This window comes from Eucalyptus grandis, chromosome 7 (assembly GCF_016545825.1).
Source record: "Eucalyptus grandis isolate ANBG69807.140 chromosome 7, ASM1654582v1, whole genome shotgun sequence".
In the NCBI taxonomy this organism is placed as follows: Eukaryota; Viridiplantae; Streptophyta; class Magnoliopsida; order Myrtales; family Myrtaceae; genus Eucalyptus; species Eucalyptus grandis.
The window spans coordinates 37510493-37581839 of NC_052618.1; the positions used below are offsets into that span (position 1 = coordinate 37510493).

General features: G+C 41.9%; 4 protein-coding genes and 1 pseudogene across 4 annotated transcripts; all 5 read right to left on the minus strand.

Moving 5' to 3' along the window:
• Window positions 1-4339: 4339 nt before the first annotated feature.
• LOC104453447 (mechanosensitive ion channel protein 6) lies at window positions 4340-8109 on the minus strand. Its single transcript, XM_010068007.3, has 5 exons — window positions 6211-8109; window positions 5913-6036; window positions 5528-5821; window positions 5211-5413; window positions 4340-4904 (listed from the first exon to the last, which is right to left on the minus strand). Exons 1-5 carry the CDS (start codon window positions 7935-7937, stop codon window positions 4619-4621), a joined length of 2634 nt encoding a protein of 877 aa, XP_010066309.2. The 5' UTR covers window positions 7938-8109; the 3' UTR covers window positions 4340-4618.
• Window positions 8110-19767: 11658 nt separating this feature from the next.
• On the minus strand, window positions 19768-24139 carry LOC120296119 (tyrosine-protein kinase Yes-like). The gene is made up of 4 exons (XM_039317775.1): window positions 24002-24139; window positions 23267-23364; window positions 23067-23196; window positions 19768-19845 (listed from the first exon to the last, which is right to left on the minus strand). The coding sequence occupies exons 1-4, from the start codon at window positions 24137-24139 to the stop codon at window positions 19768-19770; spliced, it is 444 nt and encodes a 147-aa protein (XP_039173709.1).
• A 2446-nt stretch (window positions 24140-26585) lies between these two features.
• On the minus strand, window positions 26586-29888 carry LOC104455523 (mechanosensitive ion channel protein 6). Its single transcript, XM_039317776.1, has 5 exons — window positions 28153-29888; window positions 27852-27975; window positions 27467-27760; window positions 27154-27356; window positions 26586-26871 (listed from the first exon to the last, which is right to left on the minus strand). Exons 1-5 carry the CDS (start codon window positions 29886-29888, stop codon window positions 26586-26588), a joined length of 2643 nt encoding a protein of 880 aa, XP_039173710.1.
• Window positions 29889-48119: 18231 nt separating this feature from the next.
• LOC104455524 (mechanosensitive ion channel protein 6) lies at window positions 48120-52182 on the minus strand. The gene is made up of 6 exons (XM_039317777.1): window positions 51597-52182; window positions 49731-51555; window positions 49429-49552; window positions 49044-49337; window positions 48723-48925; window positions 48120-48405 (listed from the first exon to the last, which is right to left on the minus strand). Exons 1-6 carry the CDS (start codon window positions 52180-52182, stop codon window positions 48120-48122), a joined length of 3318 nt encoding a protein of 1105 aa, XP_039173711.1.
• A 13093-nt stretch (window positions 52183-65275) lies between these two features.
• On the minus strand, window positions 65276-68954 carry LOC120296120 (annotated as a pseudogene).
• Window positions 68955-71347: the final 2393 nt, after the last annotated feature.

Genomic DNA, 71347 nt, shown 5'->3' on the forward strand with positions numbered 1-71347 from the left:
TCTTTGCCTTTGGCTCTTTCTTCGGCTCATTTCCACTCTTTCTACTTACTGTAGTTAGAGTGTAAGTTTTTGGTGCCACTTTTGTATATTTGTCCAAAGCTATATATGCATTACCTTTACCAAAAAAAGAAAAGAAAATGACTATTCGAAAAGTCAGATGGATAGTTGTGTTTACTTTAGAAGGTTGGAGAATGGTTCTTTAATTTATCTACTCTTATATGTTAATGATATGCTAATAGCAATTAAAAATATGCCTGATATTAATATGTTGAAGAGGCAGTTAAATGCTGAATTTAAGATGAAAGATTTAGGAGTTATAAAGAAAATATTGGGTATGGAGATTTCACGTGACAGGACTACAGGAGTTTTATGTCTATCTAAGAAGAAATATATTGACAACATCGTGGCACGTTTTAATATGCATTTAGCAAAATCTGTAAGTACACCTTTAGCGAAGCACTTTAAACTTTCAGATAAATTATCACCACAAACTGAAGAAGAGGAAAAACATATGTCCCTTGTTCCTTATTCTAGTGTCGTTGGTAGTATTATGTAAGTTACAGTGTGCACTAGGCCTGATATTTCACAAGTTATGAGCGTGGTTAGTCGCTATATGAAACATTCCGGTAAAGCTCATTGGGAAATTGTGAAGTGGATACTTAAATACTTGAAGGGGACAACAGACGTGGGTATAATGTACCGAACAGATAGCAATGGTAGTGAGACCACTGGTTTTGTGAATTCGAATTACTTCGGTGACTTAGATTATTACAGATTTTTAGTAGGAAATGTGTTTACGCTAGCAGGTGATGCAATTAGTTGGAAAGCGTCATTACAGGATCACATTACCTTATCTTCGACTGAGGCATAGTACATGGCACTAACCTTTGTAGCAAAAGAGGCGATATAGTACCACCCGTGGTGGCGGCGTAGTGGTTGAGCGTAAGTTCCTTTTGGGAGAGGTCCTGAGTTCGAATCACTACGTTGTCTGCCTTGCGAGAAAAAAACCTACTACGACTTACTCAGGGCAACAAAGGTGGTGGTGACTCTACTGCTCCTCCAAGGTTTACTCCGCCGCGAAGCGGCGCACGGAGGTTCCCTGGGTACCAAAAAAAAAAAGAGGTGATATGGTTATGAAGTTTGCTCTCAGAATTTGGTTTAGAATAGGAAAGTGTGGATGTACATTGTGATAACCAAGGTGCAATATATTTGACATATCATCTAGTTTATCACGAGTGAATGAAGAATATCAACATTAGATGCCATTTTATTCAAAATGTTTTAAATAAGGATAATGTTATTATCAAAAAGATTGTTACAATAGATAACCTGATAGATATGATGACTAAATCTGTTTCTTTGGCGAAGCTCAAGTTTTGCTTGAGCTCTATTGGCATTTGTGGAGAATGAACGCTCGTTGGGGCATTAGGAGAACAGCATGAATGGTGAACACTATAATTTGGCTTCAAACATTGAGCCAATGTGAAAAATTATTAAATTAATGTCTTGAGTTTGAATTCAGATAACGATTTATTAAATCAAATTTGTTGATAAAGATTTTCTCAAGGGGATTATACATTGGATGAAGAAGTTTTCCTCTTCTTAGACTTTCTTTTGGATGTTCAAAAGAAAGCCAAAAAAAAAAAAAAAAAAAAAGCAATCAAGTGCTACAGGTCTATATGGTAACATTTATGTTTCTCCCAATTTATATTCTTTTGTTCCTCGAAACAAAAAAATAACAGAAATCCGTTTGATAAAATTTTGTTTCCTAGGATCAATTTCTCTATTTTTTTTTTGTTCCCGAGAACAGTTTTGGAATAGAAACAAAAAACAAAAAAAAAAGTAACTTCTTGTTCCCGAGAACAATTTCTAGAATAAGCCAATTTTTTTTTCTTTTGTTCCTCTCTCTTGCTATGGTCACCTCCAATCGCTTGAAGCTGCGGCCGCCGCTACCGCCGCCGCCGTCGACCGCCAGCCGCCACCGCCACCTATTGGCAGCGGCGGTCGGTAGTCGACAGTCGGCGATCCATGAGCAAGAATAAAAAAAACGAATATATATATAAAAAGAAATTGTTTCATACCAAAAGTATTTCTATTTTTTTCTATTTCGGAGTAGAAATTTTGTATAGTTACCAAATATCTTATTTTACTCAGAAATTATTTCCCGGAATAGAAATAGAAAAGAACTATTACTCTAAAAAAAAAAAAAAAACTCTTTCCCAACCAAGAAATGTTGTCATGCGCAGACAAAAGATGAAATAAAATAAATAAAAGTTAGGGTTTCTTCTTTTACCTGCGAAAGGAGCTACATCCATTTTGGAGAAAAGAACCCACGGTGGGGCCAGAGTCAGAGTTTTGACTTTGGGCACACAATATAAAAGGCGTGGACTCTTTGGCTGAAAAAGAAGAGAAGCCTTTTGCACGTCCAAAAGAGAGCGCCGCTTGAGAGAGGCCGCTGAAGACAAGTAGAACCGCACAAAAGAAAGGTCCATAAGTCACCGAGAAGCAGCAACTCGCTGTACGTGAAAGAAAAAAATTCAAGAACATTGCAGTCATGATTTTCGGTCATACCAAAAGAGTATTACTTGGGCTTGAACACACGGTTATATTTTACACTGTGAGTGCACATTATTTATTTATAAACTCTTTGGGTTTGGGATACTCGAGCGTGTGAGCGATTATAAATTCTGATTCTCCAATTATAATTGACTATTTGCTGCTAGCTTTCCCCGTAGACGTAGGTATCGATATCCGGACCGAATTACGTAAATTTCTAATATCCTTATTATTTCTCGTTTATTTTTCTGGTGATTTTGCGTTAACGTAAATTATAAGATCTGTCGTTTCCACGTAATATATTCCAACAACAGCCAGGTCTTCCATAGCTACGAGCAGTCCAACCTCAATCTAGACCACAGTTGAGGTTGGCATTGGTGGGGAGCTAGGTTGCACCGACACGCGACACGTACATGTGACACGACACGACACGATACATCAGCACGTCATTTCTCAAAAATAGAAAATTCCGATACACTTTTGTGGTTATATATTAAATGAATATTTTTATTTTTAATTAATTTGAATCAATTTATAATTAAATAAATAATTAAAAAAACCTACTATGAATTTACACTAATCATTCATCACTTTCGGTAAAATTCTAGGTTTTTTGTTTATTTCATTGTCCCAAATTTACTTTTATTTTTTCAAAATCTACTACCAAAATCCCCTTCCCCCACCCAATCTCTCTTTTTTCCCTCGTCTCTTTTCTCACCCCCAAATTTTTTTCACTTTTTTTTTCCCTCCCTCACCACCTGACAGCTCGTCGCTTCCCCCCCCTCCCGTCACTTCCCCCTCCCTCCAACACGCCAACTCCAAGTCCCTTTTTCATTCTTTTATTTTGCTTCTCAAAACCCTAGCACTAGCAACACCTTCTTCTCCTCCTCCTCCTCGTTGCACAACGCCTATCTCCGAAAGCATCGAAAACTCGATCAAGAAAAGCACCAACATTCGCTGAAGGAGCAGAAAATGGAGTAACCTATAAAAAATTTCAGTGAAAAGGGATTGGAAAAGAAGGCGGAACGCGCGGTCCCTGTGCGCCAAGAGGTTGAACACCGCCGTGAACTCCTCCTCCTCCTCCTCCTCCCCCCCTTGCTGCCGCCGCCGCCACCCCACTCGACAACACTGCCCTCCCCCACGCTCACCTCCCTCGTGAAGTTCCTCCTCACGGCCCTCGCCTCAGTCTCTACTTTTTCTGGCCGTCTCTCGCCGTCGCAGGCTCGCCTTCGCTCGCGGCCTCATCTCTGCTCCCTCGCCCTTGCCTCCACCCTCGGACACGCATGTCGAAACATGTCGACAAAAGTAGACCACGTATCGACAAATCCGACACGCGGTCAATGCGTGCACGTCGACACGCTCCAACACGTGTCGGACACGACACGGAAGCATGTGTAACGTGTCCGTTTAACATAGGTGGGGAGTAGGAGAGAGAAGGCCGGGATAGGATTTGTGCGTGGTTATTGAGACAGGTTAGTTTAGGAAGAAAACTAGGAAATTGGTATAAGTGAGGATGGCAGGATGCAATGCGAAATGAAGCAGCAAAACTCGGGATGCAAATTGTGTTGTTTTCAAAAGTCTAAGATGATGTTTGATATGCAGTTGAAACCTTTATGCTGCCATTTGTCTGAAGGTCTCCATTAAAGGAAGTTTCAGATACATGTCGGATAGACTAGAATAGCTCAAAAGTAATAGGACCACCGTCACTAGATACATGAACATCTACATCCTGAGATTTCTCTCTTCAAGTAACATGTTGTATCCCTTCAATTTCAAAGCATTATTTATATAATCCATTCTCTAATTACGAGTATGCCTCAGATTAAGATGAGAAAAGTGTTCCGAAGTCCGAGGAAAAGAGCTAGAGGTGTCGGTAAAGACAGAAAAATCAGATTTTCACTGTTCTGCGATGAATATATTCAACGAGAGGGGAAAACATCAGAGTCGAAGAAGTAGCGGTTTGCTGGAGTCCCCTACATGGTCCACGTTGCACTGCTGCTGTGGAATGCGAGCTGCCAATACCATGGGCGAATGCAGCTCTTTGTCCGACAATATGAGCGACTCAGCCAGGGTTTTCCCACGCAGGGGGAACCCGTGCAGAGCTCAAAGCAGGCATTGCGCGGATATTGATGTCGCGTGGTAGCAATCGGTATTGGATGTCGAGCTCTCTGATTATCTTGACCATCTCCTCGACTAAGGCGGATCGCCTCATGAACTTCTCTCCCATGTCATGGTGGTTCATCCTATGGCACAGCCACACGGCGATCCTGACCCTGTTCAGCTCTTCTACATCCATCATTACGATCATAGGCGAGGAATACCAGTGCTCTTTCTTGTTGTCGATATAACTGCAATTGGTAGAACAACAAAGAAGCATTCCAGATTATTTCTAGTTTTATCAATACTTTGATGCAGAGAGAACAGAAACAGACTGGCAATATTCAGGTAAGCGGAATTTTCACATGCTTATCTACCTAGTTTTAAAACCCAAACACCCAAGATTAATCCTGGTTCTTATCACAGATTGACTTGAGAGACATTACAGTTCTCTACTTTTCCGGGTAGTTATCTACGGCGGCAATCATTCCTCAGAAAAAAGCTTCAACAGACAGAAACCGAACAGAATTCGAGAAACTCTAGCTGTTTTCACTTGCCTGGTTATCTTGTGCTTCATGGCAGCAATCTTCTCTGCAGGAGTAGATATGTGCACACAAAATTCGACCGCATCTCCCATGTCAGGGCTCCGATAATAGTTGCCGATTGCCTTTGTTGCAAGAGTGCTGTTCGGGTATATAATCTTTTGATTGTCGTCCCTCAGAAACATGGTCGTCAGGATGTTCATCTCTTCCACAACCAGCTAAAAGGATACAGCATACACGAGTGATGATAATAGAAGAAACCGTGAAGTAGGTACAAGCGAAAGCAGATAAAGCAGTGAGTATACGGTCGACATGTGATAATCGGGATCTACCTGGACTCCATCAATCTGGCACCTATCTCCCACATCATATGGATGCATCACGAACAAGAAGACAATTGCCTCGAATATGGTTTTGCAGGTGTTCCCGAAAATAAATACGATGAGGACAAGCTGCGAACTGAGAAAGAGCATGAACTTAGTTGTTGCTATCCCCAGGATGAGGAGCCAGACGATCAATATGAGGATGCCAACTATGACGTTGACCACCCGATGCAGCTTGTTGACAGCAGTCTTGGTGTCATTTAAGGTCAAGGCAAGTGCTCTCCTATCTCTGAAAGCATTGACCTACAACAATTTGGTTAATTCGATTAGCATTGAAGACGAAAAAGTATGAACAAGCATGTCCGAGGACCTAATTTAACAAAATTCCACTCGCCATCCAGTTCTTCAGGCACGACTTGCTGATTCTCTTGCATTCATCGCTTCCTTTGAAGAGGCTCATCGTCTTCAAGGCTTCATCGTCCCTCATGAACCGCATCAGATCTTCCAAGTAGATAAACCTAGCAACAAGAAAATCATAACCCACTTGGACACTTTCCATTATAAAACCAGATAATATCGACCGAATGTAGTGCGCCAGTGAATCGGAAAGAGATCCAGTTGGGGAACGAATTGCCTCATCCGAGACTTACGTCAAAAACTCAAAACGTCCAGGGGAAGAACTATGGTCTTACTTTAAATGAGGCTTAGCCACATTTCGAAAGATCTTCCTAGCTGCAGCTATGGCTTCGTTTTCACTCCCGATCATTTTTGCTGACTCATGAGTAGAATCCTGTATCCGCTCATCCAATGTTGAGTAAAATCCGTGCCGCACAATATTAATCAATCTGTTCATATTCCAGGCTGACACATTCTTGGGATTGAGCTTGTGCAAGTGATCTATTGTGATCCCTCCCTCGCTCTTTCCCGACAGCCCTCGAGAGAGCTTGGTGGTAATCACTCGGGAACTTCTCAGAAGTCCTCCGCTTCCAACTACCGTCCCACTTTTAGTCGGAAAAGCTGCCGCCATTAGATCTGGCAGCACAGTCGCACCTGCTTTCTGTAAAGTCTGAAGCTCGTCCACAAAGTTCTCCTCCTCTGCCTCCGTCCTCTGAATTTCAATCACAGGCAGACCTGACAGCGTCTGGATCACGTACTGATTGAATAGAGACTCCTGGATCCGGTCAAAGTAGGTTCTCACATGGAACGACGATGCCAGCACCTTGATGATCAGCGTCTTGAGCAACCACAGCAGAGTCCCCACCAAGAAGCACACCAGCACCTTGGTGACATACCTCAACCTGTCGCTCTTCGTCTCCCTCTGGACCTTCTTGTCAAACAGAGCATGCCAAGCAATCAAGACCATCCCCAACCACAGGCAGTTCTGCACTGCCTTTCGAAGGCCGTAGACGAAGTACAGAACCCGTTTTCGCAGCAGAAAGTTCCTCTCGATGAAGAACACAGCTAATTGAATCATCCACCCAGAGACCAACCTCCCACAAATCAAGACCAAGACCATGACCTCCCACTTCCACAGTTTGAGCTTCCACAAATCTCTACTCTTCCATGCAGGAATTGCAAGAGTACAAACTAAAGCACCAATGATCAAGACCATACTCACCCACTGTAACAGTGTCATGACACCAACTTTCGCCTTCTTGAACTCCTCTGGCAAGTCTTCATCCAAGAACAGGTCGTCCTCCTCTTCATCCCCTGCCTTCCCCAACATTCCAGACCGTAGGTGGCCTGACCATGGAAAATGGCCCGATCTCTGGTCGGGCTCCTCCAGCGGGTCCATCAGCCGCGACCGGGTTTTCGAGCGGAGCAGGCCTGATTTCCGCTGGAAAGCTGCACTTGACGTGCATTTCACAACCTCCTCTTCCCTGTTGTCGACAGAGTTGCCATCTCCCCCGCAACTCGTGGAGCCCTTGTGCCGCCTCTGCAGTGTACCTGGCCCAGCCCCTGTCGAGATGGGCGGCTGGATGTGCACTCTTGAGCCGTCCTCGCTCTGCCTTGGTGGCAAGTCGGCGACTGGAGGAAAGTCCCTCAGGCTGTCGCTGCCGCACAGCTCCTCTATCTCCAGGTCCATGTCCAGCGACACTTTGCCAGAGGCCTGCTGCTGGTGGAGGAACCGCCCGATCAGCCGTGACGGGTGGTCATCCTCCAGCGCATGCTGACGTGGTGAGGTGCCGGGACCCTCCCCAGCAGCTTTCTCCTCGCTCCCCCTCCAGAACTCAATGCTAGGTTCCCTTAGCATTCTCGGACTGTCGCTCTCGTCGCTCTTCAAATCACCTGCTAAGCCGGGACCATTGAGGCCGAGCTCGAGGTCAGAGGGGTCGCCAGCGGTCCTTCGTTCGGCCAGGATGGGCAAGCGATCTTGGCAGGAGCCGTAGGAATTAGGGGACATGCGCGGTAACTCCATGGTCAGTAGGGGCAAGTGAGGTAGGTTCCAGCTGATTAGTTAAAGAAAATTTACAAATGGCAAGAAAAAGAAAGAGAGAGACTCAGAAAAGAAAAACAGAGGACCTGGGTGATTTGGTGCGTGGAATATCATGGGAAGCATTGATGATAGGAAACACGCGTACGGTCATGTCATATAGACTCAAGTCGTACATCTAATTGCTTCGATTTGAATTATTTCGATGATATCTTATATATATACTAATATTATATCAAATAAAAAAATATGGACAATCAAATCCATTTCTCAATTCGATAGAAGCTAAAAGAGTAGACTCTCAAGTAAGGAAAGATATTTAATAAGCGGGTCCAATTACGTCTATTCTTAATTTTAAAAGGAATGAAACAACGTAGGGATAAACATAGTATCTATTTCGATATGATTGAACTTCAAAGAATGAGACAGATTAAAAATGTGAAGAGAGAAAAGACACAGGTGGCTTTGAAACGCCGAATTTCCGTGGCCAGAGGAGGAGCAAACAGGGAACGCTCCGAAAAAGGAAACGAAGGGTGAAGAAGGGAGCACAGCGGAGCCCTCCGATTCCATTCTCACGTGGCGGGACCTCCTAAATGTCCTTGTCCTTGGATGTTATTACTGGACTGCCACTCTACTGACATCTGGCTGTGGCCGACCGGAGTGGAGCGATAGTTCGACAGGATTGCGCGCAAAAAGTTTTTGAGATTGTGACGAAACACGCTTCGCGTTTATACTGATCGCGAACGCGTACCCCCCCAAAGGATAACCTTCCCAACGCATTCCGGCTGTCGCGAACTCTTCCCTTGTTTATCCCGCCAGTAGTTAAATCGATATTGAAAGGAGAGGAAGAAAGAGGGGAAGGATAGTAAGGGAAAGAGCACGAATGCATATATATTCACAAAATAATTCACTTTTATTTGGCGTGCCGTATCGAAATATCTAGTGCAAGAGTCTTATGTAGGCATGACCAAAGGCGCCGTCGTTTAAAATTATGTGTAGTAAATATTCTGACATGACTTATCCACGCGATATGCTGTTGGATGTAATAAAAGGTAAAAGTAAAACGTGGACGGTTCCCTTATGAGCCTCAAGAGCCGTGGTGACTTCTAGATGAACAAAAATTATATATCACATTGGAAAGTACATGGGATGTCACTAAGAACGCGTTTAGTAACGCTTCTATTTCCGAAAACAATTTATTATCAGAAATGATTATTTTTTATTTTGTTTCCGGAAACAATTTGTAACCAAAAGAACGCATTTTGTAACTAGACAATGATTCTGGAATAGAATTATGTTTGGTACCATGCTCAAACTTTCTACTCCACATTATTTTATTTTAATTTTTAAATAATTTTATTATTTTTTTTCCTTTTTCTTTCTTCTTTTTTTTTCCTTTCTTTCCCTTCTTCTTCTTCTTCTTCAAGTTGTCGATCGCCGGCCTTGGGATGACCAACGACTAGCTAGATGAGGGCTGGTGACCTCACCAAAGCGTCCTCAGCCCTCGGCGAGGCCGGCCCTCGTCGGTCAAGCCTCCGTGGGGCTGGGCAAGCCTCGGCGGGGCGGAGGAAGCCTTGCTAGTGGCCGGCAGGCCTTGCCCGGCCAGACGAGGCTCGCCCAGCCCTGCCGAGGCTCGCCTAGCCAAATATGGCAAGGCCGAGCCTTACCGGTGGCTGGGCTTGCCTCCAATGAGCTCATTGGATCGATTGCCGGTGACTAGCGATGGTGAACAGTGAACGGTGGTGGACAGCAACCGCGGTAATGGATGAAGAAGAATAGGGAAGAAGAACAAGAAAAAAGAAAATATGGGCTTGATTCTAGAATTGTTCCTAGGAATAAGAATCAACGTTTTTTTTATTCTTAATTTTGTTCTAAATCTACTTCCAAGAACAAAAATTTTACCAAACACAATTCTATTCCAAAACTATTCCCTGGAAACAAAAAAATAAAAAAATTACTATTTAGTCGGTTAGAGCCTGTTTGTTAACCATCCAAATAATATATGATTATGATTTTTTGTTCACGGGAGCAGTTTGGGAACGTAATGGCGTTTTGTAAAATTTTTGTTCTCGGAAACAAATTTCTATTTTTTTGTTCCCGAAGTAGATTTGGAACATAATCAAGAATAAATAAATAAAAAAGTCAATTCTTGTTCTTGGGAACAAATCTAAGAATCAAGACCATATTTCTCTTCTTCTTCTTCTTCTTCTTCTTCTTCTTCATCTTCTTCTTCTTCATCTACCGTCATCATGCGGTTGCTATCTACCGCTATCCGCCGTCCGCTACCCGTTTGCCAACGGTCGCCGACAATTGGTTCGGTGAGCTCACCAAAGGCTTGCCAAGCTAGGGTGAGGTCCGGCAAGCTCACCGGAAGCAAGTCTAGCCATCGATGAGGCCTGCTTGGCCTCCAACAAGGCTTGCCTAACCACCGGCAACCGGCCACTTGAAGAAGAAGAACAAGAGAGAGAAAGGAAAAAAAAAAAAAAAAGGAAAAAAAAAAATTATTTAAAAATTAAAAGAAAATTATTTGGAGTAGAAATTTTGAGCACAATACCAAACGCAATTCTATTCCAGAATTAGAAATTTTGGATTGTTACCAAACGGCTTAAAATGCTTAGAAATTATTCCCGAGTAATTTGAATTTTATTATCTTTGTTCTCAAGAATCGAATCGTTACCAAACGTGCCCTTACCAAATATGGCCTAAAACAACCACTTTAAATCATGATACCACAAAATTTTTTTAAGTATGTTTACTATGACACAAATAATCCTAACTTTTTTTTTTGTTGCTAATGGTGCAAATGACAACCATTATGTTTCTAAATATATTTTTTTGACAAAAATAGATCTTTCTATTTCTATTCCCTTGATACACAATTGATAATAATACAAAATTTCTTATCTCAGAATAAAAATTCGTTTGATAGGCCTTCTTAAATATCTCCCTCCCATGCCTTTTTTATTAAAAAAAATAAAAAATCATTCCTTAATCAATTGAATTAAAAGCGTTGATGTAGAAATCGTACATCGACAGGCTACGGCGGTGAAGGGAGTGATGAGAAGAGTTTTATTATTATTATTATTATTATTATTATTATTATTATTATTATTATTATTATTATTATTATTATTATTATTATTATTTTTCTATTTCTGAAACAGAAATAGAAAAGTAGAAAAGTTTTCTACTTCTCATTTCTGTAATTCAATTCTAGGCTAAAAATTTGTCCCGAAAGTAGAAGAATAAAATTATATTATCAAACGAATTTATGTTTTAAAGTTGTTCTTAGGAATAGAAACGTAGAAAAATAGATGAATAGAATCGTTATCATACGAGTCCTAAAAGTCCTAAACTTGCCTATTATGATACAAATACACCGAATTATTTTGTTATTATAAAAAACCTTGAACTTATATCATTGTGACAAATATATCTTTGATGAAATTTAAATATAGGGTAAATATGTTGTATATGTATAAATTTGGATTTTTTTCATGAGAAGAAAAAAAAGGGTATCTGTATCATAGGAGGTAAGTTTGGGGTTTTTGGTGACATAAAAAAAATTGAGGTATTTGTACCACGGTGGACATATTTTGGTTTTTTTTTCCTTGTATTTGCTCTATTATTCTTTGGGAAAAGCAACAAAATTCCACAAATTATACTCATTATGATACATTTATCTTAAGTTTTGATTTGCGACACCAAAAGTCTTAAAGTTGTGATGGCATGACACATCTGCCCTTCATCAAGGTTTTGTCAATAAGCACGTTTTCAAAATTCTGCATGCGTGGATGATGGAAGGCAAATTGTGTTAATATGGCACCCATGTTGCTTAAATAAAATAAAAATGTCATTTTGGCTAGAAAATAATTTAATAGAACATTGACGAAGAGCCAATGAGTCATCATGCAGGTATAAATTCGTTAAGGATAAATATGTCATAATAAGCACAATCTAATAATTTTTTCTTTTATTTTCTCTTCTTTTTTTTGTTCATATTCCATAGGCATTTGTGAGAATTTGTATGACCACTGACAACTATTCTAAAAACTTAATCAAATGAAAACATAGTTTAATATTTAATTATTCAAACACTCTCCATCATACATCTGGTCTTTTTACCTAATACTAAGTGTGAACATATTTAATTAGGGAGATAAATAGAATCTGAAAAAATTTGAACTCAGAATCTCAAACTCTGATACTATGAGAGAATTTGTGTAATCACCGCCAATGATAAATTTAAGTTTTTAGATAAAAACATAATTTAATATTTAATTAATTTAAAATGATTCAAGGTTCATTTTTCAACGATATAAATCACGCCTTCTCTTCCTCTATTGCTAAAAGCGTCACATTTTCTTTTTGGGACTCGACAAAAGGAATCTTACGTTTAAGTTCGGGGAAAGGAATCTTACGTTTAAGTTAGGGGCCGCCGTGTACATTGGGAGCAAGCAATGGAGAATACGCCAACGATGACACGGACGTTTGTCTGCAATCGATTGGGCTAGAGAGAGAGAGAGAGAGAGAGAGAGAGGGAGGGGAGAAGAGGAGAAAAATGGGGAATGTCGACGAGTTGTTTTCCAAGTATTTATGATTGCTGGCTTCGGGAGATGGATTGCTCAGTCAGTGGTCGACGTTGGCTTTTGGAGGCGTGGATCCTTGAGGTCAACCGAGCCCTCAGTGGGAGCCGTGTGTCCTTTTGCCAGTCATTCCCTCCATCACTTTCCACCATCTCTTCTCGCGCTAACGTCACTTGACGTCTCTCCCTCTCCTTTCCTGAGTGAGACCTCCGACGATCTGTTTCCGAATCAGTCTGGTTCCCGAGTTGGATCGATCAAGTTTAAGGTTTTGAAAGTTTCTTTTTCTTTACTTTTCAAAAAAGACGGAAAACTTTTACAAAAAGAAAATCGGTTCAATCGAGGCAATTCAGCTTCTCACCTTAAATTGAGAATCGGACCATTATTTTCAGTTTTAAAAATTTGGAACCGAAAACTGTCTAAAACCAGCCAATTGAGTCTGATCTGATTCCTTTGCAAATCCCTAGCCTCCATCACCTCTCCTCCTTTTTTCACGTACAAGGCTCTCTTCTTGAAAATTGCGAGTATTGAAGATGGTTAGGTCCGTGTATTTGAACTACGTAGGTTAGCAAAGATTAGGCACGTACCGTGTGTGTAATATAAATCTCGGAAAGAAAAGAATTTAAATTTTACATTAAAAAAATTGATGAAAAATTTCAAATAAAAGCATGAAATTGCCATATTAATTTGTCTTTGACTTTGCATGCTGGTCAAGGGCATTTTCAGCCTTTACTTCTTCTTTTTTGTCCTTTTTCTTTTTTATTTCCTTTTCACCAGTGGCCGGTCTCAAGCGATGGTTGGTCACCCGACCTCGTCTAAGTGACCCTTTCCGGCCACAACTAAGACTAGCCCTCACTTAGGACTCGAGTTTTTTTTTTTTTTATATATATATAAAAATCAAATTATTCCACTAACTCCATCTAATTTGATTAATGAAAATGCTAACATAAATTTTTAAATATTTTATCTCTCTTACATAGAGTTAAAGTTAACTAAAGCACTAAAACGACATCGTTTTGATTTGAATCCTAATTTTTACACAAAATCTTAATTAAATCAATTTAAAAATCCAAAAAAAAATCCATAAAAAGGCTAAAATTTAGAAAAGGAAAACACGCACACAAACACAAAAAGAAAAAACTCAAGTCCTTTGCTTATGACCGCCGCCCAATCGCCAGTGGGGTGTCGGCCAGGGCGAGGGCCAACGACCCTCCCCCAGATTAGGGAGAGGGTTGCAGCCCTCTCCTGGTTCTAGCAAGGGCCTACCGACCCTTGTCAAGGTGCCAACAACCTTGCCAACCATTGTTGATGCCCCACTAGCAATGAAGAGGCGGCCATAAGCAAGAGGGTTGGGGCTTGTCCTCACGCATGTATTTTTTATCCTCTTTAAAAAAATTTAATTTTCTTAATTTTTAATCTAATTAAACTATAATTTAGGTTAATATTTTCTTTGGACAAAACTACCCTTGATCGGCTGGAATATTTTGCCGGGTGGCTATGTTAAGCCCTTATTGAAAACTATCATGACCACTTCAAACTCTTATTTGACACTATCATGCCCTTTTTTGAAATAAAATTCACTCCAAACTTTTACTTTAGAAAATAAGGACACTCAATGCCCTTATTTGGAATTTTCCCAAAAACCTATAACCCTAAACATTATCATGCCACTATTTGAAATTGTCATGTCAATTCAAACGTTATTTGAAACTATCATACCCTTTTTTGAAATAAAATCCACTCCAAGCTCTTATTTGAAAATGTAAGAACACTCCATGCTCTTATTTGAAATGTTCTCAAAAACCTATAACCTTTAACCCATTTTGTCTATTCTTTAATGACTTACTGACATGCATATGTTAATTCTCATCACACGAGCTTTGAAGGTTGTGCAGTTAAAGAGTGCTTTGATTTTGCTTTAAAGTACAGAGAGATGCCGTGAGGGATTTAAGTTCTTCCCCTCCCACTTTAACAGGGATCCTTCTTCATAACTCATCATTGCATACCATGATTTTTATGAATTTTCCCAAACATCTAGATGAATCGAAATGTTTTTCCCACGATGAGTGCCGGACTATTTTAGTTATAAAATATGAGTTGCCCACTATCATTTTCCCCACCTTCGCATGTTTCTCCTTCTAGATAACTGTCCTAAAGACGAGCATTTTTATTTTTTAAATGTATCGCTTCTCAAATCTACCAGCCAAAGAGAGAAGAGAAGAGTCGAGAGCTTTCTGTAGATCACGGCGGTCACGCTCACTTTGCGATTGTTTAGTTGCAATGAATGTCGAGTTTCAATAAAGATATCACCGCCTATCTCTCGTGAATCTTTGTGTTTTGATCGAAAGACTATTCAGTGCCCGATGGAAGTTTTTTCGCAACACATGTTAAAGTGTCTTTATTGTTATGTATCTAGACATGTCTTTTCATGTTTCTAAAGCATGTCAAGAGTCGTGTTGTAAGCCTATATAGGCGTGTCTTGTAAACGTTTCATATTATGGAGAGTGAAAAACAATTTCAGCGAGTAAAGTAGTGTATTCATCTCCTTCCTTAAGAGCTTCTCTTGTTAGAGTTTTATTAGAGATGTGCGACTCTGATATTCAATAATTGGTATCAGAGCAAGGCTATCTGGGATCGAGAGCACAATTGTCAGGGACCATGAGTCAAGTCTTCCGGAGCGTAGTTCGTGAAGACGGTGGTCAAGGGCCATTGTTTGTGTGTAGGTGGTCGAAGACTGGAATACGTCGAAGTTCTGCCAGTGTATAGCCAGGGACTGTGATTGATTGGTCGGGGATCAAGGTTTCTTGGAGTAGTGCCGGGCATTATCCAAGTCAGATGGTGGATGTTTCAAATTCGACGAATGGCATTAAGAAGCTCAACAACTCCAACTACAATAATTGGAGTATTCGGATGCAGCTTTATTTGCTCAGTCAGGATTTGTGGGATATTGTTGGCAACAGCAACACCACGGCACTCAGAGACAATGATGAATAGAGGAGATGGAAGATCAAAATGAGTAAGGCTCTTTATGCTCTTGCTATAACTGTCGAAGATAATTTATTACTGCACATTAAGAGCGCGCAGACTCCCAAGGAGGCGTGGGATAACTTGGCAGCGTTATTTGCAAGGTCAAATGTGCCAAGCTACAAAGGTTGAAGAACGAGCTGCTGTCAATGTCACAACAAAATATGACGGTGAGTCAATATTAAGTTAAGTCTATTTGTGATGAAATTTCAAAGTTGGATCCCATGAATGTCATCTTAGAAACAAGAATGAGAAGAATTATTATTCACAGGTTAAAGTCAAAGTATAACGGTATTATTACGGCTACTCGTGGATGGGCAACTCAACCGATGTTGACCGATCTAGAGAATATTTTGGCTAACCAAGAGACTTTAGATAGTCAAATATCTAAGGTTTCGATTAAGGAAGAAGAAAGTGTCATCTTCAATGATAAAATAGGGTTCAAGGGCCAGAGGCAAACCGGTGTTGACAATAAAGATGGTAAGTCTAGGAAAAGCCATGCTGAATGACAAAAGCAACCGGCTCGTGAATGATGCAAAAGCGTCCAGGAGAGTCAAGCCTTCGACTAGGGGGAGCCTAGCGGCGCGATGGCAAAAGATGTAGTGGATGATGTTACGTTTGCGGCAAGGAGGGCCACTTTGCCAAAGATTGTCAAGTGAAGAAAGTTGAAAGAAATGTCGCGGCATCATTGAAGATGAATGATTTCGATGAAGAAAAGAATATGATTTTTAAACGTCTGTTGCAATAGTGGCGTCAGACAAGTTCGTTGCCTCTTCCATAGTCGAGTTAAACGATGCGATGGCATTAATCTCTGTAAGTGAAAAGTCGATTAATTATGATTTCGACTGGATTGTTGATTCAAGATGTTCAAGTCATATGACTGGAGATCAAGGCAAACTGTCGAACAAGCGTAATTATACTGGAGGATGTGTTATTATTACTGCAAACGGCTCAAGGTTGCCAGTTACTCAGATCGGCGAGACGATGATAACTCGTCGGTTCAATTCACAGCAAGTTGAATTGAAAAGTGTGTCCCAACTCACAGACTTCGGTAATTATGTGGTGTTCGGTCCATGAGATGTTAAGGTGTACTTTACTGGTCAACCAATCATGGAGGGACGTCGGCTAGAGTTCGTTTACGTGATGTTTGCTCAAACGGCATACGCAAACAAAACCCGAAGGAATGATACACCTGATTTATGGCATGTGTGACTTGGGCATGTAAGTTATCACAAGTTGAAGGTGATGATGCAAAAGAACATGCTGGAGGGTCTTCCCCAGTTGAAAGTGCAAGAAAATGTGGTTTGTGCTAGGTGCTAGCACGGGAAGGCAACATCAACTTCCATATGAGGAATCATCGTTCAAAGCTCAGATGCCTCTTAAGCTCGTTCACTTGGATGTGTTTGGTCTAGTGAAGCAGCTATTTGTTAGTAGATTCAAGTATATGATCACTTTCATCGACAACTTCTCCAGGTATGTGGGGGTTGATTTCATGAAGGAAAAATCTGAGGCGTTTATCAAATTAAAGGTGTTTAAAGATAAGGTTGAAAGTGAAGTAGGCAAAAAAAATTCATTGCCTACGCACCGATCACGGGGGAGAGTACACTTCCTACGAGTTTATGAAGTGTTTGCAAGAGTACAAGATACGTCGACAGTATACTTGTCCATATATGCCGCAGCAGAATAGTGTTGCCAAAAGAAAGAATCAGCATCTAGCTGAGACATGTAGGAGCATGTTGCATGAGAAGAATGTTCCACCGAGGTTTTGGGCTGAATGTATGAAGACGGCGGCTCACATGACTAACAAGCTGCCACAAGCAAGGCTTGGTTTTATGTCATCTTATGAGAAGCTATGGAATCACAAGCCTGTGGTAAGTCACTTTAGAGTTTTCGAATGCATATGTTATGCATTTGTGCCTGATCATCTTCGCAGCAAATTCGACAAGAAGGCGGTCTGCTGCATATTCGTGGGACATGATGATCAACGCAAGGGGTGGAAGTGCTGCGAACTTATAATACGGAGGAGCTATACTTCAAGGAATGTGTTTGACGAAATGTCATCTTGGTGGTCACCTCAAGCGGTCGAATTGCCAAATTCACAGCATTTTGACGAAGAGGTTGAAGAAAGGCTGAAAGAATTCAATGAGAATCAACCTGTTGAAAAAGATGTCGAAAAGGATGTCATCGACAAGTTCATCTAATGAGCGTCCAAGGTCAACAGAAGAACTTCGACCAAGTCAGGTTGAAGAACTTGAAGAGGAGGAGCCTCAACTTTGGAGATCAACGAAGAAAAGGAAGCCAAATCCCAAGTATGCCAATGTGGCATTGATTGAAGATGTTGGCATGGTCGAGCCTTCGACATATGAAGAAGCCTCGAAGGGTACATAATGGAGGAAGGCCATGGAAGAAGAAATCCTCACACTAAAAAAGAATGAGACATGGGACTTGGTATTGAAACCTGAAGAGGTACGTCCTATTTCATGCAAATGGGTTTATAAACTTAAAACTTGACTAGACGGGTCTATTAAGAGGTATAAAACATGTCTAGTGGCTCAATGATTTTCGCAAAAATATGGGGTTAATAGGACAAAGGAAGGATTATTCCTATGTAAACAAAAGTATGCACGAGATCTCTTGGAAAAATTCGGAATGCTCGATTGCAAACCTATATCTACTCCGTTGGATGAGAATGCAAAACTATGTGTTGAAGAAGGTCGAGAGCTAGAAGATTCGACTAATTTACCTTACCATAACTCAGCCTAACATCTCTTTTGCAGTGAGAGTAGTGAGTCAATTCATGAAGAAGCCAAGGAAGCCTTACTTGGATACAGCCAAGCATATCTTGAGGTATGTAAAGAAGACTTTTGATTTTGGGCTTTTGTATAAAAAGGAATCATCGAGTGAGATGGTCAGTCATTGTGATGTCGACTATGCTGGAAATCAACAGATGCGGCAATCAACCACTGGATACCTGTTTAATCTTGGATCAGCAGTAGTATCCTGGTGTAGTAAAAGACAGCCGATTGTGTCTTTGTCTACAACAGAAGCTAAATACAAAGCAGTAGTAATGGCGGCTCAGAAGAGCACGTGGCTAGTGCAATTATTGGATGATCTTCATCAGTTAATAGATTATTCGTAATATTCTATTATGATATTCTATCCGCTATAAGCCTGGTAGAGAATCTAGTTTTCCATGATAGGACTAAGCATGTGGAAGTCCACTATCACTTTCTACGAGAGAAAGTTTTGGAGGGTGAGATCAAGATGAAGTACATCAAGACAAGTGATCAAGTTGTTGATATCTTCACCAAAGGTCTTGGAGCAGCAAAGTTTGAAGAGTTTCGAGCTCAGCTTGGTATGGTCGCGAGGACTATCCTTAGAGAGAGTAGTTGGTGAGGGGAAGTATTGATGATATCATTACCTATCTCTTGTGACTCTTTGTGTTTTGGTTGAAAGATTGTTCAATTCCCCATGGAAGTTTTTTTGGCGCACATGTTAAAGTGTCTTTATTGCTATGTATTTAGACATGTCTTTTTATGTATCTAAGGTATGTCAAGGGTCGTGTTTTAAGCCTATATAGGCGAGTCTTGAAATCGTTTCATATTGTGGAGAGTGAAAAAGAAATTTTAGCGAGTAAAGTAGTGTTTTCATCTCCTTCCTTAAAGGCTTCTCTTGTGAGAGTTTTATTAGATTTGTGTGACTCTGATATTCCATATTCAAGGTATCGAGGAGAAAAGGTGACAGGATTTGGCAGAGAGCCAAAAGCGATTCGCCATCGAAAGATTTCATGGTGCTCTACATAACGCAGGGAAACTGCAAAGTCAGATAGGAAAAGAAAATGTCTTTTAAGGGATGATTCAACCCTTTATAACTTCTCCGAAGATACGAACTTGTAAAAACACAAAAGCTCTTATTTGCGGTTGTAATGCCAAAATATCAACTTGGCTCATTCGTCTTTATGTTGATTGTTACAGGTCTCTTGAATCTTCTATTTACCTACTTTTTCTTTGATTTGTTATTTTTATTTATTTTTTTGTGTGTAATGCAGCTTTACTCTTCTTTTCTTTATTATTGATAGGAATTCCCTTCTTAAGTATGTGCGGTGAGAAGCATTGATATTACTGTCTGTTCTTTTCAGCTACTGGAATTGTCCAGATCTTTATATGCAGAAGAAAATAAAAGCCCAACTTGACTGGGCTCCCGGCGACTTAATGATGTCCTCTCCGGAGGATGGACAGGAATTGGCTGGGCTTCTCCTCGTGCCAATCATCCCCCTCTACCTCAACCTGTTTCACATGCAACGTCTCAAAAATCAAGCTGACGTGAATTTGAACCGGCACTCGAGGGGCTGAGTCTTAGTCAAGAAAGAATGGAAACCAAAGCAGAAAAGTGGCAAATCTGCAAGTATCGGACAGTGGAAAACTCTGTAAAGAACCCAGTTTGCTTTTGACTACTTGGCCATTTGCTGCAGGATTGTGGTTATATCAACGAAGTCGGGTCTCATCTTTGCATGCCAGCACCACTGCAGTAGTTCACCAAGCTTTGGGCAAGTGCGGTTTGGGATAGTGGGCCAGAGTCCCTGAAACGATATCAAATTAAACACGATCTCATTTATTCTAGAAGATTTACAATCCCCATTTCTACAACTCATTTAAAAGCGAAGGCGATAGCAGCAATTAGCTTTTTCTGGATTTGGTGGGTCTACTTTTGTCTTTCTTTTGGGGTTAAGGAACAAAAAGTGATCAGTCCTCGAGTCAGTCTCAATTGATGGATTTTTTTTTTTTTTTCCGTCAGGATGATCCATCAGTTTTGCAATGAATTGCAGTTCAGTCCATTAATCGCAGAACTTAAATTCTCCCTTTTTTTTTCTTTGTTTTCTTCGCCATATCTCCATTGCTCATTTAAGACTATATTTCTGAAGTTGCATTGGCGTACGACCTTTCTCTCATAAAGTGAGTACCATGGCTTAAGGACGACTAGAAAAGAGTAAGAAAACACAATGGGGTCATTTAGAGTTTCCAACAATAAAAGATCAACAGAACAGCAAAGTTGCAACTTTCCCAGATGCATGAGTTTGAGATAAAAAATGTATGATGCCCACTAGTGAATTACATTCAGATAATAACAGTAAACAAGAGTAAGACATAAATATTTCTTGCAGAAGGGCTAAAATTAACAATTCAAGATATTAAGGATCAAAGTCTCTTTTGTCCCAGTTGTTGGATATTCAGCTGAATAGAAGCATAGCCTGTAAGACTATCAAGAGTTGAAACTTTGTACATACCTTTTAAACCACTCCAACAGCTGCTTGTAAGGGAGTCAAGTACTCATATGGGAGCTGAGAAGCAAGACATTAAAATGCATGACTAAGGAAATAAAGAAGACAGATGTTCAATAAATAATTATTTCCATCAGAAATTTACCTTTCCAGTGAGTAACCCCTACAATACAATACCAAAACTGAAAACATTGGCCTTGTGATCATATGGCTTGTGTTCAATGACCTTAAAAGGCATTGGCATTAACTCAAATTTTAAGTATCATCAATGATGGGAAAAAAAAAAGATAAAAGAATCACTGACTCTGACAAATGACATCAAAGAGGCAGTGGAACATGGCAGATTTTCATGGTTGGCTACTCCTTGTATGCCTTTTAACTCTATCCAGATTTGATAGACACTTGGTTCATGGCACATATATTAGGAACTTGAGAGGAAGATCAAATCACTGCCCATTCGAACAAGCAATTCTATATTAACTGTTCTTAGGAATCCAACAATCCAGCTAGCAAAAGACGAGAACTACTTTTGGGTGTAACCAATGGCCCCGCATGGTAATGTTTCTGTTCCTTTTCATTTCCGGGAACAGAAAAAAAAAAAAGTGTTTCTTTTCCGGGGAGGCAGGATTTTAAACAAAAGAACGCGTTTGGTAACGTTTGTTCTGGGAATAAAAAATAAATAGAAACACGTTTGGTAAATTTTATTCTTTTTTTGTTTCTTTTAATTTTTTAATATTTTTTTTTTTATTTTCCATTTTTCAAATTTTTTTTTTTCTTCTTTCGGCCGGCAGGCCTCGCCGTGGTTGGGCGTGGCTCGCCTCGCCTTGGCTGAGGCGAGCTCGGGCTAGCGACGCTCGGCCTCGCCGGATCTGGCGAGCTCGAGCTCGCCTAGCCATGGCGAGGCTCGGCTTCGCCGGATCTGGCGAGCCCGAGCTCGCCTAGCCAAGGCGAGGCTCGGCGTCGCCGCGCGCGGGCAAGGCCGAGCCTCGCCGCCTGCCGTCGGAGCCGAGCACCTACGCCTCAAAGCCTGCAGCTCGACGCCGTCCCGATCTCACCATGCCATTCGCGACGCCGTCGCGGCGAGGCCGCGTCGCCCCGTGTTGATCCCGAAGCCTCTAGTGCCGCGCCGCCGTCGCATCGTCCTCCGGAGCCCCTCGCCGGAACCCTAGCCGAAGATCTCCCCTCGAGCGAGGCCGAGCCTCGCCTTGGCTGGGCGAGCTCGGCCTCGCCGGCGCGGGCGAGGCTCGGCCTCGGCGGGGGCGGCGACGCTCCGGCGGGTCACCGACCCTCGAGGGCGTCGTCGGCCCTCGACGGCCGGTCGCCGGCCATGGCCGAGGCCGGCCGACCCCAGAAGAAAAAAGAAGAAAAAGAAGAAGAAAAAGAAGAAGAAAGAGAAGAGAGAGAAGAAGAGAAGCGTTTCTTTTTGGCTTTGAAGAAGTGTTTCTTTTCTCCAGAAACAACTTTTTTGTGTTTCTTTTTTTTGTTCCAATTTTGTTCCGGGAACAAAAAAACAAAAAAAGAACAGAAACACAACCAAACGTGTTTCTGTTCTTTTTTTGTTCCCGGGAACAAAAAAAGTACAAAAGTGTTCCAGAAACACTTTTTTGGAGCGTTTCCATGCAGGGCCAATGAGTAAATCCTAGAATCTTACATTCCTTCTTGTTCATAATTTTATTTCCCTAATATGGAATCAAGGGATCTCCTCACGGCAGGTCCATGGTAATTACCTGGCAGAAAACGTTCATGTCATGGTGATGCGGTGCTGCTTCTCTCGATGATTAATCAGAAGGTTGTTTATTAGACCAAAAATGGCCAGGGAGTGATTCTGACATATGGAAGAAGCCAAGTAGTGGCAGCAATCAGCCTCGGTAGAATTCCTAGATATTGCATTCATTCATCAAACATGGCAGATTTTCATGGTTGGCTACTCCTTGTATGCCTTTTAACTCTATTCAGATTTGATAGAGACTTGGTTCATGGCACAAATATTAGCAACTTGAAAGGAAGATTAAAGCACTGCACATTTGAACAAGCAACTCCATATCAACTACTCTTAGGAATGTAACAATCCAGCTACTAAAAGACGAGAACTACTTTTTGGGTGTAACCAAAAGTAAATCCTAGAATCTTATATTCCTTCTTGCTCATAATTTTATTATCCTAAGATGGAATCAAGAGATCTCCCCATGGCAGGTCCATGGAGATTACCTTGCAGAAAAACGTTCATACCTTGGTGATGCGGTGCTGCTTCTCAAGATGATTAATCACAAGTTTGTTTATTAGACCAAAAATGGCCAGGGAGTGATTCTGACATATGGAAGAAGCCAAGTAGTGGCAGCTATCAGCCTTGGTAGAATTCCTAGATATTGCTTTCATTCATGTACAAAGATCAGTGATGCAGAGAACTTTAGTTATCAGAATGGAAGTACCTCTGGGGCCATCCATCTATATATGCTCCAGTATCAACAGTCATAACTCCTGATTGAGCTTTCACTCTGGCAACACCAAAATCCGACACCTTAAAAACCTGCAAGATAAAGGCAATATAACTTTCATAATGGCCAAGATATATGCCTTTAAACCGAAGATGATTTTACCGAATAGCAAGTAAATAATACACAACAGAGCATAAATAAATGCCGTCAAGCCTCTCCTATCCCTAAACCAAGCATTCTGGCAACCTACAAGGCTTCGACAAAAGCAGAGCAATATTTCGTGTCCTACCTTTTTAGTCAGAAGGCAGAAGCTTATTTCCTAATTTTCTTCGAAAGGCACACTTTCCATGGTGCTATCCTTACACACTATCTGAAGTAAAGTAAGTGCTCACTGGAATTCATTTCATACAAGAGTATCATCTCGCGAAATCAAAAGTGTCTCTCAAACTACTAATGCAAGCCACCGTGCTTATATTAGGATGAAGCACATTGGAACGGAGAATAATGCAACTAAACATGCAAGCCAAACAAGAAATTGAGATGAAAATTAGAAAACTAATTATGACAATTGTTGAAAGTATCCACATGAAATTTACACAATAAATGGAGAAAGTCTATCATAATATTTGATGTCATCTACGTATAGATCATGATGTAGTAGATATTCCAGTCAGCAAAACATATATAGATGAAGGCACTCCTCAGAAGTTTCGGAAAAAAGAAACTTGCTTCATTCTCATCCATCAATAGGTTGGCAGCCTTCAAACCTCTGTAAATAATGTCATTCTGATGCCAGTAATGCATTTCTTTTGCGACATCAATGGCTTCTTTAAGCAACGTAGGCAGCTTAAGGACAGTTTTTAACATGGCGCAGATTCTAGAGATTGTTCAGTGGATAGAGGAGAGAGATCTCAATAAAATGAAGAAGATTTTTCTTACTACACCAAGCCATAATTATTGCCTGATGGATCTATTATGTGCGATATTGCAAAAATAACGAGTCATAATTTGAGGCCTACTTTCCGTCCGTTTCACTTGACCATTGTGTTACTGTCCGAAAGAAAGCATGTCCAAGAGGCAGGCGATATGGACCCAATGACCCTCAGCTTGTGTCCCGACACTTAGGTTTTCTCGAGTCTTTTAGAATACTCCTAAGTGCGAGCGATACGGTAATTGTATTCGTATGTAATAAATGCGGGTAGTTGGTAATTGGGGAAATGTAATCTCCACCGTTAGATCAAGGAGCGATACGGTAATTCTAGAATACTCCTAAGCCCGAAAGAAAGCATGTCCAAGAGGCGGGCGATATGACCCAATGACCCTCGGCTTGTGTCCCTGACACTTAGGGTTTTCTCGAGTCTTCTAGAATACTCCTAAGTGCGAGCGATACGGTAATTGTATTCGTATGTAATAAATGCGGGTAGTTGGTAATTGGGAAAATGTAATCTCGATCAAGGAGAGATCTACGGATATGGTGTGCCTTGTATTTGTATAAATAGGGGTCTACTCCCCCTCATTTGTATCATCTCATTTTCACAAGTGAATATAATTCAGAGATTCTTTCTCTAGAGTTTCTCTTTCTACGATCTTTTTCATAAGTGAACATAATTAAGAAATTCTCTCTCTAGAGTTTCTCTCTACGATCTTTTTCACAAGTGAATATAATTCAGAAATTCTCTCTCTAGATTTCTCTCTCTATGATCTTGTGAGTGGGTGTGAGAAATGAGAAAGGTCCCTTATTCTAATAAGTATTATTCTTATTAGGAATTTCTTATTGAAAAAAATCCATTTCAAAATCAACTATATTTTTTATTCTATTTAGAAACAGGGAAATTAAATAATAATTCAATATATCGAAATATCTAAAATAGATAGATAAATATATTAAATATATAGAATAAATAAATAAATAAGAAATAAGAAATAAAGAATAAATAGAAAAAAAGAAGTGAGTTAGACAAAAAAAGAAGAAACTTGGACAAAAAGAGAAGTAACTTGGACAAAAGAGAAGTAACTTGGACAAAACAAAACTAAGTGACTTAGACAAATTTTGTTGTCGATAACCTCGGACCAATCAATCGAATATTGATTAATATGTAATCGATCGAAGACTACTTGAAAATGGCTCTTCTGCTTAGAAACGAAATGTTCCAAATGTTCCTCTCTATGATCTTGTGAGTGGGTGTGAGAAATGAGAAAGGCTGACTTGATACATTTTCACAAGTGAATATGAGTGTGAGAAAGGCTGACTTGGGAGAAATTCCTAAGGCCGCATAGGCAAGGGAACGCTAGATGATTAGCCCATGACAATTGCGTGCTAGAAAAAGGGAAAGGAAAACTACGACAGATTCAAGTAGTTTCTAACCAAGGAGACATTCTTATTTCAAACCAGTGGTCTATAAATTGTGAAGTGGGACGGGCAGAAGTCAAATAGAGGTCACTTATGGACATTAAAAATCTTATTTTTATGCTTCAAGTTTTTGGGACGTGTATAGATTATATAATCATTTACTTAGGTGAATATTAGAGGCTAAGTACCTCACGCTTCAAAGCTTCCTTTTCCAAAGTAATTCTGAGCTGCTCTGTTTCCTAAAATTTTTGCAAGCGATGGATTCGGTGCAATGAGGACATTTTATCCTCTCATTTGTAGCATGCGACTCGCCATGAGAGCAACCTTGACCTCACAGGAGCCACGAGCCCGATCAGTCCAACCTCAACCTCAATCTAGATCAGATTCAAGGTTGGTGGTGGTGGCGAGGAGGAGAGAGAAGGCCGGGTTTATGATCTCAAGGTGGTTTTGAAGATAGGGTAGTTTGGGAAGAAAACTGGGCAAGTTGGTAAATAAGCGAGGATGGCAAGATGCAATGTGAAACAAAGTAGCAGAACTCGTGACGCAAGTTGTATGTTTTTAAAAGTCAAGATGTGTTTGTTTGACATGCACTCGAAACCTTTATATTGCCATTTGCTTGAAGGTTTTCCTTGAAAGGAAGTTTAGAACAAACGTCTGATAAACTAGAATAGCTAAAAAGTAACGGGAGAACCATCGCTAGATAAATGAACATCTACACAACTCTCTTGAGTAAAATGTCATATCCCTTCAATTTCAAAGCATCATTTATATAACCCATTCTCTAGTTACAAGTATAACTCAGATCAAGTTAGGAAAAGAGCCTAAACACGCCGGGAAAGATAGGAAAACCAAATTTTCACTTCACTGCGATGATACACGGTCCGCATCGCACTGCTGCCGTGGAATGCCAACTGCCTATCTACTGTCAATGAATGCAGCTCTTTGTCAGACCAGCTGAGCAACTCAGCTAGCATTTTCCCATGCTGGAGGAACCCGCATGGAGCTCAAAGTGGGCATTGCATGGACATTGATGTCGAGCGGTAGCAGGTGGTATTGGATGTCAAGCTCTCTGAACATCTTGACCATCTCCTCAATCAAGAGGGATCGCCTCATAAACTTCTCTCCGATCTCCTGGTGATTCATCCTGTGGCACAGCCACACGGTAATCCTCACGTTGTTGAGCTCTTCTATATCCTTCATTATGATTACTGGTGAGGAATACCAGTGCTCTTTCTTACTGTCGACATAACTGCAATCGAACAAAAAAGCAATCCAGATTATTTCTTAATTATCTATATGTCGATGCAACAGAAACAGACTGGCAATATGCAAGAGAGAGCCTGGAATTTTAACATGAATTTTAACAATCATCTTCCTAGTTCTAAAACCCAAACACCTGCGATTAATCCTCTTTCTTATCACAGATTGACTTGAAAGACATTACAAGTCTCTACTTTTCCTGATAGATTTCTACGGCAGCAATCATTCCTCGGAAAAGATACTCAAAAAACTGAACAATGTTTTCACTTGCCTGATTATCTTGTGCTTCATGGCAGCAATCTGCTCTGCAGGAGTAGATATGTGCACACAGAACTCGACCGCGTCTCCCATGTCAGGGCTCCGATAATAGTTGCCAATGGCCTTCGTTGCAAGAGTGCTGTTTGGATATATAATCTTTTGATCGTCATACCTCAGAAACACGGTCGTCAGGATGTTTATCTCTTCCACAACCATCTAAAAGGATACAGCATATGAAATGGGCGATGAATAACAGAAGAGACCATGTACATGCCAAAGCAAATAGAGCAGTGAATATACAGTCGACACGTGATACCAGTATCTACCTGGACTCCATCGATCTCGCACCTGTCACCCACATCATACGGATGCATCACGAACAAGAAGACGATCGCCTCAAATATGGTCTTGCAGGTGTTCCCGAAAATAAATGCAACAAGGACGAGCTGCGAACTGAGAAAGAGCAGGAACTTGCTTGTTGCTATTCCCAGGATGAGAAGCCAGATGATCATTATGAGGATACCGACCATGACGTTGACCACGTGATGCAGCTTGTTGACTGCAGTCTTGGTGTCATTTAAGGTCAAGGCAAGTGCTCTCCTCCCCCTGAAAGCATTGACCTAAAACGATTTGGTTAATTCGATTAGCTTTGAAGACAAAAAAGTATGAACAAGCATGTCTAAGGACCTAATTTAACAGAATTCCACTCACCAGCCAGTTCTTCAGGCACGACTTGCTGATTCTCTTGCATTCATCAGCTCCTTCGAAGAGACTCATCGTATTCAAGGCTTCATCGTCCTTCATGAACCGCTTCAGATCTTCCAAGTAGATAAACCTAGCAACATCAATAAATTAAATAACTGACTCAGACACTTTCCATCATAAAACCATATAATATCGACTGCACATACCGTGCCAGTTAATCGGAAAGAGATCCAATCAGGGAAGCAATTGCCTCGTTCAAGGATTATGTCAAAAGCTCAAAACAGGAGGTGAAGAACTATGATCTTACTTTGAATTAGGCTTAGTCACATTTCGAAAGATCTTCCTAGCTGCAGCTTTGGCTTCGTTTTCACTCCTGATCATTGTTGCCGACTCATCCTCTTGAGTAGAATCCTGTATCTGCTCATCCAATGTCGAGTGAAATCCATGCCGCACGATATTAATCAATCTTTTCATATTCCAGGCAGACACATTTTTGGGATTCAGCTTGTGCAAGTGCTCTATCGTGATCCCTCCCTCGCTGTTTCCCGACAGCCCTTGAGAGAGCTTGGTGTTCTTCACTTGGGGACTTCTCTGAAGCCCTCCTCCGCTCCCAACTACCATCCCACTTTTAGTTGGAATAGCTGCCGCCCTTAGATCTGGCGGCACAGTCACGCCTGCTTTCTGTAAAGTCTGAAGATAACCTGCAATCTTTTCCTCCTCTTCCTTTCTCCTCTGAATTTCATTCAGAGGCAGACCCGACAATGTCTCGATCACGTACTGATTGAACAGAGACTTCTGAATCCGTTCAAAGTAGGTGCTCGCATGGAACGACGATGCCAGCACCTTGATGATCAGTGTCTTGATCAACCACATTAGAGTCCCCACCAAAAAGCACACCAGCACTTTGGTGACGTACCTCAACCTGTCACTGTTCGTCTCCCTCTCGACCTTCTTGTCGAAGAGAGCATGCCAAGCAATCAAGACCAATCCCAACCACAGGCAGTTCTGCACTGCGTTTCGAAGGCCGTAGACGAAATACAGAACCCGTTTTCGCAGCAGAAAGTTCCTCTCGATGAAGAACACAACTAATCGAATCATCCACCCAGAGACCAACCTCCCACACATCAAGACCAGGACCATGACCTCCCACTTCCACAGTTTGAGCTTCCACAAATCCTTATGCTTCAATGCAGGAATAGCAAGAGTACAAACTAAAGCACCAACGATCAAGACCAAACTCACCCACTGTAACAGAGCCATGGCACCGAACGGGGTTTTCTTGAACTCCTCTGGTAGGTCTTCTTCCAAGAAGATGTCGTCCTCGTCCTCATCCCCTGCCCTCCCCAACATTCCAGACCGCGGAATGTGACCCGATCTCCGTTGGGGCTCCTCCGGTGGGTCCATCAGCCGCGACCGGGTTTTTGTGCAGAGCAGGCATGATTTCCGCTGGGAAGTCGCGCTCGACGTGCTTTTCATGACCTCCTCTTCTCTGTTGCCTACAGAGTTTCCATCTCCCCCACGGCTCGGCAAACTAGGCGGCACACCTAGCCCAGCCCCTGTCGAGGTGGGCGGCTGGCAGGACACTCTCGAGCAGTCCTGGCTCTGCCTCTGCGGCTGTGGCGCCGGCGGCGAATCGGCGACCGGAGGCAAGTCCCTCCGGCCATCACCGCCGCGCAGCTCCTCCATCTCCAGTTCCACGTCCGGCGACACGTCGCCAGAGGCCCGCTGCTGGTGCAGGAACCGCCCGATCAGCCGCGACAGCGGGTCAGCTGGCACGCGGCCGGAACCCTCGGCAGGAGCTTCCTCCTCGCTCCCCTTCTTGTCGAACCCAATGCTGGGTTCTCTCAGCATTCTCGAACCGTCGTTCCTGTGGCTCCCGGAATCACCCGGTAATAAGCCGGGACCATTGAGGCCGAGCTCGAGGTTGGGGGTTTCGAAGGCGGTCGTTCCTTCGCCGAGGATGGGCAAGTCGGCCGGTCGGCGAGAGGACGAAGAAGAAGAAGAAGACGACGACGAGCCGCAGGATCTTCGCAGTAATTCCATGGATCAGTGGATCAGTGGAGAATCGATTAGGAAAGGCAAGAAACAGAGAGAGACCCAGAAGCGAAAAACAGAGAAAAACAGAAGAAGCTTTTGAAGGTGGGACTGGGAGACGCGCGCGTGCAGTGAAGAAAACGCGGTTGCACTGTGAAGATGGAGATGTTAGAGAGAGAGAGAGAGAGAGAGAGAGAGAGAGAGAGAGAGAGAGTGCAGCTGGCCACCGAAGCAGAGGATGTATAAATGGCGAGAGGAGGGAGGAAACAGGAAACGTTCCGAAATGGGCAGCTCGAAAGAGGAAACAGAGCAGGGCGCTCTGGGATTCCGTTGAAAATTGAAATTCGCTTTCCTGTTCTGTTCTCCGTTCCGAAATGGGCAGCGAAGGTCGAAAGAGGAAGCAGAGCAGGGCGCCCTGGAATTCCGTGGAAAATCGAAATTCGCTTTGCTGTTCTGTTCTCCGTTCCGAAATGGGCAGCGATGGTCGATAGAAGAAGCAGAGCAGAGCGCCCCGGGATTCCGTTGGAAATTGAAATTCACTTTCGTGTTCCATCGTCTGCATGGCTGGTGTTTCCCAAATGCCCTTCGTACGTGGTGTAAATTACCGGACTGCCACTCCGCCAAAAAATTCGATAACAATTGCAAAGTTTTGAAAGGCGATATCGAAGAAGAGAAAGAAATATGGGAGGATAGTTTCGAAAGGGAAATATATGAATATATATTTATATATATTATGTGTGCAAAATAATAAGGTATTGAAATATCCGGTGCAAAAATCATATGTATGCATGATTATATAGGTGTCGTTATTAAAATTATGTTTATCAAATATTTTAACACAACTTACCCATACACAACATGCGGCTCATTATCACTAATTGCAAAAGTAAAAACAAACTATTCAATTATAAGTCCCAAGAGCTGCCTACCAAATGAATGAAAATCTTATCGTACAACATAAATGACACGCGATGTCATTAAGACTAGGGTTAATACCTTAAAAAACCCCAAACTGGTACACCTGTGACAAATTTACCCCAAACTATTTTTTTGACCATGAAAAACTCCAAACTGGTACACCTGTGACAAATTTACCCCGACTAACTATAAAAAAAACCCTAAACTGGTACATTTATGATAAATTTACCCCAAATTAATTTATTTGACCACAAAAAACCCCAAACTGGTAAATTTGTGACTAAAATACCCTTTCGAAAAATTAGATTAATACCACAAAAAATCACAAAAATTATAAACTGTAACAAACAAAGTGTAAAATCCCAAATTAATATACCGGTCAATTGTCACGTATTATTTAATTTTATAATTTAACAAGAAAATTTAACTAAAACTAACAGAGGGTAAATTTGTTACAAGTGTACCAGTTTAGGGTAAATTTGTCAAAGGTATATCAGTTTAGGGTTTTTGGTGGTCAAAAAAATAGTTTGGGATAAATTTGTCACATGTGTACCAGTTTGGGGTTTTTCAAGATATTAACCCTTAAGACTATCGTTTTACATCATGAATTTCTTATAATTTTTGTTTAAGAAAACCTTCCGAATCCCCAAATTATATTCAATGTAATACATTCATTCTAATTTTTTTTCCATAACGATCAATATCCCAAACTTTTAACTGCATGACATATTTACTTTATGTTCTACTAATGAGAATCGTTGGAAAGAAAACAGTTTTAATATGGTCTTCACGTGGCTTAAATGAAATAAAAAATGGCATCGTTCTAGCTGAAAAAAAAAATTAGAGGGGAGTAAATTTGTGGTACAAGTTTGAGGTATTCAATATCATAAGAAAAAGTAAAAAAAAAAAAATATCATAAGAAAAAGTTGAGGGTAAATATATCATAATGAGCATAATTTAGATTTTTTTTTTATGTCCATAAGTATAGTTATAATTTTTTAGTGGCTTATTCTCCTTCTTCTTTTTTACTATTTTATAGTGATTCAAAATTAATTTTTCAACAATTTAAATCACGCCTGCTCTTCCTCCATTAATAATCTTGTCACAATTTCTTTAATGGGACTGAGCGGAAATCCTTGCATTAAAGTTGGCGGCCGCGATGGACTTGGGAAGCAGGTGGATGGGAGAATAGGCTGACGAGGACTTGGACATTTGTTTGCTATCGATTGAGACAAAGGGAGAGAGAGAGAGAGAGAGAGAGAGAGAGAGAGAGAGAGAGAGAGAAATAGGGGTGTGCAACGGAAACCGCCCAAACCGGGACCGGACCGGACCGGACCGTACCGGCCGGTTTTGGGCGGTTCCCACAGTCGGCGGTCCGGTTCCCGGTTCCAAGGTGGGAACCGGACCAACCGGACCAACCGGACCGGACTAAATTTTTTATATATAATTTATATACATATAATATATAAACACATATAATATATGAATATTATATATGAAACTTGTTGCAATCAGAATTGCAATTGAGGTAACAATCTCTTATGTGGCCAAGAGACCACCAAAGCTCTTAGAAAACTTATTTGTTAGTTTTATCTTCTACTCGATGTGGGATAAGGCTCTAGGAGTTCCTCATGCTCACTCTCTCTCTTGCTCCCCTCACTTGCAAATGACAAGGCACTTCAAGCCTCAAAGAATCCGACATCGACTAAACATTCAAAGCATAGAAGAGAGATTATGTATAAAACCTAAGCCAAGCACAAATTTTACTCAAATTGTTCATGGCTTTTATGCTTAAAATTAAGAGTGAAACACATGAATTATGATTAATATTCACGCAAGTGAAGTTTGAATATTTTGCACGTGAAAACACGTGTGAGTAGTTTTATTAAATCGCCCGGGAACCAAATTGGATTGATTGGTCCGAAGCATGGTCGTTCTTTAATGAATGGTCGTTATTTAGTGAAAAAAGAAAGTGTTGATCTTATTGGACCGAACCGGACCGGACCGGAACCGATGGTCCGGTCCACGGTTCCCAAAATTGGGAACCGGTTTTCCCGGTCCGGTTCTCGGTTCCACCTTGGAACCGGACCGAACCGGGAACCGATCACTCCTAGAGAGAAATGGAGGACAGACGAGGGCAAAGGAGGGGAATGCGGGTGAGTTGTTTTCGAAATATTATAATGGAATAATGACGAAATTAATATGATTCATAATTTTTTAATTATTTAATATAAGCTCTCAATTTTATCCTAATACTTCATGTAATTTATAAACTCTTAATTTTTAATATGGTATATCGAATTTGGTACATATATAATGTACTATATGAACTTTTAATTTACTGAATGTGATTTTTGGATTTTCGCTATATATTCAATATATAATGTGGTCTTATTGGACTTTTTGTACATGTGCAATATAATCTTTATTGAATATGTACCAAAAATTTAAATATCATTATGAATAAATTAAAAATTCAAAATCAAATTATATATTAAATTAAAATTTAAGGGTCATATTAAATAAATCATTCATGTCATTTTCACTATTATAACCGGTGGCTTTGGACTTAAATCGTGCTCAATGGCCAATGTTGGCGTTTCCGAAGCACAAATGCTAGAGTCAACCAAACCCCAGTCGGACACGTGTGTCCTTTGACCCATCATCACTCCATGCTTTCCTCCTCCTTCACGTGTAGCTCCTCCCATCAATGTTGTGACACCATCATACATGGTTAGGTCCACATAGTTGAGCTATGTATGCCATCGCTAGAATAGGCACAGTACGTGTTTGATTGACAAAGATGTTAATTTAGACTTCATTTCTTTCGTAAAAATATTATTTTATAATTTTTCAATATTTATATTACTTAAAAATAAGTCATAAAATATTTTTTATGCATGCAAGCGTTAATCCATTGAGGCCTGCTCGAGACCTTGGCAATCATGCTAGGGATCATACTGTCGACACCTAGGTCCTTCAAGGGCAAACTCAAGACCTTGCTCAAGCTCAAGCATGGGGAAGCTCGGCATGGGGGCACTACGGTCTCGAGCTTAGGTGTCGGGATGAGCAAAGTATGGGGGTAAAGAGCTCAACCTTGATGGACCTAGGCTCGGCCTCTATACAATCACGCCTAGCCTCTATATAATCAGGCCTAGGCGCTGAAGACCTTGGCCTAGTTGTTGGGGACTCGAGCATTGACATTAGGGTTCCAAGCCCAACCTCGGTAGACTAGAGACAAAAAGGTGAGAGAAAGAGAGAGTAGATGGATAAGGACAAAAAGGGAATGTCGATGAGTTGTTTTCCATGTATTATATAATTGGTGGCTCTCACTTAGACTGCCAAATGGACGGCGTGCGCATTTCGTGACATAGACGCTATCAACCAAACCTTAGGTGGACACGTGTGTCCTTTGACCCCTCACTCCATTTTCAAAGAGGCCATCTCATCGCTATGTACTTAGACAATTAAACGTCTTTCGCTCCCCTTTCCCTGCGCGTGTTGAACATGGTAAGACACATGCGCAAGTGAAAACTTCGGGCAAAAAATATCTCAATTTTTTTTAATGTAAAATATACACGGGATTTCTGGATATCCGCCTATCTGACACAAATTTTTATCCACCTAACTGACACAAATTCGAAGGTGTGTGGTCAAAGAATGCTTCGATTTGCTTTACAATGTAGAGAAATACTCTGAGGAATATAAGTTCTTCCCTCGCATTTTGGCAGGATCGCATACAATAATTATTAATTAATTTTCTCGAAAAATCCAAATGAATCAAAATGCATTTTTCATTACGAGTACGGGATTATTTGAGCTATAAATATATGAGTTAGTCCACTATATATTCTCATTTAACTTCATTCATAAATTTCTTCTAGTAGAAGACTATCTAAAGACAGGATTATTTGAGCTGTAAATATGAGTAAGTCCGCTATATATTCTCTTTTAACTTCATAAGTTTCTCCTTCTAGATGACTATGTAAAGACAGGAAATTTATTTTTGCACTTCAAATCTACCAACCAAAGAGATAAGAGTCGAAGGGTTCCTCTAGATCCATGGCGCTTTCTCAGTCGCACCCAATTTACGATCCATTAGTTGCAATGAATGTCGAATTTTAAGGTATGGAGGAGCAAAAGTGACGGGGTTTGGTGGAGGGCAGTAAGTCATTCGCCATTGAAAGATTTAAGTGATGATTAACTACGAATCAATCAAATGCAAGGAGAAGCATTGATACATACTGTGTGTTCACTTTCAGCTACTGGAACTGTACAGATCTTTTCATGCTGAAGAAAATAAAAGCCTACTTGACTCTGCTCCTGGCGATTCAGTGATGTCCTCTCCGGAGGACAGAGAGGAATTTGCCGGGCTTCTCCTTGCGCCGATCCTCCCCCTCTTCTGCAACCTGTTTCCCATCCAACGTCCGAAAAGTCAAACTTAATAGAATTTGAACTTAGTTTTAGTGAAGAACTTAATTTTAATGGACATGGAATTGGCTTGCGTGAGCAATGATGACTCAACAACAACAACATGTTGATTCGCCGAAGGTCCGGCGAAGGGCGGCGGCGGGCGTCAGAGCTCTGGCGAGGGTGGACCAACAGCGTTAGCAACTCGGCAGCAGGGGCACGACAGTAGTTGGCGTCACTCGGAGAGGAGGGTGGCCCGGATCGGCGTCGGGCCGTGGGAGTCGCGGCGTCAAGGGCGCGGCGGAGCGGGCCTGGTGCTCGGACGATAGTGGGTCGCGGCAAGGGGACAGTTCGCGAGCTGCGGAGCGTCGGGTCGCCGGGAGTAGCAGAGGGCGAAACTGAAGAGGCGTCGCGGGCTTCGGGTTGTAGGAGGCTCAGAGCGGTTCAACAGGCGTCAGAGCAGATTTGCTGGGCGTCAGAACAGCGTGCAGGGGTCGGTCACAGCGTCGGAGGAGGCGCGGACATAACCGAGGCAGCAACAACGTCGCGGCGAGGAGTCAAGCGGCGGTGCTCGTGGCTAGCGAAGCAGCGGTTCGAAGCTGCCGTCGTCGCTGATGGCGGTGGTCTGCTGTGATCGTTGATGTGGGGCTTCGGGGACAAGCGGAGGCATGGTGGAACAGACGTGGAGGTGCGGCAGTCGCATGGGATCTGCTGGCGTCGCGGGCTGCTCACAGAGGAGGTGCGACAGGGCAACGATGCTGCTAGCGTCGAGTCGGAGCAAAGGCCAGGAGAGCTCAGGCGGAGGGAAGCACGTACGAGCACCGGCAGCAGCGGGTCACGAGTCGTCGAGTGGATCGGCGAGGCGGAGGTGTCCGGTGGGTAGAAGCCTCGAACGACTGAGCGGCGGTGGTTGGCTTGCGAACAGCAGATGCGGATGAGGGAAGAAGATGACCAGTGCTTGTTTTTTCTTTTTTTCTGTCTCCTCACGTCTTCTCCCTCTTGTTGTTGTACTTTCTACAGTACTTTTCAGCGGAAGGGAAAATTCCTTGCTGACTTTTTACTTTATCCCCGAAGAACGAACACTTCTCTTTTTTCCTGAATTGTTGACCTCGAATACTCCCCAAAAACCCTAGAAACCAGGGGTGAGCATCGGTCCAAAATCAACCCTAGACCAACTCTGGACCGGCTCAACCCTGTTGGTCCTGATCCAGTTCCTAAGAAGATTGGGTTGATCATTGATCCTGGAATTCCTAAACCAGCACTATGCGGGTTGATCATCAATCCTGAGAATTCCGGGTCAATCCAACTTGGACCAACCCTAACTTTATATATAATATTACTTATAATTTTTTTATATAGAGAAAATCTTAAAATAAATTTCGTTAACAATATTAAACAACTCTTTAGTGAGGAGTTTAAGTAATTTTACATTGTTATTTTATAACTTAGATTTTTAATGTTTTTATGACGTCAATATTCATAATTTACCAAGGAGGAAAATGTTTTTTGAGGAGTCCTCACGATGTCCAAAAAGGCATAAACAGCTCATTATGGCATCATCCTCTAGTATTCGTTATCTTCTATCTTATTTGTCATCTTAGTCTTCAATTTGCCAAAATCGAAATAAACAATTTCTCCGCTCACCACTTGACACTCGCCTTGCTCACTTTGGGTCACTCGTGCTGCTCACCGCTCGATGCTTACTTGGCTTGTTGCTTTCTGCTCGACATTCGATGTTCATTCTGCTTGATGCTCACCCCACTTGACCCTTTCTCCTTGCCTTTCTTAGCTGACCTCGCTCATTATCGAACCCATTGGGTCAGTATGGTCCTTGGTTACCCTTGTCGATTGGTCCTAGGTTGACCCTAAAAACCGAATTAAATACATTAGGTCAGTTCGATCCTTAATCGCTTTTTTAAGGAATACAAAAAATGAAATAAAAAATTATTGGTTAATCCTGGGTTGATCCTGAAGCTGGACCAAATTCATTAGGTCAGTTCAGTCCTCAATCGCTTTTTTAAAGAGTACAAAAAATGAAATAAAAAAATTATCGATTGATCTTAGGTTGACCCTGAAATCGGACCGAACCCATTGGGTCAATCCGGTCCTCAGTCCCAAGCTCAATAAGGTCAGTCCTCGGTCCCAAGCTCAATAGGATCGGTCCTCGGTCCCAAAAATTGAGGACCGGCAATGTGTGAGTTGGTCCTAAGGTTAAGGGGCGGACCGGCCCAACCCGAACCATGCTCACCCATATTAGAAACGAAGTCTCTTTCGTCTTCAATTTTTTACCTAGAAAAAACCTAAGAGAAAAACCCTACTACGTGAAACCCTCCTACGTGCGGTCGTGTATTCAATATGTGGCCCCCTGAACCCTATGTGTTTTAACTTATTTATAGGCAGCGAAGTAGGGTTTTTAATCTTTCCAAATCGGTATCCACAAAGATTCTTTTTCCAAACGCAATATTCGTTTTTTCACTTGCCCTATCTGAAAAATTCCATCATATCTTAGAAAATTTCAAATTCTTATTTTCACAAGATAATTTCCGATCATAAAAAAAGGGCTTGAACCAATTTGCTCGCTTCGTGGGCTTAGTCCGGCCTGTCAATTTAAAGGTCAGACCACTAATTTGAACCTATCCGCCACTGGTCCAATAAATAAATGCACAAAATGCAAATTAAAAACAAATGCACCTAAATTAATATGCTATGTACTTAATATTATTTTTTAGAGATAAAATTAAGCCCTAATTTTTAATATAATAAATGAATGACTGGATTGCCAAAATTTAGGTATCAACAACTGCCCCTCTTTGAAGGTGATCTCATAGAAGTTGCCTTCAAAGACAAATTGAGACTTAAATTTGGGTCATCCATATGCACTGAATGATTTTTGTTTGAAAATAAATTCCATTTTTGAATGCAATTTATATGATGCATGGAAACACAAATAATAAATGAACTACCTAAAATAACTTACATTCAAGGAGGATAGAGTAATTCGAAATAGTTGGTGTTACATGTCCAAGACCCATACCATTCTACAGTCACCCAGAATAATAACATGGCTTTGCAAAAAAACTGCTTTCTCAGGACCCGTACCTTTCTACGGTCGCCTGAATAGGGAAATAGTTGTTGTCTAGGACTCGTACCATTTTACGGTCGCTTGAATAAGGAAATAAATGTTGTCTAGAACTCGTATCATTCTACGGCTGCCTAAACGGGGATTCACTTTCCAAGACCCATACCATTTTACGGTCGCATGAATTGGGAAATTACTTTTCCAGGACTCGTACCTTTCTACGGTCGCTTGTTAAAGCAATAAATATTGTCTAGGAACCGTACCATTCTAAGGTCGCCCAGTCTTGCAGTAGAGATCATCTAACCAAGACCCGTACATTTCTTCAGTCGCCTTAATCAAACTAAATCTAGAGGAAAATCTTTGGGGGACAACTTAATTGAGTGTCGATTAAAAGGGACTCTAGGCTACGAAAGCACGCCATGTCAATATAAAAGACACTAGGCTACAAAAGCACGTCGGGTCTATTAAAAGGGACTCTAGGCTATGAAAACACGCCGGATCAATATGAAGAACACTGGACTACAAAAGCACACCGGTTCGATGAAAGGGACTTTAGGCTACAAAAGGGACTCTGGGCTACGAAAACACGCCAGGTCAATATAAAGGACACCGGGCTACAAAAGCACACCGAGTCGATGAAAGGGATTCTAGGCTACAAAAGCATGCCAAGTCGATTAAAGAAATCCGGGCTACGGAAGCACGCCGGGTCAATGAAGGTGACTCTAGGTTATGAAAGCACGCCATGTCGATATAAAGGACACCGGGCTATAAAAGCACGACGAGTCTATTAAAAGGGACTCTGGGCTATGAAAGCACGCCGGGTCAATATGAATGACACCGGGCTACAAAAGCACGTTGGGTCGATAAAAAGGACTCTAGGTTACGAAAGCACACTAGGTCAATATAAAGGACAGCTTGACCAAGTCAAGTGTCGATGCACTCAAGAGATAATACTTGCACAATAACAAGTATTTATAGTATAGTTAGAGATATACTTACCTGGTTATATCTCTTATTCTTGGGGATATGTCTTATGGAATTTAGATGTCCTGTGGAGGTTTTTCACCTTCTGGTAGAAAATAAATTTTTGGAACATCAAGGATGCACCTTGAATGTTCGTGAATATTTCTCATCTCCTAATATCATGATGCATTCTAAAAGGAACCTGAATGTTAGAAGCTCTTGAGTCTTTAAGAAAACATTACCTACCTGACATGATTTAGAGCAAAAACTGAATGCACATTTCAAAGTTCAATAGGGGTTTTCATCGATTCAATCAAGGTTTATGCATAATGACTTTACCATTTTTGCATCACCCAAATTTCCACAAGAGAAAATTGTCATTCAAGACAATGGCATGGATTTCTTAAGAATACTAAATGAGACACTTTCAGTTAGAAAGGACTTTCACTCACTCTCATTCAAAATGGTTGTTTTAGGAGAATCACTTCATCTCACTATCATCATATAAACAAGAGTCCGAGTATTCTCGCAACCAATTCGAGAGGTCTTTAATAGGGACCATAATGTGGGCTTGGTCAACGGTTTAACAAATGGACTCTTTGAGTCAATGCTATTGAAAGAATAATTATGTAATCATCTTCGGGTTTACAAGTCAAGAACCTTGCAAAATAGATGGGGTCAAGAATATTGCACTTCTTCAAGCGATTCTTATAAACATATGAACTCACATGTAAATTCAAGTGCCATAATCTGAAAAGACTTTGTAAGGGACATAACGTAGGCTAGGTTCATGGGTTGAGAAATGAAAGGATCATTAGGCTCAAAATGTGTGTAGATGGTGAGAGTTGATGATGATCTTGGCATTGCCACCAGTTTTCTTTTTCACTCAGGATTGTCATGCACTATTGACCTTGACTCATTAGATACTATTCCATTGGGATACAATTTTTTACAACTGATAGTTACTTATCTTGACTCTCTTTTTTCATCTATGGGTATTGGCATTGCTTTTACTTGGCACACTGTTTTTTCATACTCGCAATTCTCATGCATTTTTTCACTTCTTTTCATGGGAATTGGCCTTGCTTTTATCAGGCATACTATTTTTTCATGCCCCTTAGTTCTATTTTGAATTCAATTCTTGCGCACAATGCATGCGTCAAGCAATTACACTTTGAATGACACTTGAACTTTTCAAGAGTTTTCATCTACCTTTTTGCCTTGCCCCAGTGTGGGGGATGATCATTAACTGGGTTTAAAGAAATGAAATTGGAGGCTCAAGTGGGCTATGCAAAGTATATAACTATATAGGATAGAGAAAGAAATGCTCTTCATCATCCTAAGGCACTTAAATTACCACATAAATTCAATGTAATAGCACGACTTTAAGATTGATGCAAGTGAAAGCAAGAAAATTTCTTTTCATTTTCCTCACCTCATGATGTCATCTTACCTCCCATTTGCCCCCAATGTGAGGTAGTTCTTGATAGAGGTAATTTGAAAAAAAATTCACAAGTGTATGCGGCTCAAAAAAGTTAAACAATGGATCACTTGTTGTGTTTGAGATAGAGAAATGAATTGCCCCTCGTCATTTCGATTTTCGTACCTTTTACGAGAGAACTATTTACCTTGCAGATATGGAACTTCCTACACTCATCTCACAAGTGTATATGTAAGGGATTGTGTATAGGATAAGAATTGCCTTTCATCATCCTGACACGTCTCATTTAGCATTCTTAAGCATCTATCTTGACAAATCTCCACATGAAATTGGTGAGTTAAATAGGCAAAATCACTATCAAAATTCTCTTTTGAGAAGAGTCCAACAATTTAAGCGTGAGAAGCTTTTATGACTTCAAAACAAACAATTTATCACACTAAAAAAATGTTTTCATATGCACGATTTTTGCCATTCATTCAAAGAATTGTCCCACGAAGGCACCATCTTAGTAGTGGGTGTTCTTGGATTGCCCCTATCGAAAGGGAACACACACACACACACTAATTGATCAATCGAGACCAAGAATACGATATTCAGTTTGATAGACGCTCCATTCTCGCTTTTGCCTCTGATGTGCCTTTTTCAGATTCTTTCTTATTAGGCCAAGAAAGTAATGCTCTGAAACATAAAGTAGACGAGTCAGAAAATTAAACAGGGCTAACCTAATACATGTGTTTTGGAAATGGCTTGAAAAATGATTTTTTTTTCTTTGGGGATTTTTTGGATGGGGAAGCATGAGGAGGCCCGGTTCTCAGAATTCTCCTTAGATGATATTTTCTTTTCATTGTTGGATATCGTCACCAGGCTGGTTTGGTGTACCCCATCATATCATCAAAATTGGAAATAAAATTGTAATTTCATTGAATAGAATCAAATGAATTACATTATTAGAATGGAAAATGCAAACAAGCAAATCCTAGAAACGAAAGCAATAATTGAAATTTTAGAAAGCAGGAAATCCTAAAAACTTGAAATCCTAAAAAGCATAAAAAAGACTCCTTCGTAGAGGAGTGTCAAGACAAGAACTTCTTCACTCAGTGACAGCATTTGTGCCTCCGTCATGGTTGGGCATAGCGTTTTTCTTATTACTGCTGAAAGCGAACGCCTTTGTATCCAAGAGGTCTTGGACCTTATGCTTCAAAACATAGCAATCATCAGTGGAGTGACCAACCTCTCCCATGTGATAGTCACACTTTTCGGAGGGATTATATGTAGGATAATGCTCGGGATTTGGTCACTTCGGCTCAGTAGAGAGTAATCCTTTCTTTTAGAGGACGGGCAAAACTTTGGATAGGGATCCAGGAAGAGGTGTAAACTGTCTTCTAACATTACATCATCGACCTAAGAACTGATGCCCTCCACCTTGTTGCTCAATAGAAATCTTAGTTATCGGAGCGCGATTCAGTTGAGAATAGGCCAAATTAATCAGTTTCAAGGTCTTTCTCCCTCTTGGTAGAAAACCTCTTGTTAGATGGCTCAGTAAACCACCATTCTCTTATCCCCATCTCAATTTTTTCTCCCACGGGAACAAGTTGGTTGAAGTTTTCGACGTATGTGTTGGCCATCCGGTTACGAAACTCAAACGGGAGAGTTTTGACGAACAACTTCATTAACTCCCTGTTCGTAGGCTTAGGAGTGATTTGAGTCGCCAGGTTTCACCATCTCACGGTATACTCTTTGAACGAAGGTTTCGTCATCTCTCGGTATACTCTTTGAACGACTTGTTCTTCTTCTTCTCCATCCTCTCTTGATCCTCTCGGGAAGGTGTAATGTCCATATTGAACTTATATTGTTTGAGGAATGCGTCAGCCACTTCATTCCAGATGTCGAGAAGGTTTACATTTTTCATTATATACCAGTTCAGCGCGGGTCCAGTCAAACTCGCATGGAATGATTGAATCATGAGGGGCTCATTCTTCACATATTGGGCCATGCGTACATGGTACATCTGCAAATAAGCTTTCGAGCAGGCAATACCATCGTATTTTTCGAACTCCGGCATCTTAAACTTTTTCGGCATCTTGACCCTCTCATACACAAACAAGTCGAATGGGAGTGAACTTTGCGACTCCCTTAGTTGTTTCACTCTTTCTTCCAGTTTCATGAAGTGTTCATCTTGCTCTGTCTTAGGAACGTTGTCAAGCTTAACATTTTCCACATTGGCTAGTAGTGGGTCATCTTCTAGCGTAGGCATGTCGTCATTATTGGTCTGCTTTGGGATTACTATTTCATGGAGAGCGGGTGCAGGAGTCAGATTTGCTTGGAGGGATTGGATTTGAGTTGTCAGAAGTTGCATAGAGGTGGCTAACTGCTGAAGTTGTTCTTCCATAGTGGACATATGATCAAGCATTTCAGTTTGGTCAGCCATTCTAGCTCTTAATCACGTTATTATGGGCGAACATGAAGGATCCATTGTCACCTAAATGAAAGAAATGAAGATATGTAAGCATGAGGTGTAAATAGAGAATCAATTCATGACAATGATCTAATCGATTTTTTCATTTTTTATTTATTCATGAAAAGTTTGTACAAGAAGGGCATTTCCTAAAAATGGACTAAGAAAAGATACATTTCCTAGACATGAATTGAAAACAAATTCTCCAAAGTTTTTTTCAAATGGTTCATTACATGACAATTTCCTCATTTCATCTCTGATTGACAGAGGAGTTAAATCAAATGATTAACCTAGATTGTCATGGACAGATCAAAAGTATGACAAAGTAAGCAAATTGCATAGTGTAGGGCTAGAAGACTTACTTCACCAAGGAAAATCAATGGCAATCACATAGACATGCGCATGGGATGTGGGGTTCGATTTCTAGCTAGGAAGGTTAAGCAAGGTAGAGTTAAAAGGGTAGGATGACTTAGTTGTAGCCTCACATACTAAGTCAAGTCCTCCTAACTCCCGTTCAGTCAAGAATGATACTCCAATACAACGCGGCTTCGCGGGCATAGGTAAACATTCTTGACACCAAGAAAAAGCTTTCGAGATTGAGTTGGGCAACATTTACTACGCGGCCTCGCGGTCAAAGTTGTATCCAACTCAATACCATCCTAGGTGTCTTAGTGCGGCCCAGATCCGGCAATAGGTTGTGTGTGCAATAGTGTAGTGTAAATGTAAAGCATGCACAACAATTTATATCAAACAACACTTCGTTCATGAAAATAAATCATACATCATACATTCCTATACCTCCCTGTAAAACAAAGTTAAGCAAACACTTTCCTTTATACCTCACATCCTACAAGAACATTTAACACCTTAAATGTTAGGGGTGTACCTAGAATCCCTGCTGCCAAACAATTTTTTTTTTTCAAATAAAAGAGAAAATTAGCCTAAGTCCACTAAGAGTTTTAACTCAAGGCCCCAGCAGAGTCACCAAGTTGTCGTGACCAAATTTTCGGGTGTGAACCACCTAAGATTTGTCTAATGGATTGTTAAGCCTAGACCTAACTCGGGCTCTCCCAAGCCCATACCAATTCGTGACTTATATTCAGATTATTAACATACATATAGATTTTATTTAGAAGTCACCACTAATATATTTTTTGGTGGGCTGATTAGAAATAACAGGAGTTTTACTTTACCCCTACAAACCAGAAACTCTAGGTATGAGGACTTGGTTATACTAGATTTCTCTAATACCCTTTCGGTACCATTCTTTATTTTCAAAAAGGCTTTTGCAGGCAGCTTAAATTGATTTTAAATCTATTTCTCTAACATGTGAGGCGATCATGCAGGTACACAAACCACCAATTTAACACCTAAGTAAAGCAATAAATAAATTGCATGACTTACTTCAAAGCAACGAAAGTATCTGCGTTGTTAGATAAGAATTCACATCAACAATCCTAGATATGACTTCTAATTAATACGCAATTTCTTTTCTTTTTTTTCACTTATTTAATGAAAGTCATGCAATATGCAATGCAATATAACTAAATGACCTAATTCTAATGACATGCAATTTCTAATTAAATAGACCTAATAACAATCTCTAAATGACTTGCATTTCATGAATCTAATCATATATGACATTTCCACAACATTTTTTATTTTTTCTAAAAAAATGCAATCTATCCTGGAGAAATGGAACTAATTTATTTAGAGACATTTTTTGTATTTTTTATGAAATTCGGAATTAGGAAAAATGTGAAAATTATCTAACTAGATTAAGAGTCTATTCAATTTGAATTAGGAATTAAGTTAAACCAAATCTTAATTTAAACTAAAATATTATCTTAACCCAAATAGTCCTAACATGCAATCTATCTAATATCTAAACTTAAAATGAAACATGCAATTTTATCGTAATATGCAATGACGTAAAAAGATGCCATAATCTACATGACATATGCATGATGATTTTTTACGTTTTTTTTTTTTTTAATTTCGAAATTAAAAAATTGTCACATAATTAAACATGCAACTTAAATTAAACAAAAACTAACATCCTAAATGAATGCATTTTTTTAGATTTTTTGATTTAACAAAATAAAATTGATTCAACCAACATGATAGCAAATCATATAAGATATAATCGATATCCACAAATTAGCGAACCATATCCCGTGCATGAGATCGGGTTGGCCAATTTTTAAATAAATCGCGAATCGAATTTCGAGCCGGAGATTGGATTAGCGATTTTTCAAGCGATTGCGGTTGCGAGTCAGATTTCGGGTGCGAAAATCGGACTATCAGTCTCAAATTTCAGAAGCAATTTCATGTCAAGCAATCTCAATCTTACATTAAGAAATAATTATACTTAAAAGAAAAAAATAAAGTAAATAACAAGAAAAACTACCTAATTTGCTTTTGTTTTTCCTTTTGCTTTTTTTTTTTTTTTTTTTTTTTTCGTTTTTCCTTTCCAAGCAAAACGGCAACGTGGTGATCCGCCAAAGGTCCGGCGAGGGGCGGCGGCAGCGTCGAGCTCCGGCGAGGGTGGACCGGCGACGTTAGCAACCCAAAGCAACAAGGGCACGACAACGGTTGGCGTCACTCGAAGAGAAGGGTGGCCCAGATCGGCGTCGGGCCGTGGGTGTCACAACGTCAAGGGCGCGGCAGAGCGGGCCTAGTGCTCAGACGACAATGGGTTGCGGCGAGGGGATAGTTCGCAAGTTGCGGAGCATCGGGTCGTCGAGAGCAGTAGAGGGCGAAACTGAAAAGGCGTCGCAGGCTTTGGGTTGCAGGAGGCTCGGAGCGAATCTACAGGCATTGGAGCAAATCTGCTGGGCGTCAGAACAATGTGCAGGGATCAGTCACAGCATCGGAGGAGGCGCAGACAGAACCAAGGCGGCAGCGGTGTCGCGGCGAGGAGTCAAGCAACAGTGCTCGTGGCCGGCGAAGCAGCGGTTCCAAGCTGCTGGCGTCGCTGATGGCGATGGTCTACTGTGATCGTTGATGCGAGGCTTCGGGGACAAGCAGAGGCGTGGCGGAACAGACACGGAGGTGCGGCAGCCGCTCGGGATCTGCTAGCATCACAAGTTGCTCGTAGAGGAGGTGCGGCGGGGCGATGATGCTGTTGGCATCGAGTCGAAGCAAAGGCCGAGAGAGATCAGGTGAAGGGAAGCATGTACGAGCACCGGCAGCAGCGGGTCGCGAGTCATCGGGTGGAGTGACGAGGCAGAGGTGTCCGACGGGTAGAAGCCTCGAATGGCTGAGCGATGATGGTTGGCTTGCGAACGGCAGATGCAGATGGGGGAAGAAGATGACCCAGTGCTTGTTTTTTCTTTTTTTCTGTGTCTTCTCACGTCTTCTCCCTCTTGCTGTTGTACTTTCTGCAGAACTTTTCAGCAAAAGGGAAAATTCCTTGCTGACTTTTTACTTTATCCCCAAAGAACGAACACTTCTCTTTTTTCACCACCGGCTGTAGTGGCTCTGCTGGGTAGGCTCCTGCCTTTGAAGGGAAAGGTCAGGTGTTCGAAGCCCCTGCAACGCAAGTTGCAGGGAGATTGGCAGACCATTAGGTGTATTACGCGTGGCGCTCTAGTGGTGGGTCCTAGGCTAGCGTCGCTTGAGGGTTTACATGGCAATTGTCGACCAAAACGATTCATCCGGCACAAAAAAAACAAAAAACAAAAACAATTCTCTTTTTTCCTGAATTGTTGACCTCGAAAACTCCCCAAAAACACTAGAAACGAAGTCTCTTTCATCTTCAATTTTTGACCTAGAAAACCCAAGAGGAAAACCCTCCTACATGCGGCCGTATATTCAATGTGTGCCCCCCTAATCCTATGTGTTTTAACTTATTTATTGGTCGCGAAGTAGGGTTTTTAATCTTTCCGAAGTGGTATCCATAAAGATTCTTTTTCCAAATGCAATATTCGTTTTTTCACTTGCCCTATCCAAAAAATTCCATCATATCTCAGAAAATTTCAAATTCTTATTTTTACAAGATAATTTCTGATCATAAAAAAGGGGCTTGGACCAATTTGCTCGCTTCGTGGGCTTAATCCAGCCTGTCAATTTAAAGCTCAAAACCACTAATTCGAACCTATCCACCATCGATCCAATAAATGCACAAAATGCAAATTAAAAACAAATGCACCTAAATTAGTATGCTATGCAATTAATATTTTTTTTTAGAAATAAAATTAGCCCCTAATTTTTATACAATAAATGAATGACAAGATCGCCAAAATTTAGGTGTCAACACAAACTCATTTAAAAGCGAAGTTGATAGCACCATTTGACTTGATCTGGACATGATATGATTCTCGGTGGGTCTTCTTTCACCTTTCTTTTGGGGTTAAGGAACAAAAAGTGATCAGTTCTCAAGTCAATCTCAACTATTAGATTTTCTTTTTTGTCAGGGCCATCCATAAGTTTTGTAATGAATTGCAGTTTAGTCCATAGTCGCAGAACTTCTATTCTACCATATTTTTTATTTTATTTTTTTCGCCATATCTCTGTTGCTCATTTAAGATTATATTTCTGAAGTTGCATGTGAAGTTGCATTGAAGTACAACCTCTCTCTCATAAAAGAAGCACCATGGCTTAACAACTAGAAAAGAGTAAGAAAACACAATGTGGACATTTGGAGTTTCCTACAACAAAAAGATCGATATGACAGCAAGGTTGCAACTTTCCCAGAGCATGACATTTCTTATTAACATTTGAGATACATATGTATGATGCCCACTACTGAATTACATTCAGATAATAACAATAAACAAGAGTAAGACATGAAAACTTCATGAATAAGGGCTAAACTTAACAATTCAAGATTTAAGGATCAATGTCTTTTTTCATCCCAGTTGTTGGATATTCAGCTGAAGAGAAGGATAGCCCATAGGACTGCTGCCGTGGAATGCCAACTGCCTATCTACCATCGGTTAATGCAGCTCTTTGTCGGACCAGCTGAGCAACTCAGCCAGCGTTTTCCCATGCTGGAGGAACCCGCGTGGAGCTCAAGGCTGGCATTGCGCGGACGTTGATGTCAAGCGGTAGCAGGCGGTATTGGATGTCAAGCTCTCTGAACATCTTGACCATCTCCTCAATCAAGAGGGATCGCCTCGTATACTTCTCGTCCATGTCCTGGTGATTCATAGTGTGGTATAACCACACGACAATCCTCACACTGTTCAGCTCTTCTATATCCTTCATTATGATCATTGGCGAGGAATGCCAGTACTCTTTCTTGTCGTCGACATAACTGCAATCGGTAGAACAGCAAAGAACCAATCCAGATTATTTCTTAATTATCTATACGTCGATGCAGAGGGAACGGAAACAGACTGGCAATCTTCAAGGGAGAGAGCCCGGAATTTTAACATGGTCATCTTCCTAGTTCTAAATCCCAGACACCCGCGATTAATCCTGTTTCTTATCACAGATTGACTTGAAACACATTACAGGTCTCTACTTTCCCTGATAGATATCTACGGCAACAATCATTCCTCGCAAAAAAAATGCTTCAAAAGACTCAGAAAATTGAACAAAATTCGAGAAAATTTAGCTGTTTTCACTTGCCCGGTTATCCAGTCCTTCATGGCAGCAATCTTCTCTGCAGGGGTAGCTATGTGCACACAGAATTCGATCTCGTCTGCCATGTCTGGGCTCCGATAATAGTTGCCGATGGCCTTTGTTGCAAGAGTGCTGTTTGGATATACAATCTTTTGATCGTCATCCCTCAGAAACACGGTCGTCAGGATGTTTATCTCTTCCACAACCAACTAAAAAGGATGCAGCATATGAATGAGCGAAGAATAACAAAAGAGACCATGAAGTAGATACAAGCCAAAGCAAATAGAGCAGTGAATATACTGGTCGGCACATGATATCAGTATCTACCTCGACTCCATCGATCTCGCACCTGTCGCCCACATCATACGGATGCATCACGAACAAGAAGAGAGTCGCCTCAAATATGGTCTTGCAGGTGTTCCCGAAAAGAAATGCCAAGGGGACGAGCTGCGAACTGATAATGAACAGGAACTTCATTGTTGGTGCTCCCAGGATGAGAACCCAGGTGAGCAATACGAGGAAACCGACTATGACGTTGATCACGTCACGCAGCTTGTTCACTGCAATCTTGGTGTCATTTAAGGTCAAGTCAAGTGCTCTCCTCCCCCTGAAAGCATTGACCTAAAACGATTTGGTTAATTTGATTAGCATTAAAGACAAAAAAGTATGAACGAGGATGTCTAAGGACCTAATTTAACAGAATTCCACTCACCAGCCAGTTCTTCAGGCACGACTTGCTGATTCTCTTGCATTCATCGGCTCCTTCGAAGAGCCTCATCGTATTCAAGGCTTCATCGTCCTTCATGAACCGCTTCAGATCTTCCAAGTAGATAAACCTAGCAACAACAATAAGATATATAACTGACTTTGGACAATTTCCATCATAAAACCAGATAATATCGACTGCACATAGTGCGCCAGTTAATCGGAAAGAGATCCAATCAGGGAAGCAATTGACTCATTCAAGGATTATGTCAAAAGCTCAAAACAGGAGGTGAAGAACTATGATCTTACTTTGAATTAGGCTTAGCCACATTTCGAAAGATCTTCCTAGCTGCAGCTTTGGCTTCGTTTTCACTCCTGATCATTGTTGCCGACTCATCCTCTTCAGTAGAATCCTGTATCCGCTCATCCAATGTGGAGTGCAATCCATGCCGCACCATATTAATCAATCTTTTCATATTCCAGGCAGACACATTCTTGGGATTCAGATTGTACAAGTGCTCTATTGTGATCCCTCCCTCGCTGTTTCCCGACAGCCCTTGAGAGAGCTTCGTGTTCTTCACTCGGGGACTTCTCTGAAGCCCTCCGCTCCCAACTACCATACCACTTTCAGTTGGAAAAGCCACCGCCCTTAATTCTGGCGGCACAGTCACGCTTGCTTCCTGTAAAGTCTGACGATCACCTGCAATGTTCTCTTCCTGTCTCCTCCGAATTTCAATCACAGGCGGACCTGACAACTTCTCAATCACGTACTGATTGAACAGAGACTTCTGGATCCGTTCAAAGTAGGTCCTCACATGGAACGACGATGCCAGCACCTTGAAGATCAGTGTCTTGATCAACCACAGTAGAGCCACCTCCAAAAAGCACAAGAGCACCTTGGTGACGTACCTCAACCCGTCACCGTTAATGTCAAACAGAGCACGCCAAGCAATCGAGACCAATCCCAACCACAGGCAGTTCTGCACTGCGTTTCGATAGCTGTAGAAGAAATACAGAACCCGTTTTCGCAACAGAAAGTTCCTCTCCATGAAGAACACAGCTAATCGAAACATCCACCCAGAGACCAACCTCCCACAAATCAAGACCAGGACCAGGACCTCCCACTTCCACAGTTTGAACTTCCACAAATCCTTATGCTTCGATGCAGGAATCGCAAGAGTACAAACTAAAGCACCAACGATCAAGACCAAACTCACCCACTGTAACAGAGCCATGGCACCGAACGGGGTTTTCCTGAGCTCCTCTGGTAGGTCTTCTTCCAAGAAGATGTCGTCCTCGTCCTCATCCCCTGCCCTCCCCAACATTCCAGACCGCGGAATGTGACCCGATCTCTGTTGGGGCTCCTCCGGCGGGTCCATCATCCGCGACCGGGATTTTGAGCAGAGCAGGTATGATCGATGGGAAGTCGCGCTCGACGTCCTTTTAGTGACCTCCTCTTCTCTGTTGCCTACAGAGTTTCCATCTCCCCCACTGCTCGGCGAACCTTCTTGCCACCTCTGCGGCACACCTGGCCTAGCCTCTGTCCAGATGGGCGGCTGGCAGGACACTCTCGAGCCGTCCTGGCTCTGCCTCTGCGGCCGTGGAGCCGGCGGCGAACCGTCGCTGCCGTGTAGCTCCTCAATCTCCAGTTCCACGTCCCGCGACAAGTCGCGGGAGGTCCACTGCTGGTGTAGGGACCGCCCGATCAGCGGCGACGGCCGGTTATCCAGCGCGCGGCCCGAACCCTCGGCAGGAGCTTTTTCCTCGCTCCCCTTCTCGGACCCAATGCTGGGGTCTCTCAGCATTCTCGAACCGTCGCTGCCGCGCAGCTCCTCAATCTCCAGTCCCACGTCCAGCGACAAGTCGCCGGAGGTCCACTGCTGGTGTAGGGACCGCCCGATCAGCGGCGACGGCCGGTCATCCAGCGCGCGGCCCGAACCCTCGGGAGGAGCTTTTTCCTCGCTCCCCTTCTCGGACCCAATGCTGGGGTCTCTCAGCATTCTCGAACCGTCGCTGCCGGGCAGCTCCTCCATCTCCAGTTCCACGTCCAGCGACACGTCGCCGGAGGCCTGCCGCGACGGCGGGTCATCCGGCGCGCGGCCCGAACCCTCGGCAGGAGCTTTCTCCTCGCTTCCTTCTCGGACCCAATGCTGAGTTCTCTCAGCATTCGCGAACCGTCGCCGCCGCGCAGCTCCTCCATCTCCAGTTCCACGTCCAGCGACACGTCGCCGGAGGCCTGCCGCGACGGCGGGTCATCCGGCGCGCGGCCCGAACCCTCGGCAGGAGCTTTCTCCTCGCTCCCCTTCTCGGACCCAATGCTGAGTTCTCTCCGCATTCTCGAACCGTCGCTCCTGTGGCTCTCGGAATCACCTGGTAATAAGCCGGGACCACTGAGACCGAGCTCGAGGTCGGGGGTTTCGAAGGCGGTCGTCAGGATCTTCGCAGTAACTCCATGGATCAGTGGGTCAGTGAAGAATAGATTAGGAAAGGCAAGAAACAGAGAAAACAGAACAAGCTTTGAAGGTGTGTGAGAGGCGCGCGTGCAGTGAAGAAAACGCGGTTGCACTGTGAAGATGGAGATGTGAGAGAGAGAGTGCAGCTGGCCGCCGAAGCAGAGGATGTATAAATGGCGAGAGGAGGGAGGAAACAGAGCAGGGCGCTCTGGGATTCCGTTGAAAATGGGCAGCGAAGGTCGAAAGAGGAAGCAGAGCAGAGCGCCCCGGGATTCCGTTGGAAATCGAAATTCACTTTCGTGTTCCATCGTCTGCATGCCCAGGGTTTCCCAAATGCCCTTCGTACAGGATGGAAATTACCGGACTGCCACTCTCCCGAAAAATTCGGTAGCAATTGCGAAGTTTTGATAATCAAAACGCGATATCGAAGAAGGGAAAGAAATATGGGAGGATAGTTTCGAAAGGGAAATATATATATATATATATATATATATATATATTTATATTATGCGTGCAAAATAAAAGGGTATCGAATTATAGTGCAAAAATCATATGTATCCATGATTATATAGGTGTCGTTATTTAAAATTATGTTTATCAAATATTTTAACACAATTTACCCATACACAATGTGCAGCTTGATATCATTAATTGCAAAAGTAAAAGACAAAATGTTCGATTATAAGTCTTAAGAGTTGGCTACTAAATGAATGAAAATCTTATCGTACATAATAAGGGACATGCGATGTCCCTAAGAATATCGTTTTACATCATGAATTTCTCATAACCCTCCAAAATCCCCAAATTATATTCAATCTAATACATTCATTCTAATTTTTTTCTATGACGATAAAAATCCCTAACTTTTAACTACATAACATATTTACTTTATGTTCTACTAATGAAAATCGTTGGAAAGAAAATAGTTTTGATACGGTGTTCACGCGGCTTAAATGAAATTAAAAAAAAATGGCATTGTTAAATGTGATCTATGGATTTTCGGTATATATTCAATAGATAATGTAGTCCTACCGAACTTGAATATGTACCAAAAGACCAAATATCATTGTAAATAAATTAAAATTCTAGGCCATATTATACATTAAGCTAAAATTTAAGAATCATATTAAATAAATTAAAATTTTAGAGATCACGTTACTCATTAAATCAACTTTCAAAATCATTCATGTCATTTTCATTATTATAACCGGTGACTTTGGACTTAAATTGTGCTCAATGACCGATGTTGGCATTCCAGAGGCATAAATGCTAGGATCAACCAAACCCTAGTCGAACATGTGTGTCCTTTGACCCTTCGTCACTCAATGCTTTCCTCTTCCTTTGGGTATGAGAAATATTGGCTACATTTGGTGCTCCAACGTGACAAATAAGAAGGTACCTTAAATTACGCCACGTGTGCATCAAGCTAATTTCCCCCCACTTTTCTCTCTCATGTCTCCTCACTTTTCTCTCTCCTCTCTCTTTGTTGGGAAAAAGAAAAAAATATTTGTGGAGAAGGCCCAATAATTTTTCCCCTACTCTATATATGTGAAAATTAAATAGAATAAAATGTTAAATGAAAGTAGTAAAGATGGATAGTAAATGATACCAGAATTTTTAATGTGGAAAACCCTCCAAGGTGAGGGGGGAAACCATGGGACCCAAAGGTAGATATCTCTTTCTTCCGCTACGCTACTTTGATATTTTTGCTTTTATATATTCTTCTCCGTTGAGGAGGACTCCTATTTATAGGAGCAAATGCAATCCTAATTGGAATTGTACGATATGAAATCACGTAGACTTATCCCATAATCTCTCATGACTTTGTAGATATGAGAAGATCACTTTGATTTCTTTCCCAATCTCCCTTGATTTTCTAGATGTGGAAAATCGCCTTAATTTATCTCCCGATCTCTTTTGATATTTTCTTTTTCTTTATTCTCCTTTTTTTTTTCTTTCTTTTTACTTTTACACACTCACTACCATACATATTTGTTGCGACCTCTATTTTTCCATCCGAGGGAAAAACAAAGAAGGTTTAGGGGTATTTGCCTAAAGAGGCGAACCAATGGCCTAGATTAGGCGCGGGCTCTCGCAAGTCCATACCTTGCACAATGTTGGATTTCATATTTCAATTCTTAACAACCTAAATATTTTAAGAAGTTGCCACTAGCCTATTGGGGTCGGATAAAAACCAATTGAGACTCGGGAGTATTGTCTCAATTCTTACGCAACCAGAGATTTCTAAGAACGGGGACTTGTTTACGCCAATGTTTCTATTAGCACCTTCGCGGTACCATTAACTTGAAAAATTATTTATCTAAATGGTCATACAATCTTGATTACCAATTATAATCTTTATGAAACCACTAAGTGTCCATGCAAATGTTTTTGTAGATTTTTTTTTTTAATCTCTAGACTAATCCTAACATAATTTAGAAAAAAAATTTACACTCAGATTATTGAAAAGCGATGCGGTAAATAACATCCATGAAATTGAAATGACTTGAAAGTAATGCAGAAAAGAAAAACCTGATACAAGTCAAGCAAATAATATTACATGGCCTTGTTATCACGCCCTGAGACAGGACCCCCATGAGCAAAATGTGAATTTAAATATGCATGAAATTACTCTAATTAATTTTAATCTACACAAAATAGATTATTTACAAAAATAATTATAGAATATCAAAATAGCATCAAGTTAGGACAACGAATTTATAAAATTATGAAAATCTCATAAATGTCATTTATGCCCTAATTTGATACTATTTAACATTTTTTAAATATTTTTTTAAATTTTCAAAATTTTCTTTTTTTTTATTATTTTTTAAATATATATTAATAATAATAATTCTTTAAATCGATGTTAGCATAACACAGCACATGAATATCACAATAACCGAGCTCAAATCGACCTTTTCAAGATCGAAACTTGGTTTGCGCATTTCGTCGAACACTCAGTGTGCATCAAATCACCTCAAACCAGCTTCCTCAGGCCATGTTTGCGATCTTTAAACTCAATCCATAAGCAATCTCATGCGAAACTAAAGTATCAAGATTATACTACCACATGCAAGGAGCAAGATTAGACAGAAATCATAAATTAAAACACAAGAGAACTAAGTTGTAATCGGTCTCAAATATGCAAGTTTGAGCTGATTTTGTAAATCTGGGTTTGAACCCAAGTCAAGTAAACAGGTTGCATGCCCATATTCAAGCCCCAACACTTATCACATACAAGATCTAAGGAAAACATTACTTCATCCTAGTGAAAGTAGGTAACATGAGCTTTCAAATGCAACAAACATCATAGAGAATGACCAACCGGGTACATCAAAACAACCTCTCCAAGAAGTACACATGCATAGTCCACACTGACCAGTCATAAATTAATGTGAATAGGCTTGATTTTTTGGCCAAAGTTTTGGACGATCTCATAATTCACACGGGGATTTAAAGACCAAATCAAGTTGACTCTACCATCATTTGTACTCCCATACAACATTCATCAAACTCATGAAGATAGAAAACACATGCAAATGAGAGTAGCAAGTCAAACATGTATAGCTCTTGAAGAGGCTTTAAACACTATGAAAAATTTCAGCCTTAGAAATCAGTTTTCCGAACTGGTTTTCCTCTTGATTTTCGCTATTAAAACACTTTCAAACTTGAACAAACATACATCTAGAATACTTACCTTACTTCCTAGTTTCTTTTTCAAGTGCTTCTTGGCCAAGGAAACCAAGAAATTATCCTCGGGGGGCACGTGAAAATTGGCTCATTCAAACTGGAAATGAGATCTGTAGAAACAAGAATTGACAATGAAGGTTTTTGTTGACCTCAAAAATTAGACTTCAGGATCTCTTTTGTTGGAAAACTTAACACCGAATCAAATATATTTATTCTAGTTTGGGGTGAAAGTCAAGTTTTTTCTCATTTATCTTTCAATTTTCTCAAAAACACTCGCTTTCCCTCACCCATGACCAACCGGGCTCAACACTATAGAAAAAAAAATTCTGACTTTCTTGGCCCGCCAGGAGGGTGGTTTTCGGGGACCTTTAGGAGACCTTTCCGAACTCCATTTGGGACGTGCGACCTATGGATAGAAAGATCTTTGAGTGAAGTTTCACTCTTTAGTGGAAGGTTTTGGCTAATTTTGGCTGCAAGTTTGTGAAAATTTCACCTTTCTCTCTGAAAGTTGATCTGGAATTTTTAGGTTCTTGCTTTTCTGGAGTTGCTTCTGAAGGTGTTTTTTGGGCACGATCATGAGCTCTCTCTCGTGTTTCTTGTCTTCTACTTCTTATCCCTCAAACAAGCATGCTTCATAGATTTTATCCGCTGCATTAAGCAATCTCTTGACTGGCTTTTTGCCCTCCTGTCAAGCCTACCAACCAAGCAATTCACCCACTTTTTGACTTAGCCAGAATTTTCAAGTTTTGCAGATATTGAGTGTGCGGATTTGGCTGCGACTTTCCCGTGCTTTCAGCAGCTTATCCCTAGCCAATTCTTGTCCACTTGCACTACTCATTATGGTCTTCCATCACGTGCAAAGATCAGGCTGGTTGGGCAGCTAAGGAGGATATGGTGGGGCCACCAATATGTCTACTTAGCAACTCCGAATTAAGACCTAATTGTTGGCTAGGTTTTGATAATTAGTTTGAGTGCTTTAATCCATCAATTTGGCTGCGGTTTTTGATCAATTAACAAGCTCATGTATAGGCGGCGGTGGCCGAGGAGGCAGGAGTGGGGGCCTTGTAGTGGCACCTCTTGTGTCCACCAAGAGCTTGGCCAATGAGGAAGCTCTTGTGGTAGATCGAGCACTCATGCGTCTTCCCAAATATACCGAAGGAGGTGGTCGCTACAAAGGTCAAGGGGTTGGCTGTTCGTCCGCACCAATGAAGAGAAAGTATGTTAGGAAAGAGAAGAGAGAGGAGAGAGAAAAGTGGGGGGAAATTGGCTTGATAACGTTGGCCCATGTTGGACACATGGCACAATTTGAGATGCCTTCTTATTTGCCATGTTGGAGCACTAGACATAGCCAATATTTCCTCTTTGTGTGTAGCTCCTCCCATCAATGTTGTGACACCATTGTACATGGTTAGATCCACATAGTTGAGCAGTGTATGCTATCCCTAGAATAGGCACATTACGTGTTGGATTGACAAATATGCTAATTTAGACTTCATTTGTTTATAATAATAATAAAAAAAATACTATTTTGTCATTTTCCGATATTTAGATTACTTAAAAAATAAGTCATAAAATATATTTTTTCATGTTCCCAAGCATAAGTACATTGAGGCCTGCTCGAGACCTTAGCAACTGTGCTAGGGACCGTGCTATCCACTTCTGAGTCCATCAAGGACAAACCCAAGACCCTGCTCGAGCTCAAGCACAGGGAAGCTCGGCACAAGGCACTAGGGTCTCAAGTTGAGGTGTCGGGGACTCAAGCATGAGTATTGGGGTAAAGAGCTCAACCTTGATGGACTTGGGCTTGACCTCTATACAATCGGGCCTAGCGTTGAAGACCTCAGCCTAGTCATTGGGGGACTTGAGCATCGATAGTTTCGAGCCCAATCTTGGTAGACTAGAGACAAAAAGGCAAGAGAAAGAGAGAGAAGACGGATAAGGACAAAAAGGGAATGTCGATGAGTTGTTTTCCATGTTATAATTGGTGGCTTCTCACTTAGACTGCCAATGGACGGCGTGGGCATTTCGTGACGTGGACACGGTCAACCAAACCCTAGTTGGACACGCGTGTCCTTTGACCCCTCACTCCTTTCTTTTCAGATACACCATCTCATCGCTATGTACTTAGACGTCTTTCACGCCCCTTTCCCTGCGCGCGTTGAACATGGTAAGACACGTGCGCAAGTGAAAACTTTGCGTAGAAAAGATCACTTCTACAATTCCCCTATTTTATATAATTTTTATCCGCCTATCTGACACAAATTTTTATCCACCCCTATTTTACATAATTTTTATCCGCCTATATGACACAAATTTTTATCCACCTAGCCGACACGAATTTAAAGGTTTGCGTGGTTGAAGAATGCTTTGATTTGCTTTACAATGTAAAGAAAAATTATGAGGAATATAAGTTCTTCCCTCGCATTTTGGCAGGGATCGCATACAATAATTATTAATGAATTTTCCTGAAAAATCTAGATGAATCAAAATTCTTTTTTCATGATGAGTATGGGATCATTTTGAGCTATAAATATATAAGTCAGTCCACCGTATATTTTCTTTTAATTTCATTCATAAATTTCTCCTTCTAGATGACTATCTAAAAACAGGATTATTTAAGCTATAAATATATGAGTCAGTCCGCTATATATTCTCTTTTAACTTCTTTCATAAGTTTCTCCTTCTAGATGATTATGTAAAGACAGGAAATTTATTTTTGCGCTTCAAATCTACCAGCCAAAGATAGAAGAATCAAAAGGTTCCTCTAGATCCATGGCGCTTTCTCAGTCGCACCCACTTTACGATCCATTAGTCGCAACGAATGTCGAATTTGAAGGTATGGAGGAGCAAAAGTGACGGGGTTTGGTGGAGGGCAGTAAGTCATTCGCCATTGAAAGATTTAAGTGATGATTAACTATATTACGAATCAATCAAATGCAAGGAGAAGCATTGATACATACTGCGTGTTCACTTTCAGCTACGGGAACTGTACAGATCTTTTCATGCTGAAGAAAATAAAAGCCTACTTGACTCTGCTCCTGGCGATTCAATGATGTCCTCTCCGGAGGACAGATAGGAATTTGCCGGGCTTCTCCTTGCGCCGATCCTCCCCCTCTTCTGCAACCTGTTTCACATGCAACGTCCGTAAAGTCAAACTTAATAGAATTTGAACTTAGTTTTAGGGAAGAACTTAATTTTAATGGACATGGAATTGGCTTGCGGGAGCAATGATGACTCACCTCCTTTGCTATTTGCTGCAGGATTGTGATTATATCAACAAAGTCGGGTCTCATCTTAGCATTCCCCTGCCAGCAACTCTGCAGTAGCTCACCAAGCTTTGGGTGGGTGTGCTTTGGGATGGTAGGCCGGAGTCCCTGAAACAATGTCGAATTAAACACGATCTCATTTATTCTAGAAGATTTACGATATCTCATTTCTACAAACTCATTTAAAATCAAAGTCGATAGCACCATTTGACTTGATCTGGACATGATATGATTCTCGGTGGGTCTTCTTTCACCTTTCTTTTGGGGTTAAGGAACAAAAAGTGATCAATTCTCAAGTCAATCTCAACTATAAGATTTTCTTTTTTTGTCAGGGCGATCCATCAGTTTTGCAATGAATTGCAGTTTAGTCCATAGTTGCAGAACTTCTATTCTACCATATTTTTATTTTATTTTTTTCGCCATATCTCTATTGCTCATTTAAGATTATATTTCTGAAGTTGCATGTGAAGCTGCATTGAAGTACAACCATGACACCTAATTTAGGATCAAACTTATTTTATTTATTTATTATTTAATTTATTTTAAAAAAATAGAGGATAATAAATAAAATAAAACATTTGAGTTTGTGGAGGAAGATTTCAAAAAAATTGAATAATGAAGCATTTTTCTTGTTGAACGCATATCTTCGTTTCAAAATTTAAAAAATTTAGTGGTTGTGTGATTTTGGAGCCCTTTTTATTATTGGATGGTTGAGTGAATATTTGCAAATCTTCAACAACTTTGAGTTTTTCCACTATAAAATGCGAGGCTTCATAACCGAGCATGAGGGAGGGGCTGAAGAAATTAGCAAAAGTGTTCGTGAGTTTTCATTGCGAGAGACTTTGGCAAACTATGGTGAGGTTTAACGGGGACTTTTGGGATGAGTTTTCAAGCATTCACAAAAGGGAATAGAGTTTTTGCGAGAGGAAAGTCAAAAAGGTGAGAGTGGGGGAGGGTTCGACGAGTGTGTGAGAGTGTCAGGTGAGAGAAAAATTAAAAAAAGGGGAGGAAAGAAGAAAACTGTTCTTCTTCCTCGCTGGTTCGGTCGCTGCTGCCCAGACTGAGCTCCTGCGCTATCGGTCTCTCCGCGCCACCTCCGCTGCAATCCCGCGAGCCTGCCGCCTGCTGCTCGCACCAGCCCTCCTCACCGATCAAGCTGCCGACTCCACACCGCCACGAAGACCCGAGTGACACTGCTACAGCGCCCAGACCTCCTACGCTACTCTGCCACCAACGTGCCCTTCACCAGCGACGCCCACGGCCTGACGCCGATCCAGGCGATTCCCCCCTTTGAGCGCTGCAACCAAGTAACATCGCTCGACCGACTGCAGCAACACCAGAATTCGGCGCCTCTGCTTGAGCACTAACACCCCTATCTCCACTCAGCCGACGCCCGCACCCGGAATCCTCTGCCCGCGATGCCCATCGCCGGTGGTCCGAGCTACTGCGCGGCCGACGCTCGCAGCGCACCTCACTGCTCCACTCGACATCCGCTGACGCTCGCCGCGCCACCGCCTGCCTTCACTGGAGTCCCGACGCCGACCTGAAGCTCCGTCAAGCCGCAACCTGCTCCGCTCACGCCACAGCCCTGCGCCCGACATTGCTACTCCTCTGCTTGCTGCTGCACGCCCGAACAGAGCCACCTACTGTGACAGTCTCTTCTCTTGTCCCACATCTCCTAGGGAGGGAGGTTTTGGTTAGCTTATAAGGCTTGGTTCCTCTAATCTGTGTAACGCGTTTTAAAGCTGTGAGGGAAAAGACCATGGCTGAGATGGCGGTTCGTCCGCGCCAGGGCGGGTGACCCAAAGCGGACAATATTACACAGTGGGGCCCGAGATGTTTCAAGTGGTATCAGAGCCAACTCCCGACCGTGTGTGGGACCATAGCTCGAATGATGTTCTGACGCCCGTGGGGCCACAGCGAGGACAATGTTCTGTTAAGAGGTGGAGAGTGTGACAGCCTCTTCTCTTATCCCACATCGCCTAGAGAGGGAGGTCTTGGTTAGCTTATAAGGCTTGGTTCCTCTAATCTGTGTAACGCATTTTAAAGCCATGAGGGAAAAGACCGTGGCTGGGATGGAGGTTCGTCCGCACCAGGGCGGGTGACCCAAAGCGGACAATATTACACAGTGGGGCCCGAGATGTTACAAGAGTGTAATAACCTCATCTCTTGTCCCACATCGCCTAAGGAGGAAGGTCTTGATTAGCTTATAAGATTTGGGTCCCTCTAACTGTGTAACGCATTTTAAAGCCGCGAGGGAAAAGACCGTGACTGGGATGGCGGTTCGTCCGCGCCAAGGCAGGTGACCTAAAGCGGACAATATTACACACGCGTTTTAAAGCCGTAAGGGAAAAGACCGTGGCTGGGATGGCGGTTCGTCTACGCCAGGGCGGATGACCTAAAGCGGACAATATTACACAGTGGGGCCCGGGATGTTACAAGTGGTATCAGAGCCGACTCCCAACCGCGTGTGGGACCACAGCTCGAATGTTGTTTTGATGCCCGTGGGGCCATAGCGAGGACGCTATTCTGTTAAGAGGTGGAGAGTGTAATAACCTCATCTCTTGTCCCACATCGCCTAGGGAGGAAGGTCTTGGTTAGCTTATAAGGTTTGGGTCTCTCTAACTGTGTAACGCATTTTAAAGCCGCGAGGGAAAAGACCGTGACTGGGATGGCGGTTCGTCCGCGCCAGGGTGGGTGACCTAAAGCGGACAATATTACACACGCGTTTTAAAGCCGTGAGGGAAAAGACCGTGGCTGGGATGGCGGTTCGTCTGCGCCAGGGAGGATGACCTAAAGCGGACAATATTACACACGCGTTTTAAAGCCGTAAGGGAAAAGACCGTGGCTAGGATGGCGGTTCGTCTACGCCAGGGCGGATGACCTAAAGCGGACAATATTACACAGTGGGGCCCGGGATGTTACAAGTGGTATCAGAGCCGACTCCCAACCGCGTGTGAGACCACAGCTCAAATGCTATTCTGATGCCCGTGGGGCCATAGCGAGGACGCTATTCTGTTAAGAGGTGGAGAGTGTAATAACCTCATCTCTTGTCCCACATCGCCTAGGGAGGAAGGTCTTGGTTAGCTTATAAGGTTTTGGTCCCTCTAACTGTGTAACGCATTTTAAAGCCGCGAGAGAAAAGACCGTGACTGGGATGGCGGTTCGTCTGCACCAAGGCAGGTGACCTAAAGCGGACAATATTACACACGCGTTTAAAAGCCGTAAGGGAAAAGACCGTGGCTGGGATGGCGGTTCGTCTGCGCTAGGGTGGATGACCTAAAGCGGACAATATTACACAGTGGGGCCCGGGATGTTACAAGTGGTATCAGAGCCGACTCCCAACCGCGTGTAGGACCACAGCTTGAATGTTGTTCTGATGCCCGTGGGGCCATAGCGAGGACGCTATTTTGTTAAGAGGTGGAGAGTGTAATAACCTCATCTCTTGTCCCACATCGCCTAGGGAGGAAGGTCTTGGTTAGCTTATAAGGTTTGGGTCCCTCTAACTGTGTAACGCATTTTAAAGCCGAGAGGGAAAAGACCGTGACTGGGATGGCGGTTCGTCCGCGCCAGGGCGGGTGACCTAAAGCGGACAATATTACACACGCGTTTTAAAGCCGTGAGGGAAAAGACCGTGGCTGGGATGGTGGTTCGTCTGCGCCAGGGCGGATGACCTAAAGCGGACAATATTACACCGTGGGGCCCGGGATGTTACAAGTGGTATCAGAGCCGACTCCCAACCGCGTGTGGGACCACAGCTCGAATGTTGTTCTGATGCCCGTGGGGCCATAGCGAGGACGCTATTCTGTTAAGAGGTGGAGAGTGTAATAACCTCATCTCTTGTCCCACATCGCCTAGGGAGGAAGGTCTTGGTTAGCTTATAAGGTTTGGGTCCCTCTAACTGTGTAACGCATTTTAAAGCCGCGAGGGAAAAGACCGTGACCGGGATGGCGGTTCGTCCGCGCTGGGCGGGTGACCTAAAGCGGACAATATTACACACGCGTTTTAAAGCCGTGAGGGAAAAGACCGTGGCTGGGATGGCGGTTTGTCTGCGCCAGGGCGGATGACCTAAAGCGGACAATATTATACAGTGGGGCTCGGGATGTTACAAGTGGTATCAGAGCCAACTCCCAACCGCATGTGGGACCACAGCTCGAATGTTGTTCTGATGCTCGTGGGGCCATAGCGAGGACGCTATTCTGTTAAGAGGTGGAGAGTGTAATAACCTCATCTCTTGTCCCACATCGCCTAGGGAGGAAGGTCTTGGTTAGCTTTTAAGGTTTGGGTCCCTCTAACTGTGTAACGCGTTTTTAAGCCGTGAGGGAAAAGATCGTGGCTGAGATGGCAATTCGTCCATGTCAGGACGGGTGACCCAAAGCGGACAATATTACACAGTGGGGCCCGGGATGTTACACCTGCTGCCTCCCCTTTTTTTGTTGCAGGTCCGGTTATCACCCGAGCCTCGCCGGAGTTCCGACGAGCAGCCCCTATTTCGAGTGTCAACCCATTACCGAACCACCATCGTAGCTCGGCCACCACTGTTTCTTCCCCATTCCTCAAGTTAACCGTGAGCTAAACTAGGTAGATTTTTAGATTAAGTTTATTTTGAGTATTTGGACTCATAGTTTTCTTTTTATTCTAACTTCATTTATTCTTATTTATTATCATTACCCGATTTAGGAAATTGGTCATATTAAGTCATGATAATCAAAATATTGAGCCGCGAGACGTCGGTTTAGATTTTTTTATTATTTCGACTTTTTATGGCAAAATTCATGAATTGCTTTGCATCATTAATTCATATTAAAATAATATGCCATTAATTTACATGGATGGATTTTTTTATTTTGGCGTGTTATCGTTATTTGCTCATCATATATCATGCATTATAGAACTTAGATATTTAAGTCCATACATATCTCATGTTTAAAGCAACGCATTTTAATTTTTAAGATTCATATAGAATTAGGATAATTTTCTTTTAATTAAACCAAAAGAACAAAAAATGTTATTTAGGTTATATAGATTTCATAATGTGCACACCATATGTTGTGCTTTAATTAGTGGGTCGTATGTTAATGCTTTAATATTCCCGTTGTGTAGTTGTTTTTTTTAATAAAAAAAGCCAAAGATTAGTATTGCATCATTATGTTATTTTTTAATAAGAATTATTAAGTCTTTAAAAAAAACACAAAAATCATTTATTTAGTTAATAGGTTAGTTCATAATTAATCCCATTTCATGTCATCATTGTTAGTGCAAAGTTGCATATGTGTAATAAATAATCATTAAAAAATAATAAATAAATAAAACATGCATATAGAATTACCACGCCATACATCCCATATCATATAGCACATGCATATTTAGGGTTATGTAAATTAGATTGCACACATATTGTAATGATTTAAATTATGTCACATGAATTGCATCTCATATGTCATTAAAGTAAAACTAATGCATATCAAATTTAGATTAAGATTGCATATACTTAAAAAAATTAAAAAAAAGAAAAAGAAAAATTAGGTGTCATGTCATTTAGAAATCATGTTTAAGACATACATTTTCATTAGCATTTTCGTAAGTTTTTTTCTTTAGAGAGTGGACCTTAATCAAGTTGTAGTTTATAAATTTTATTATTTATCACTTCAGTTGGTGGAATTGATTATGCACCCGCATGACCAACCATTTGCATGTTAGTAGGTTAGGTTAAAATTAATCAACACTGCTTGCAAACTATTTTAAAAAATTAAAATGACAATATACCGAAAGGCTGTAAGATTTTTCTAACATAACCATGTTCCCGGACCTATTGAATCTCTAGTTCGCAAAAGTAAAGTATTCTCCCATACTTGGTTTCTAACCAACCTTAATTGATTAGTAGCGGCTCGAAATTGAGTATAATTACATGTTTAAATGAGTTAATTTCTTAGTATCAAGTCGCGATTGGTAGGACTTGGGAGGGTCCGTGCCAAGTCTTCGGACTTAGTAATCCAATAGCTTCTTTGAGTAATTCACCGTTGGGAAGGTTGTGACAATAACCTTTCTCTCATAAAAGAAGCACCATGGCTTAACAACTAGAAAAGAGTAAGAAAACACAATGTGGACATTTGGAGTTTCCTACAACAAAAAGATCCCTACGACAGCAAGGTTGCAACTTTCCCAGAGCATGACATTTCTTATTAACATTTGAGATAAATATGTATGATGCCCACTAGTGAATTACATTCAGATAATAACAATAAACAAGAGTAAGACATGAAAATTTCTTGTATAAGAGCTAAACTTAACGATTCAAGATTTAAGGATCAATGTCTTTTTTCATCCCAGTTGTTGGATATTCAGCTGAATAGAAGGATAGCCCATAGGACTGCTGCCGTGGAATGCCAACTGCCTATCTACCATCGGTTAATGCAGCTCTTTGTTGGACCAGCTGAGCAACTCAGCCAGCGTTTTCCCATGCTGGAGGAACCCGCGTGGAGCTCGAGGCAGGCATTGCGCGGATGTTGATGTCAAGCGGTAGCAGGCGGTATTGGATGTCAAGCTCTCTTAACATCTTGACTATCTCCTCAACCAAGAGGGATCGCCTCATAAACCTCTCGTCCATATCCTGGTGATTCATAGTGTGGGACAGCCCCACGACAATCCTCACGCTGTTCAGCTCTTCTATTTCCTTCATTATGATCAGCGAGGAATGCCAGTGCTCTTTCTTGCTGTCGATGTAACTGCAATCGGTAGAACAGCAAAGAACAAATCCAGATTATTTCTTAATTATCTATACGTCGATGCAGAGGGAACAAAAACCAGATTATTTCTTAATTATCTATATGTCGATGCAGAGGGAACAAAAACAGACTGACAATATTCAAGGGAGAGAGCCCGGAATTTTAACATGGTCCCAGACACCCGCGATTAATCTTGTTTCTTATCACAGATTGACTTGAAACACATTACAGGTCTCTACTTTTCCTACTTTTCCTAATAGATATCTACGGCAGCAATCATTCCTCAGAAAAAATGCTTCAAGAGACTCAGAAAACTGAACAAAATTCGAGAAAATTTAGCTCTTTTCACTTGCCCGGTTATCCTGTGCTTCATGGCAGCAATCTTCTCTGCAGGGGTAGATATGTGCACACAGAATTTGACCTCGTCTCCCATGTCAGGGCTCCGATAATAGTTGTGGATGTCCTTTATTGCAAGAGTGCTGTTTGGATATACAATCTTTTGAACGTCATCCCTCAGAAACACGGTCGTCAGGATGTTTATCTCTTCCACAACCATCTAAAAAGGATACAGCATATGAATGAGCGATGAATAACAAAAGAGACCATGAAGTAGATACAAGCCAAAGCAAATACAGCAGTGAATATACTGGTCGACACATGATATCAATATCTACCTCGACTCCATCGATCTTGCACCTGTCGCCCACACCATACGGATGCTTCACGAACAAGAAGAGAGTCGCCTCAAATATGGTCTTGCAGGTGTACCCGAAAAGAAATGCCAAGGGGACGAGCTGAGAACCGAGAAAGAACAGGGACTCCATTGTTGGTTCTCCCAGGATGAAAACCCAGATGATCAATATGACGATACCGACTATGACGTTGACCACGTGACGCAGCTTGTTGACTGCAGTCTTGGTGTCATTTAAGGTCAAGGCAAGTGCTCTCCTCCCCCTGAAAGCATTGACCTAAAACGATTTGGTTAATTTGATTAGCATTAAAGACAAAAAGGTATGAACGAGGATGTCTAAGGACCTAATTTAACAGAATTCCACTCACCAGCCAGTTCTTCAGGCACGACTTGCTGATTCTCTTGCATTCATCGGCTCCTTCAAGAGACTCATCGTATTCAAGGCTTCATCGTCCTTCATGAACCGCTTCAGATCTTCCAAGTAGATAAACCTAGCAACAACAATAAAATATATAACTGACTTTGGACAATTTCCATCATAAAACCAGATAATATCGACCGAACATAGTGCGACAGTTAATCGGAAAGAGATCCGATCAGGAAGCAATTGACTCATTCAAGGATTATGTCAAAAGCTCAAAACAGGAGGTGAAGAACTATGATCTTACTTTGAATTAGGCTTAGCCACATTTCGAAAGATCTTCCTAGCTGCAGCTTTGGCTTCGTTTTCACTCCTGATCATTGTTGCCGACTCATCCTCTTCAGTAGAATCCTGTATCCGCTCATCCAATGTGGAGTGAAATCCATGCCGCACCATATTAATCAATCTTTTCATATTCCAGGCAGACACATTCTTGGGATTCAGCTTGTACAAGTGCTCTATTGTGATCCCTCCCTCGCTGTTTCCCGACAGCCCTTGAGAGAGCTTCGTGTTCTTCACTCGGGGACTTCTCTGAAGCCCTCCGCTCCCAACTACCATACCACTTTCAGTTGGAAAAGCCGCCGCCCTTAATTCTGGCGGCACCGTCACGCTTGCTTCCTGTAAAGTCTGAAGATCACCTGCAATGTTCTCCTCTTCCTGTCTCCTCCGAATTTCAATCACAGGCGGACCTGACAACTTCTCGATCACGTACTGATTGAACAGAGACTTCTGGATCCGTTCAAAGTAGGTCCTCACATGGAACGACGATGCCAGCACCTTGATGATCAGTGTCATGATCAACCACGGTAGAGCCCCCACCAAACAGCACAGCAGCACCTTGGTGACGTACCTCAACACGTCACTGTTATTGTCGAACAGAGCACGCCAAGCAATCGAGACCAATCCCAACCACAGGCAGTTCTGCACTGCGTTTCGATAGCTGTAGAAGAAATACAGAACCCGTTTTCGCAACAGAAAGTTCCTCTCCATGAAGAACACAGCTAATCGAAACATCCACCCAGAGACCAACCTCCCACAAATCAAGACCAGGACCAGGACCTCCCACTTCCACAGTTTGAACTTCCACAAATCCTTATGCTTCGATGCAGGAATCGCAAGAGTACAAACTAAAGCACCAACGATCAAGACCAAACTCACCCACTGTAACAGAGCCATGGCACCGAACGGGGTTTTCCTGAGCTCCTCTGGTAGGTCTTCTTCCAAGAAGATGTCGTCCTCGTCCTCGTCCTCATCCCCTGCCCTCCCCAACATTCCAGACCGCGGAATGTGACCCGATCTCTGTTGGGGCTCCTCCGGCGGGTCCGCCAGCCGCGACCGGGTTTTTGTAAAGAGCAGGCGTGATTTCCGATGGGAAGTCGCGCTCGACGTCCTTTTCATGACCTCCTCTTCTCTGTTGCCTGCAGAGTTTCCATCTCCCCCACTGCTCGGCGAACCTTCTTGCCGCCTCTGCGGCACACCTGGCCCAGCCTCTGTCGAGATGGGCGGCTGGCAGGACACTCTCGAGCCATCCTGGCTCTGCCTCTGCGGCCGTGGCGCCGGCGGCGAACCGTCGCTGCCGTGTAGCTCCTCAATCTCCAGTTCCACGTCCAGCGACAAGTCGCGGGAGGTCCACTGCTGGTGTAGGGACCGCCCGATCAGCGGCGACGGCCGGTTATCCAGCGCGCGGCCCGAACCCTCGGCAGGAGCTTTTTCCTCGCTCCCCTTCGGACCCAATGCTGGGGTCTCTCAGCATTCTCGAACCGTCGCTGCCGCGCAGCTCCTCAATCTCCAGTCCCACGTCCAGCGACAAGTCGCCGGAGGTCCACTGCTGGTGTAGGGACCGCCCGATCAGCGGCGACGGCCGGTCATCCAGCGCGCGGCCCGAACCCTCGGGAGGAGCTTTTTCCTCGCTCCCCTTCTCGGACCCAATGCTGGGGTCTCTCAGCATTCTCGAACCGTCGCTGCCGGGCAGCTCCTCCATCTCCAGTTCCACGTCCAGCGACACGTCGCCGGAGGCCTGCCGCGACGGCGGGTCATCCGGCGCGCGGCCCGAACCCTCGGCAGGAGCTTTCTCCTCGCTTCCCTTCTCGGACCCAATGCTGAGTTCTCTCAGCATTCGCGAACCGTCGCCGCCGCGCAGCTCCTCCATCTCCAGTTCCACGTCCAGCGACACGTCGCCGGAGGCCTGCCGCGACGGCGGGTCATCCGGCGCGCGGCCCGAACCCTCGGCAGGAGCTTTCTCCTCGCTCCCCTTCTCGGACCCAATGCTGAGTTCTCTCCGCATTCTCGAACCGTCGCTCCTGTGGCTCTCGGAATCACCTGGTAATAAGCCGGGACCACTGAGACCGAGCTCGAGGTCGGGGGTTTCGAAGGCGGTCGTCAGGATCTTCGCAGTAACTCCATGGATCAGTGGGTCAGTGAAGAATAGATTAGGAAAGGCAAGAAACAGAGAAAACAGAACAAGCTTTGAAGGTGTGTGAGAGGCGCGTGCAGTGAAGAAAACGCGGTTGCACTGTGAAGATGGAGATGTGAGAGAGAGAGTGCAGCTGGCCGCCGAAGCAGAGGATGTATAAATGGCGAGAGGAGGGAGGAAACAGAGCAGGGCGCTCTGGGATTCCGTTGAAAATGGGCAGCGAAGGTCGAAAGAGGAAGCAGAGCAGAGCGCCCCGGGATTCCGTTGGAAATCGAAATTCACTTTCGTGTTCCATCGTCTGCATGCCCAGGGTTTCCCAAATGCCCTTCGTACAGGATGGAAATTACCGGACTGCCACTCTCCCGAAAAATTCGGTAGCAATTGCGAAGTTTTGATATTCAAAACGCGATATCGAAGAAGGGAAAGAAATATGGGAGGATAGTTTCGAAAGGGAAATATATATACATATTTATATTATGCGTGCAAAATAAAAGGGTATCGATTTATAGTGCAAAAATCATATGTATCCATGATTATATAGGTGTCGTTATTTAAAATTATGTTTATCAAATATTTTAACACAATTTACCCATAAACAATATGCAGCTTGATATCATTAATTGCAAAAGTAAAAGACAAAATGTTCGATTATAAGTCTTAAGAGTTGGCTACTGAATGAATGAAAATCTTATCGTACATAATAAGGGACATGCGATGTCCCTAAGAATATCGTTTTACATCATGAATTTCTCATAACCCTCCAAAATCCCCAAATTATATTCAATCTAATACATTCATTCTAATTTTTTTCTATGACGATAAAAATCCCTAACTTTTAACTACATAACATATTTACTTTATGTTCTACTAATGAAAATCGTTGGAAAGAAAATAGTTTTGATATGGTGTTCACGCAGCTTAAATGAAATAAAAAAATGGCATTGTTCTAGCCCAAAAAATTAGAGAGTAAATTTGTGACAAGAGTTTGAGGTATTTGATATCGTAAGAAAAAGTTGAGGGTAAACGTATTATAATAAGCATAATTTAGAGTTTTCTTGGTCTGTGATTATAGTTATAATTTTTTAGTGGCTTTTTCTCCTTTTTCTTTGTCAATATTTTATAGCGATTCAAAATAAATTTTTCAGCAATATAAATCGCGCCTGCTCTTCCTCCATTAATAATCTTGTCACGCTTTCTTTAATGGGACTGAGCGAAAATCCTTGCATTGAAGTTGTCGGCCGCAGTGGACTTGGGAGGGAGCAGGTGGATGGGAGAATAGGCCGACGAGGACTTGGACATTCGTTTGCTATCGATTGAGACAGAAGGGAGAGAGAGAGAGAGAGAGAGGGATGGAGGACAGACGAGGACAAAAAAGAAGAATGTGGGTGAGTTGTTTTCGATATATTATAACGGAATAATGATCTAATTAATATGATTCATAAACTTTAATTATTTGATATAATCTCTAAATTTTATCATAATATTTAATGTAATTTCTAAATTCTTAATTTATTTAATATAGTATATTGACTTTTGGTACATATACAATATGAACTTTTAATTTGTTAAATGTAATATATGAATTTTTCAGTATATATGCAATAGATAATATAGTCCTCCTGAACTTTTTTGTACATAGGCAATATAATTTATATTGAATATGTGCCAAAAGACCAAATATCATTATAAATAAATTAAAATTGAAGACCATATTATACATTAAGCTAAAATTTAAAGATCATATTAAATAAATTAAAATTTTAGAGATTACATTACTTATTAAATCAACTTTCAAAATCATTCATGTCATTTTCACTATTATAAGTGTGACTTTGGACTTAAATTGTGCTCAATGACCGATGTTGTCATTTCGGAGGTATAAATTCTAGGATCAACCAAACCCTAGTCGAACACGTGTGTCCTTTGACCCTTTGTCACTCCATGTTTTCCTTCTCCTTTGTGTATGATAAAATACTGGCTAGTCTGGTGCTCCAACGTGACAAATAAGAAGGCACCTTAAATTACGCCAGCGTGTCCAACATGGGCCCACGTTGTCAGGCTAATTTCTTGCCACTTTTCTCTCTCCTTTCTCCTCACTTTTCTCTCTCCTCTCTCTTTGTTGGGAAAAAGAAAAGAATATTTGTGACAAAGGCCCAGATAATTTTTTTCCGCTACTATTTCTATGAAAATTAAATAGGATAAAATATTAAATGAAAGCATTAAAGATGGATGGTGAATAATACCAGAATTTTTAACATAGGAAA

What these genes read in the sequence shown, in the direction of transcription:
- LOC120296119 (XM_039317775.1), bottom strand. Translation starts at nt 24,139, where the DNA reads ATGTTAAAAACTGTCCTTAAGCTGCCTACGTTGCTTAAAGAAGCCATT. An exon ending in TATTGATGGATGAGAATGAA is followed by an intron (nt 23,365 to 24,001) that starts GCAAGTTTCTTT and finishes TTTATCTTGCAG; the next exon opens with GTTTTTAAGGTGTCGGATTT. An exon ending in AGCAGCACCGCATCACCAAG is followed by an intron (nt 19,846 to 23,066) that starts GTATGAACGTTT and finishes CATGTGAAACAG; the next exon opens with GTTGAGGTAGAGGGGGATGA.
- LOC104453447 (XM_010068007.3), bottom strand. Translation starts at nt 7,937, where the DNA reads ATGGAGTTACCGCGCATGTCCCCTAATTCCTACGGCTCCTGCCAAGAT. An exon ending in CGTGCCTGAAGAACTGGATG is followed by an intron (nt 5,822 to 5,912) that starts GCGAGTGGAATT and finishes AAATTGTTGTAG; the next exon opens with GTCAATGCTTTCAGAGATAG. An exon ending in GCCAGATTGATGGAGTCCAG is followed by an intron (nt 5,414 to 5,527) that starts GTAGATCCCGAT and finishes GTATCCTTTTAG; the next exon opens with CTGGTTGTGGAAGAGATGAA.
- LOC104455523 (XM_039317776.1), bottom strand. Translation starts at nt 29,888, where the DNA reads ATGGAATTACTGCGAAGATCCTGCGGCTCGTCGTCGTCTTCTTCTTCT. An exon ending in GCGAGATCGATGGAGTCCAG is followed by an intron (nt 27,357 to 27,466) that starts GTAGATACTGGT and finishes GTATCCTTTTAG; the next exon opens with ATGGTTGTGGAAGAGATAAA. An exon ending in ATGAAGCACAAGATAATCAG is followed by an intron (nt 26,872 to 27,153) that starts GCAAGTGAAAAC and finishes GTTCGATTGCAG; the next exon opens with TTATGTCGACAGTAAGAAAG.
- LOC104455524 (XM_039317777.1), bottom strand. Translation starts at nt 52,182, where the DNA reads ATGGAACACGAAAGTGAATTTCGATTTCCAACGGAATCCCGGGGCGCT. An exon ending in GGAGCTGCGCGGCGGCGACG is followed by an intron (nt 51,556 to 51,596) that starts GTTCGCGAATGC and finishes GGGTCCGAGAAG; the next exon opens with GAAGCGAGGAGAAAGCTCCT. An exon ending in ATGAAGGACTGGATAACCGG is followed by an intron (nt 48,406 to 48,722) that starts GCAAGTGAAAAC and finishes TACCGATTGCAG; the next exon opens with TTATGTCGACGACAAGAAAG.